Source organism: Euleptes europaea, chromosome 18 (genome assembly GCF_029931775.1).
Source record: "Euleptes europaea isolate rEulEur1 chromosome 18, rEulEur1.hap1, whole genome shotgun sequence".
In the NCBI taxonomy this organism is placed as follows: domain Eukaryota; kingdom Metazoa; phylum Chordata; class Lepidosauria; order Squamata; family Sphaerodactylidae; genus Euleptes; species Euleptes europaea.
In genome coordinates this window covers 23850319-23921947 of record NC_079329.1, presented here as the reverse complement: position 1 = coordinate 23921947, position 71629 = coordinate 23850319, and the positions used below count along the sequence as shown (strand labels likewise).

The 71629-nt window shown below is 47.0% G+C and overlaps 1 protein-coding gene across 1 annotated transcript; it reads left to right on the top strand.

Moving 5' to 3' along the window:
- Positions 1 to 36405: 36405 nt before the first annotated feature.
- Positions 36406 to 64504, top strand: DLX4 (distal-less homeobox 4). Its single transcript, XM_056863450.1, has 3 exons — positions 36406 to 36763; positions 55021 to 55214; positions 64253 to 64504. The coding sequence occupies exons 1-3, from the start codon at positions 36406 to 36408 to the stop codon at positions 64502 to 64504; spliced, it is 804 nt and encodes a 267-aa protein (XP_056719428.1).
- The last annotated feature ends 7125 nt before the right edge of the window (positions 64505 to 71629 follow it).

Here is a 71629-nt window from a genome sequence, read left to right as displayed (position 1 = left end):
CTGTTAGTCTCTTGCCTTGAAAACCCCATAAGGGGTTGCCATAAATTGGCTGCTACTTGACGGCACTTTACACACATACACACACACACACACAATCATACATGGTGCCCTGTGTCTATTATTTCTTGTAAGACCTTATAGGTAAAAGGTAAAGGTAGTCCCCTGTGCAAGCACTGGGTCATTCCTGACCCATGGGGTGACATCACATCCCGACATTTATTAGGCAGACTATGTATATGAGGTGGTTTGCCATTGCCTTCCCCAGTCGTCTACACTTTACCCCCAGCAAGCTGGGTCCTCATTTGACCGACCTTGGAAGGATGGAAGGCTGAGTCAACCTTGAGCCGGCTACTTGAAACCTACTTCCGTCGGGATCGAACTCAGGTCGTGAGCAGAGCTTTTGCCTGCCGTACTGCAGCTGACCACTCTGCGCCATGGACTCTTAAGAAGACCTTATAGGAGCCCCACCTAATAAAATACTTGCAGCCACTAATGTTTGGTAGGGTTGCCAGGTCCCTCTTTGCCATCAGTAGGAGGTTTTTGGGGTGGAGCCTGAGGAGGGCGGGGTTTGGGGAAGGGAGGGACTTCAATGCCATAGAGTCCAATTGTCAAAGCAGCCATTTTCTCCAGGGGAACTGATCTCTATCAGCTGGAGATCTGTTGTAACAGCAGGAGATCTCCAGCTAGTGCCTGGAGGTTGGCAACCCTAATGTTTGGGCTTTAGGAATGTTACATACCTATTCTCTCTAGTATCAGAGGAGCATGCCTATTATTTTGGGTGCGGTGGAACACAGGCAGGATGATGCTGCTGCAGTCGTTTTGTTTGGGGGCTTCCAAGAGGCACCCGGTTGGCCGCTGTGTGAACAGACTGCTGGACTTAATGGGCCTTGGTCTGATCCAGCAGGGCCTTTCTTAGGTTTTTATGTTCTTACATCATTGATCAAATAGTGTTAGGTTGCATGCATTTTGCAGTTCCCCCAATGGGCTTTCTTATATTGGCTCTGAATTTTGGTCTCTGGCTCTGGCTTTATATTGGTCTCTGGGTCTGAATTTTGACATAGTTTGGCTCTTCAGTTATAAAAAGGTGTCTTATCTGAGCTTCAGACTGGACAGCGCCAAAATGTTCAGGCAGAGCCTGCTGTTTTGGAGGGCAACTCAGAACAGCCGTGGGGAACTCCTCATGCCCCCTGCTGCAGAGCAGGCATCCCAAGCGAGATCTGGGCCTGTTCTGTGGGGCCTGGGCCAATAGCCATCCTGAGGCCTTCCCCTGCCCGAGGCATGGAAGTGTCCCAGATAAAGAGGGCAGGGAGGCAGCTGGCAGCAGACGCTCTTAGTCATTCCACTCGCCTGCCGGGACAGACGAGCCGCCATCACCTCCGGCAGCAGCTGGCCGCTCTCTCGCCCTCTCCCTTCAGGTGGTGGTGGCGGCTGCATCTTGCAGCAAACCCTGCTTGCTCAGGCAGGTGAGCGGACAGATGCTGCGGATTGAACCTAGGACTTTCTGCATTGTTTGACTAGGTTGACACTTGCACACATCTTAGATGGGAGACATATACAGCCCAGCATAAAAACATAAGACAATCTTACCAAATGTTGGTGTAATTGGTAATATAAACAACCTATTACATGCCCGGTCTGTTTTATATTGCCTGTATATGTGAGTGTGTGTGTATATATATATATCTGTAAATGTGTGCATGTTTTACTTGGGTTTCAAATAGATCACTGAGGAAGGCCATATAGGCCGAAACACGTTTGGCATGTGGTCACAGCAACTTTAGGAAAGGCCATTGTGCTATTTTAACATTTTAAAAATAATCTTGACATAGTGCTTCTAATAAATTATATATTTTCAGTATTTATATTTTCTTCATCCCACCCAACCTTAGGTACCCAACTTCTGTTTTCTAGGTTGGGTTATATTCCCCTCTTTTTTCTTCTAGTAGTGGTTAGAGCGCCAGACTAGAATCTGGGAGACCCGGGTTTGAATGCCCACTCTGCCATGGAAGCTTCCTGGGTGACCTTGGGCCAGTCATTCTCTCTCAGCCTAACCTGCCCTGCAGGGTTGTCGTTAGGATGACCAACCTCTAGGTACTCACTAGAGATCTCCTACTATTACAACTTACCTCCAGCCGACAGAGATCAGTTCACCTGGAGAAAATGGTCCACTTTGGCAACTGGACTCTATGGCATGGAAGTCCCTCCCCTCCCCAAACCCCGCGCTCTTCAGGCTCCAGCCCAAAAACCTCCCGCCGGCGGCAAAGAGGGACCTGGCAACCCGAGTTGTTGTTGGGAAGATAAAATGGAGGAGGGGAAAGAAGCAAAGGTTGAGTACGGAAGCTTTTCTTGCGGATGGCAAACTGGACCGTATGCATGTACACCTAAGGTCATCCAGTCCGACCCTTTGTTGTGGGTATTTATTTATTTGTGTGTGTGTGTATAAAATGCCGTCAAGTAGCAGCCGACTTATGGTGACCCCTGATGGGGTTTTCAAGGCAAGAGACAAACAGAGGTAGTTTGCTGTTGCCTTCCTCTTCACAGCAACCCTGGTATTCCTTGGTGGTCTCCCATCCAAATACTAACCACAGCTGACCCTGCTTAGCTTCTGAAATCTGATGTCAGCTCTGGGCTCACCAGATAAATCCCACAAACAGACTTCCAGACTTCTTCTACATAACATTCGTTCCCAGGATCGATCAAAGACTTAACAGAGCTAGGGCTGAATAACAGTGAGACCTTGAAACGCCACCTGGCCTGACCACTGGGCGCCTTTCCCAGGCCGGTGCCTGACATCTGACTAGATCGGGCTATACCACGCTGCCTTCCCTTCCATGTATTTGTTTACCTTGTCTAAATACTGTACTCCAGCAGGACCCAAAGCGGCTTACATCATTCTCCTCTCCTCCATTGTACCCTTACAACAACCCTGTGAGGTAGGTTAGGCTGAGAGTGTATGACAAGCCCAAGGCCACCTCCCTGAGCCTGAGCACAACCCATCCTCCACCATCCTTGGCAAGGTATGGGAAGTGCAGCCTGAAATGAAGTCATACCCTAGGCTGGGGACGGGGAAGGAACGGGCCTGTGATAGGGAGGTCACAGACAGAAAAGGATCAGACTCCTGCTTTGGCAGTCTTTGGGCGAAATGCATGGTCGCTTTAGCCTCCTTTCTTCCCTGTTTCAGCCAGGATTCAGCCAGGATCAAATGCATGCGCTTCGCCGAACGTGCGTTCGATCCTGGCTGAAACAGGGAATAAAGGAGGCTAAAGCGACCATGTGTTTTTGCCCTGTGAAAGAGTTAAAGGAAACTGTATTCCTCGCCTTCCCATGAAAGCAATGGACAGATGTGAATCTGCAGTGCTAGAGAGAACGTCCCACCTTAGATGGGACCTGTAAAGATCGGGTTACATGCAAAAGTTCCACCAACGGTCACAGGTGGATTAAAGAATTCCAGTGTGGCCAATGAACCGGAGTTAACAAGGATGTTGTTGAATAAGTGGACAGGTGGCGTCCTAAGAGAGGTGTGTCTATATCCAGAAGAATCCATCAGCAGAGACGGTCAGTTCTTAGCCATATGCTCTACTAGGCTACAGCCAGTAATGATCTGATGAAGAGAAGCTGTCATGTAGAGGATGGTGCGGTCAGTTTATTTCTGTTGTCCCAGAAGGTCAGACCGGAACCAATGGGTTGAAATTAAATCAAAAGAGTTTTCGGCTAAACATTAGGAAGAATTTCCTGACAGAGTGGTTCCTCCGTGGAACAGGCTTCCTCGGGAGGGGTTGGGCTCTTTTTCTTTGGAGGTTTTCAAGCAGAGGCTAGATGGCCATCTGTCAGCGATGCTGATTCTGTGAATGTAGGCAGTTCATGAGAAGGAGGGCAGGAAGGGTCACATCAGTGCTTGGCTCTCATGGCCCTTTCTTACATGCCCAGGGTAATGCCGATCGCCACTTTGGCATCAGGAAGTAATTTTCCTCCAGGTCAGATTGAGCAGGGATCTTGGAAGGTTTTTTCCCTTCAATCTTCTGGGGATGGAGTAGGGGTAATTGGGGAGGTGTGTGTGTGTGGGGGAGGTAGTTGTGATTTTCCTGCATTGTGCAGGGGGTTGGACTAGATGACCCTGGAGGTCCCTTCCATCTCTATGATTCTATGATATTAAATACCAGAAATGGGTCACTACAACTGCATGAATTAATATAATAAAGCTCAGCTTGTATTAGATAGGAGTGTTCAGGGAAAGCCTTGCAGGGCTGGCCTGACTGCAAAAGGTTCCTTGGGATGACAGTATTGGGTAATGCCCCAATGCAACATCTTTCAAGCCACACGCCTCACAGTAATCATCATATCTGATTCTAAACAATGGTATCAGAGTGCAGATCAAAAATCTGCACAGTGGGGCCATGTACAATTAGAGGGTATCTTTCTACAAGCTTGGGTGAAGCCAGAGAGACACAAGCTCAGGGCGAGCCAGAGCCACAATGAGGGCGGTGCCAATCTACTGCAGGGGCCCAGCCTGCTCCCAGCCATGAGCAATACTAGAGGCAACTGGCATTGCTGCCCAGACCCATGCCATTGCCAGCCGGGTCCAAGCCAAGCCCCCTGCGGCCTTTTTCTCTGACCCAGACAGCAGCAGCCTGAGAAGAAGCCACACGTGTTCAAACTACTTTAGCCTGACCCTGATTACATCGTGATATTTTTACTAAGGCGAAAGGGAAAGCGATATGGAGCGGCCATTGCTGTGCGTCTATAGCTGGATACGGTATAGTTTTAATCTTCACAATGAGCTTGACAGGTTGGCCAGTATTGTTATTCCCATCTGCAGATCTAGGGTTGCCAACCTCCAGGTACTAGCTGGAGATCCCCTGCTATAACAACTGGTCTCCAGCCGATAGAGATCAGTTCACCTGGAGAAAATGGCTGCTTTGGCAATTGGACTCTATGGCATGGAAGTCCCTCCCCTCCCCAAACCCTGCCCTCCTCAGGCTCCACCCTAAAAACCTCCTGCTGGTGGCAAAGAGGGACCTGGCAATCCTATGCAGATTTGAAGTGTAAGATTGGAAGATGGTGGCTTATTTAAGACCTTAGCTGTTGCCACACAGAAATTCCCTCAATATGCCTGTTTACTTGTTTTTCTTAGTAGGATGAAGAATTGAGTCAGAAAGACACCAATGAACACATGAAGCTGCCTTATACTGAATCAGACCCTTGGTCTATCAAAGTCAGTATTGTCTACTCTGACCGGCAGCAGCTCTCCAGGGTCTCAGGCAGAGGTCTTTCACATCACCTCCTTGCCTAGTCCCTTTAACTGGAGATGCCGGGGATTGAACCTGGGACCTTCTGCATGCCAAGCAGGCTTTAAAAAAAATCCCTCACTTTTTAGCACAACTCTTGATCTCCCTTTTTTTTTTCTTTACGAAAGAAGGAAACACCTATGTGTGAAACACAATCTGGTAGAGAACAAATTCCAGAGACTGGCTATTGAGAAAACCACTGGACAAAGGCAAGGGTTATTTAGGTTCTGTCTGGAAAAAACAAAACTAAAACAAGGTGTGATCCAGCACAGAAGTAACTGTGCTTAAATCCCAATAAAGTTGGTCGCATCTGTGAACTTAGGCAGCAGTATAAGGCTGTATTGTTCAGGTGTCCCCACCCCCATGTGGTTTTCATGGTATTTAATTGTTAATGCTTTGATACGTCAGGTTTACTTGGGCTCATTGTTCTGCAGATTGCTTTGAGTAACGATCAAAAGCGGTATAGAAATGCAGTAAATAAAGAAAGCATAGATTGTAATGATAGCTTGTTCTTTAGGTAATTAAATAATAATAATAACCACACGAACCAATGAGATGGATCCAGCTACCTTTCCCACTCAGTCCCACCAGATTGCCTTCAATATTGCTAGCGTTGCCAACAGCCCTAGAGAAAATCTCCTCTCCCTTTAATAGAAATTTAAGGTTTGGGATGGGGTGGGGTGGAGCTTTTAATGGCATGGAGGTAAATAACATCTCCTTGAGCCTCTATTAAAGGGACAGGACGTTTTTTTCCTCTCCAGGCAGTTATGTGTGTTAAGTGCCGTCAAGTCACTTCCGACTCACAGCGACCCTATGAATCAATGTCCTCTGAACATCCTTTCTTTAACAGCCTTGCTCAGGTCTTGCAGATTGAGGGTCGTGGCTTCTTTTATAGAGTCAATCCATCTCTTGTTGGGTCTTCCTCTATTCTTGCTGCCCTCAACTTTTCCTAGCATGGTTGTCTTTTCCAGTGACTTTTGTCTTCTCATAATGTGACCAAAGAACTATAGCCTCAGTTTAGTCATTTTAGCTTCTAGGGTCAGTTCAGGCTTGATTTGATCTATAACCCACTGATTTGTTGTTGTTTTTTGGCAGTCCACGGTATCCGTTAACACTCTCCTCCAATACCACATTTCAAAGCCATCTACTTTCTTCCTATCAGCTTTCTTCATTGTCCAGCTTTCACACCCATACATAGTAACAGGGAATATGATGGCATGAATTAACTTGATCTTGGTTGCCAGTGACACATCCTTACACTTCAGAATCTTTTCTAGCCCCTTCATGGCTGCCCTTCCCAGTCTCAATCTCCTTCTGATTTCTTGGCTGCATTCTCCCTTTTGGCTGATTACTCCAAGCAGTTGGCAAACTATTACATGCAGGTCCAAGCATAGCTTTTTTGGGGTGGTCAAAGAAGATGCCTCCTTACTTTTCAGGAGCAAACAAGCTGGTTGGATCCAACCCAATATGCTTTTATAATGGGTCAGGATGTGTTCTCCCTCCCCCTTTGCTCATTAATGCAAAAAACCCCCAAAACATTTAATCAAGTGTTTGCAATGTGAGCTTCAAAATAATTGTGGCCAAAAAAAATTGAGAGACTGTTTTGGGATTTGATCACGATGGGTAGCTGTGTTAAAAAAGGTAATGGTAGTCCCCTGTGCAAGCACTGGGTCATTACTGACCCATGGGGTGATGTAACAGGCAGACTGTATTTACGGGGTGGTTTGCCACTGCCTTCCCCAGTCGTCTGCACTTTACCCCCAGCAGGCTGGGTACTCATTTTACCGACCTTGGAAGGCTGGAAGGCTGAGTCAACTTTGAGCCAGCTACCTGAAACCGACTTCTGTCGGGATCGAACTCAGGTCGTGAGCGGAGCTTTTGACTGCGGTACTGCAGCTGACCACTTTGCGCCACAAGGCTCCTGTTAGTCTGTCAATATTAGTAGAAAAGAGCAAGAGACCAGTAGCACCTTAAAGACTAACAAAATTTTCTGGCAGGTTGTGAGCTTTCGTGGGCCATAGCTCACTTCATCAGATACAGCTAGAATGTTTTGGGGTTTGTGAGTGTGTTTCGACAGATCAGTCCACTTAAATGTTCTCCATGGAAAGCAATGGACTTCCTATATGTCTATACACCAAATAGAGGGCCAAGGCACAGCACAATCCTGCATTAGAATCCATGTGAAATGAGGTCTAAGGTAAGGAGGAGAGTTTGGCAAAACTGAGCAAATATGCTGGTTGGCTCCCACCCATTACATTTGCTATACGAATTGGGGCTATCATGAGTTAGTTTAGGGAAGCACCATAGCTCATTGGTTGAGCTTCTTCTTGGCATGCAGAAGGTCCCCAGTTCAGCTCCTGGCATCTTCAGGATCAGGTAGCAGGCAATGTAAATAAACCTCTGCCTGAGACAATGTCTGAAGCCACTGATGGTAAGAGTAGCCCTTACTGAACTTGATAGACCAGTACCCTTGACCGAAGAACGGTACACTCCTTCTATCTGGGATGGTTGTCCTCTTCCACAGAGCGTGCAGCTTCGGGAGGGACGCACATGGAGCGGTGAGGGAGGGAGGGGACACCCACCTAGCCAGCCAGATCAGCCAAATCAACTCTGGCGATCAATGGGGTGACAGATGTCGCAGCCAGATCGACCTCACATCCGATAGACCAGAATAAGTCACTATAAGGCAGCTTCATGTGTTCGGTCTTATAAGGATTGGTGTGTGGCACAGTGGTGGAGCATCTGCTTCGAGTGCAGAAGGTCCCAGGTTCAACCCCCAGCATCTCCAGGTAATAGGATGAGGTAGTGGGTGATGTGAAAGACCTTAACCTGAGCCTCTGGAGAGCCACTGCCGGTCAGAGCAGAGAACGCTGGGATAGATGGCCCAGTGGTCTGACTCAGTATACAGCAGCTTTCGTGTGTCCAGTGATCCTTCTCGTCAGGGGTCAGAGACATTCAGTCCATCCTGTAGCAGATGGAGAGGAGGGAGGGAGGCAGGATTTGCCACATTCAGAGACAATAAATCTATGAATACCAGCACCAGAAGGTAATATCAGGGGAAGGCCTTGGGAGCCAGTGTGGTGTAGTGGTTAAGAGCGGTGGTTTGGAGCATGGACTGTGATCTGGAGAACAGGGTTTGATTCCTGACTCCTCCACACGAGCGGCAGAGGCTAATCTGGAGAACCGGTTGGTTTCCCCACTCCTCCACATGAAGGTAGTTGGGTAACCCTGGGCTTGTCACAGCTCTCTCAGCCCCACCTACCTGACAGGGTGTTTGTTGTGGGGAGGGGAAGGGAAGTTGATTATAAGCTGGTTTGATTCTTCCTTAAGTGGTAAAGAAAGTTGGCATATAAAAACCAACTCTTCTTCTTCTTCTATGACCTGTTGGACCTCAAGAAAAACTGGTTGGCTTTAAAAGCATGTAATATTTTTACAATTTTGTTTTTTTAATAACAACAAGTTGTTGTCCGGCTGTTGTTAAGGCTGTTCTTAAGAAATATATATATATTAAGAAATGTTGTTAAGGCTATTGCTAAGAAATATACAGTTCGCTTTGGAGGGCATGATAAACTGTATGTATGGGATTGTGAGTATGTTGTTTTGTTTTTCTCTTTTCTTATAATAAAAATTTTATGGGAGGAAAAAGAAAAGAAAAACTGGTTGGCCCCTGCGGGCGATAGATACTGGTTGGCCCCTGCGGGAGACGGGATGCTGGACTAGATGGACCACCAGCCTGATCCGGCAGGGCCCTTCTTATGTCCTCATGATCTGGTCCTCCCTTGTGCATATCTACAGCCTGAGCATAAGGTGTGAAGATTAGGAGGTGTGGAGCTCCCAGAGGTGTGGAGTCCACTCCCCGCCCTACCTGAGGAACGCTCTGCACCTTCCGTGGAGGCTGGGCTGGATCTGTACCCTCATCCGACCCAGATGAGGCCTTCCCTTTAAGGACCACCTTGTGGCTGTGCAGAAGGGCGGGCGGTAAAGCAGGAGAGCTGAAATCCGCCCGCAGCGTATCTGCCTTGCTTGCTAAGAGACTGCGAGGCGCCTCTTAATAGCTCTTTAATTATACATCTACCATCACGTATTCTCTCCCCCCCCTCTTTCTTTTTTAAAGCTTAGGGTTCCCCAGATATGTAAATATGCCACACAGAACACAGACCCTGCTTAATTACAACGTTTGGAAAACGTTCTGCAGGCAGCCTGGCCGTTACAAGAGAGAGCAGGGTGAGGCCCCTGGTGGAGGATCTAGTTTAGGTGACGGTGTCCCGCAGAAAAGAAAAGTTAGTCGACGAGAGAATTCGGTTTATCTTTGCTCAAGAATTTCAGACAACTCAGGAACTCCGCTTTCTCTTCATAAGGGGAAACCCCATTGTCTGGGGATGCCAGCCTCCAGGTGGTACCTGGGGATCCCCTGGCATTACAGCTCATCCCCAGCCTACAGAGATTGGTTCCCCTGGAGAAAATGGATGCTCTGGAAGGTGGGCTCTATGGCCTTGTACCCCACTGAGGTCCCTGGCCTCCCCAGGGTCCACCCCCCAAATCTGCACGAGTTTCCCAACCTGGATCTGGCAGCCCTACCCCCCCACCACCTCTGCCAATGGCCGGGGGGACCTGGCAACCCTGCTATTGTCTGTGCGCTGCTGATCTGAGTGCTGAGAAATGGCCAGGTATAGGGTTGCCAAGTGCCAGGTGGTGGCAGGCAAACCTCGCCAATCCACCTGGCTGCCCGTCGACCAGTTGAGGGTCGGCGGGCAACGCATGCCTGCCTGCCACATCACTTCCGGTTTACACCCAGTTTGCCTCACCTCCACCCCAGAAACCTCCTGCCGGAGGAGAGGGGGGACCTGGCAACCCTAGCCAGGTGGGATATGTTTGGCACACCACGTTTTGGGCCATCTCCCTTGGCCCAGGAAATAATTGAGGGCAGTTCATTGCAGAGCTGGACTTTTATGGGTTACCGCTGATCAAAACCTGGTCTTAGCCACCACCACCTCTCACACACACACACATGCGCCCAGGCACATTCAAACACCCGCTCGTTCAGCTCACATCTCGTTCACCACTGGCGAACAGGAAGATTTTTTTAATGGACTGTTCGGATATTCATTGACCTGTTCATGGCTGTTCGACAGGTTGCTTCGCAGTATTTCTTCCTAACGGCGCAGTGCGCTGCATTTGGCTTTTCACATAGCCCGACTGAGTTCGACTCCCCCACCTTAGTGCGCCCCTGCTCCAATCATCAGGCAATTGTTTAAATTGTCCGCTAAATCAGTCACGAACCCTATAAATCAGTCATTAATCGTTGCTGTGTGTCTTTTTAAATCCCACTGTTCAGTGTTGGTCTAAGAAGACTTAGTGACGCTAATGGCTGCCGATTGGTCTGGAGAGCAGAGATTGTGGTTCCTCACTATTGAGGGACTGACAATCTTCTCATGCTTAAATTCACTCTTTCAAAGCTTTCTCCTTTTCTGCTTTTGTTTCCTTTTTGTATTTAATAATGGTTTTTTTAAATTCATTTTAATTACTTCACGAGAACTCTCTCCCACTGGAGAACAACGGGAAACTTGTGGGACTGACATAATAAAATAAAAGTCCCATGGCACCTTAAAAAGGTAAAGGTTCTTTGTGTAAAGACAGGGTCATTCCTGACCCATGGGGTGACGTCACATCCCAATGTTTACTAGGAAGACTTTGTTTATGGGGTGGTTTGCCAGTGCCTTCCCCAGTCATCCACACTTTAACCCCAGCGAGCTGGGTACTCATTTTACCGACCTCAGAAGGATGGGAGGCTGAGTCAACCTTGAACCGGCTACCTGAAACCAACTTCCATTGGGATCGAACTCAAGTCGTGAGCAGAGCTTGTACTGCAGTACTGCAGCTTACCACTCTGTGCCACGGGGCTCCTACGGCACCTTAAAGACTAACAAAATTTACGCCAACATGAGTTTGTATGGCATTTTATGCATGGCAGTTTCTTTGCGGTCACCCCACACAAACACACACACCCCTTCAGGGATTTGCTTTGGTCATGCATGCCTTTCCGACCGTCAGAGGTCACCTCGGTCTTCCATAGCGTTTCCGCACATTTTGTCTGCCAGATAATGCGGGCAAAACGTCCGGAAACGCATGGGGAGAGCGAGGCGTCCCCCAACGGTCAGAAAAGGCATGCATAAGCAAAGCCCCAAAGCAGTGTGTGTGGGGGGAGGGGTGGGATTGCAAGGGAAACAGCCTTGTATAAAAGGCCCAGGAGTCACAGCTCACTTCTTCAGATGAAAACGGCAAGGAAGCCTGGTTGGAAACTGGCATCCCAAAAATAACAGAATAGCCATAACGAAGAATGGGGAGGAATCTAGGGTTGCCAACCTCCAGGTAATAGCTGGAAATCTCCTGCTATTGCAACTGATCTCCAGCCTATAGAGATCAGTTCTCCTGGAGAAAATGGCCACTTGAGGGTGGGTCATTCTCTGCAAGGATCTCTCTATTGCAGAGATGTAGCTGAATTACTAGCCCCCTTGCAGAGGACAATGGAAGCAGGCAAGATCAAAGCTGCCTCATCATGCAGAGACACAGTGGGTGGCTTCCTTTGTGTGTGGGTACTTTGGACCCATGGGAGCACTTAATTATTTGCATTTCTTGTAGATAAATTCTCTCACTGAGCTTATAACAGATCATTGGGCAGCTCCAATACACCATCAATGCAAGTTCATACATATAATTATCCAGTTTCTTCTTAGAGAATGTCACCTTAACATCGCACTAACCAATTTTTTAAAAAGATTAGAGGCATGTGCAAGTGGCAATTGGACTCTATGGCACGGAAGTCCCTCCCCTCCCCAAATCCCGCCCTCCTCAAGCTCTGCCCCCAAAATCTCCCGCTGGTGGCGAAGAGGGACCTGGCAACCCTAGAGGAGTAGCATTTTCCGCTCCGCCAGAAATCTTATTTCTGGATTCCAAGACTTCGGCAGCTGACGCTTGCATGTCTCATAGCTCTTCTCAGCTGCCATAAGGGCTAGAAACTTGAGTCTCAGAACAGGAGAACTGCAGCTGGAAGCCTGCCTATCCAACCCTCTACACAAAAGGCAGCATCCTCCACCCACCAGTCAGCACCCTCCCCACCCACCCTCTGACCAGCCTATGCGATACGGATTACCATGTGCCTCAGACAAGGGTCAGGTTGAGAAAAAGGGTTTTCAGTGCATGCGGGTGAAGGCAAGCTGGAATTCGCAGGATGCTGCATTCTGCCCCAGGGACGAGCCTCAATACCTGCAGCCAGACAGGTGAAATATACTTACACCACCCACATTTAAGAGCACTGGCTGGCTCTCTGATGGAGTGCAGCTAACTAGGCAAGAATGGGAAACAATTTAAGTTAGGGCTGCCGGCTCCAGTTTGGGAAATACCAAGAGATTTGGAGGACCGAGAGGAGATTGGCGGGGTTTGGAGAGGGGAGGGACTTCAATGCCATAGAGTCCGATTGCCAAATTGGTCATTTTCTCCATGGCAACTGATCTCTGTTGGCTGGAGATCAGTTGTAACAGCAGGAATAATTGAATTTTTTTTAATTACACCGTTGCCATTCTAAAAATACTGAATAAAACTATCCACAATTCACGTTTATACATTAATTTAAAATACAAAATGTAAATCCATCAAATTAGGTTTTTACTTATCCCCCTAAATTAAAATTAGACCTATCTATGAGGAAACCTTTGAGAGGCAAACTTTAAGTGCTATTGCGCAAAACCTAGCTGTGGCTAAGGTAACCTGTTCTTTTTCCCCCTCCAGAAGAGTCTGCAATATTACTGATTCTTGAGGGCTCTCTAAGGCCCTTCAGCGAAGGGAGAATGTACTTGGTACGCGCCTCTTCTTACCAGGGACATCTTAATAGCACGTGAGCCACTGTTTCCATTTCTCCAGTTCCACATGGACAAAGCCCGTCACTGATCGGGGTAATAGCAGGAGATCTTCAGCCTGGCAACCCTGTCTCCAGGTGAACTGATCTCTCTCGGCTGGAGATCAGTTGTGATAGCAGGAGATCTCCAGCTAATACCTGGAGGTTGGCAACCCTAATTTAAGTACATTTTCTGCTTGCAAAAGAGAGGGATGAAGGTGATGTCTCCGCTTCGCCCCAGCCCCCTACCCAGTGACTCTACTCTGTCTATTTTGAAAGCACCCAGCTATTTCTCTTGTCAATCACTCCCCCCTCCCCCAGAACTTGAGCAACAAAGTAATTTTCTGTCATTAGCAAAGAAAAGCCATCACTCGTGGGGATGGGGAACGTTGTCAGATGTGGGCTCACCTTTTCCTGTCAACTCTTTCAAAGGACTGACATTTTCTTCTCAAAAAAAAAAAAAAAAAACTGTCTGCTTTGACATACCCAAAGGGTGCCAAGCAAGGGGTACTTTCTGAAAGAAGTGGCTTCGCCAGGAAGACATGCCCTTTGACCCAGAAGCCCTGTCTCTTCATTCCCAAATGTGCAAGAAAGTGACTGCGGTTGCTCACCTGGAGAGGAAAAGCACTCTTCACAGGCACAGAGGCAATCTAGAATTCCATCACAGATAGCAAGGCTTAACCTGGGCACTCGAGGCATTTCCTGAGGCGCTGTTCTAGCTCAGCTGAGCTCCTGGGGGCCAGCCAAGGGGAAAGGGCAGGGAGCAGTCCCTGCCGATTTCCAGAATATGCTGAGGTTTATTTTTTTTAATGGCTCTTAGCAATTTGGTGAAATTGGCCCATTTAGGGCATCCAGAAAATCTAGAAGAACATCCACAATGTTGATCTAGACCAGCGGCTTCCAAATTTTGAGTTGTGGAGCACTCTTCAGGAAAGAAATTCATCACGGAGTGCTAATTTTCACCTACCACCTATATACTAAATTGAATGACAGTAGTATTGTTCTTTCCCTTACTTGTATGTATAAAAAATAACCATAGTTTTATATTATTTTATAAAATGCAATACTAGCTACATAGCTTGGTTACTAGGAAGAGATGTTCTAGGGTGTGCCTCCAACAGGACAGTGCGTGCCATTTGGGGGTAGGATCTGAATCAGCACCACGCTTGTTGCTTTGACTTTTGGCCTTGAATCCCCGAAGCTGCTGCTGAGGTTCCTGCCCAGGAAATTGGTGCTGAACTTTGTTTGCTGTGAACTTGAAAGATGAAGTGAAACTCCCTGGGGTCTGATCTAAGCTTGGGAGTTGACTCTGTACGTGATGGAGAGAACTTGTGTGAACAGTCGGGCAGCAAAAACCTGCTAGGGTAGTGTTTTGGGGAGATACTGGAGCCCCGTGGCGCAGAGTGGTGAGGTGCAGTACTGCAGTCCAAGCTCTGCTCACGACCTGAGTTCGATCCCAACTGAAGGCGGTTTCAGGTAGCCGGCTCAAGGTTGATTCAGCCTTCCATCCTTCTGAGGTTGGTCAAATGACTAGTAGAAGATGAAGAGTTGGTTTTTATACCCTGGTTTTCTCTACTTTTTAAGGAGACTCAAACTGGCTTAAAGTCTCCTTCCCTTCCTCTCCACCCAACAGACACCTTGTGAGGTAGGTGGGGCTGAGAGAGTTCGGAGAGAACTGTGACTAGCCCAAGGTCACCCAGCAGGCTTCATGTGTAGAAATGGGGAAACAACCCAGTTCACCAGATTAAAGTCCACTGTTCATGTGGAGGAGTGGGGAATCAAACTCAGTTCTCTGGATTAGAATCCACCACTCTGGGGGTAAAGTGTAAGCAACTGGGGAAGGCAATGGCAAACGAGCCCGTAAACAATGTCTGCCTAGTAAACATTGTGATGTGACCTCACCCCATGGGACAGTAATAGCCTGGTGCTTGCACAAGGGACTACCTTTACCTTTACTGATTATATGGTGGGCATGTAATCCAGTCCTATGAGCAACACATATATAAACAGCAGGCTTAGCAGCTCTTCTCCATGCAGTAGTTCACAATCCCATAGGCCTACTTAGGTTATTCCAAATCACTGTCCCAGTTCATTCTCCCAATAATACATGCACATAAATACTAACAGCCATTTGAAGAGTCAATGTGGTGTAGTGGCTAGGGTGCCAGACTGAAATTGGAGAGGCCCAGGTTCTGGCTCCCACTCAGGAATGAAGTTTGGTGAGTGACCTTGGGCCAGTCATTCCCTCTCAAGGTAACCTTCCTCCCAGGGTTGTTGTGAAGATAAAACGAAGAACAGCATCTCCACGCACACTGCCCTGAACTCCTTGGAGGTACATTGGGATTAAAATTAGTGAATGAATCTTGCTGATTCTTTTGAGATAAGAAAAACACCCAATGGGGTGTGACCATACTCGGGGTTGGGAGGAATGTTTGGGCTGGTTATGCATTTCTCAACCCAATGACAGTGAAAGGGTTACTCCGGGGAAGGGTTTCAATTTTTTGGTGTAGGTGCCCCTACCAAATGAGCTTCTCTGACTTTAAGATGACATAGTCTTTTTACTCATGTGCAACTGGAGAGAGTTGGCTGCGCAACAAAGCCACTTCCAGACTTGCACAGAACTGCCCCCAAACATGGCAGGAGGATGGTTGTTGCCATTACAGGCATGTCCTTGTTTACCTAGTAAACTATCATCAGAAAATTGGGCTGACATTTCATACCCAGAAGTGAGGCATTGGGTCATCTCCATGGAGGCTGGTTGGTGCTGCTACTTCTTTGAGTGATAAAGTTTATTGTCTGCGGCCGAAGGCATCACAATCCACCATACAAAACATTAAAATAACATTAAAATATCATAAAATAACATTAAAATAACTTTAAAACAGCCTGACCCACAAGAAACTAGTATTTATATATGTTACGTTCCCTGATTAGAAACAGCTTTCGTTCGGATTTTCTTAGCTGCTAAAGCAAAGAGTGACACTTTGTAGGAAATATCAGGGTTGGCGTCTGATAGGAGAAAGAGCAGCTTCTCTAGATCTGGAGAAAGATTTAGGTCCTTTAGAATCGCTCCGAGGAATTTAAGCCTGGGCTCGGTATAAAGAGGATAGAATAAGGTGTAATGAGTTAGGTCCTCTGGAGCGGCCCCACAGATACATAGGTGAGAGGCCCATGGTGTTCGGGAGTAACTTCCAGCTATCTAAGCCGTTGGCATGGTTTGAAACTGGAGGGAGAGCATTCTTACATTTTCTGCTTGAAATTCTTTGTGCTGGCTGGTTAAGTATAGACCAGTGCCGGAAGAAGAAGAGGAAGAGGCTTAAAAATCCCACCGCCCACAATAACAGGCACTTGTGAGGTAGGTGAGGCTGAGGAGGAGGAGGAGGAGAAGAATCAAAGGAGAATTAAACTGGTTTACAATCTCCTTCCCCAAGGTCACCCAGCAGGCTTCACGTGGAGGAGTGGGGAACCAAACCCGGTTCTCCAGATTAGACTCTGCTGCTCATGTAGAGGAGTGAGGAATCAAACCCAGTTCTCCACTCTTAACTATTACACCACTCTGGCTCTCAGAGAGGGAGCCCAGTCATTCTGGTGGCTTCCACATGGATGTTTCTTTCCACCTTTCTGTCCAAACTAGAGTGTTGTTGTTTTTGAGCATCCATACCTCATCTGTCCGCTTTCTAGGTTTTCGCTGTCCTTGGCTTGCACTTTCCCAAACTGGCTTTACTATGATCTTTTCAGAAAGAACACAGCCCAAGCAAGCGAGCACATTATGTGGCCCATGCACATTTTGTTTCCCATGAACATGGGCACCATTTCCCTTCTATCAGCTCCTCACATCTGCCATCCCCCACCCCCGACATGCCAATGGAGGGCTTTTTGAACAATTAGTAACCACCACAGCAATTACTGATATTTTTAAAAGCCCTTTGGTGGCACAACGGGGACAGGAGAATGCAAGAACAATAGTGTAGGGTGGAAGAAATTATGCAGAAAACGCCTGTGTGGATTCTCTGTTGCCAGTGCAAAGGCCTCTGCGCTTGAAAAAGCAGTGAATGCAGAACACAGAATCCCTGCCATGTGGATGCAGCCTCCATTGGAGCAAAACACAAGCAAAGGTCCTGTGATCTGTCTGACGATGATTCCCCGCCCCCCAACTCCTGTATTTGGCGTTGTGATCTCTAGGTTGGGGCTTCCAGGTAACCCCCACTCCTGTGCTACTTACTCCTGCCATCACTCAATGGAATAACAGGAGCAAAAATGGGGCTGCGTTGAGCAACTCTGTGATGTCACTTCCCATTCTCAGAAGTGATGTTTTCACCATAGAGACCTGGGGAAATCCTAAAGTACTGCTGATGCTGTGATGCCACTTCTAGGTAGGCAACTGGAAGTGATGTTATGGTATTTCATTATGCCAGTTTTCCAGTCACCCCCTCCCCCCACCACCAAGATTCTCCAGGGGTTGTCAGCAGGGGGCTGGGAACTGTACTCCAAGTGGAGTATGGAGTCCCCCAGAATTACAAACAATCTAAAGATCCCTTCCCTTGGAGGAAAGGGCAGCTTCCAAAGGGTGGAGTCTTTAGCATCACATCTAGGGTTGACAACCTGCAGGTAACACCTGGAGCTCTCCTGCTATTACAGTTGATCTCCAGATGGCCAAGAAACTGGCTGCTTTGGAAAGTGGACTCTATAGCATTATACAGAAGAAGAAGAAGGAGGAGGAGGAGGAGGAGTTGGTTTTTATATGCTGACTTTCTCTACCACTTAAGGGAGACTCAAACTGGTTTACAATCACCTTCCCTTCCCTCCCCACAACAGACACCCTGCGAGGTAGGTGAGGCTGAGAGAGCTCTAAAAGAGTTGTAACCTGCCCAAGGTCACCCAGTTCTCCAGATCAGCCTTGCAGCTCCAAACCACCGCTCCTAACCACTACACCATGCTGGCTTAAAGTCCCTCTGCTCCCCCAACCCTCCTTTCCCCAGCCCCCCCCCAATCTTCAGGTATTTCCCAGCTCAGAGGCGGCAACCTAACCACATCCCCCCCAAGGGCATTGCCCCCCCCCCAAATCTCCTGGAATTTGCCAAGCTAGAGTTGGCACCACCAGTGTGAACCATGGCGAAGGGTGCCGTGGCTGAGGCTGCCTGTTCCTCCGAACGCAACACCAGCCATGTTCCCTTGGATTCTTTCTCTCCTGACCTTCCCAATTAATGGGGACCGAGGCTCAAGGATAGCTCAAAGCCCCCTTGTGAGCCACTGTTGTGTCCCAAGGAGCACCGAGGCTGGAGTTAATTACTGGAATAATTGATGAAATCTGTCACGTTGCTTGTTGACACATTCACACCTCCTCAAAAGGGTTCCAGATGCAGGCCATAATTACCCCCCCCCCCAAATCAGCTTAATATGTCAGGCCAAGAGGAGAATAACTGGGGGGGGGGAGGTGCTGAAACCTGCATCTGGCAGAAAATTGCTTTTCCCAATTACTGCCAGGCACTGTGAAAGGGACTTTGGGAAGAAGAGCAAGGGGAAAGGGCTGGAAGGGACCTTTGGACGCGGGGACCTCGTTCTGTATCAGAGAGACAACCTGAAGTAGACTTACGGTCATGTGGCTGCAGCTCCTCCAGAGTCACTTAAAAAACACCATCATGTGATGGAGTATGTAGACTGTCGGACTGAGACAAGAAAGTCCTAGGCTAGACTTCCCGCTTGCCACAAAGGTGACATTTGGCCTGTCGTTCTCGCTGCGGCCCAGCCTACCTCATAGGGTTGTTGTGAGGACAACATGGAGGTGGGTGGGAAGAAGAAGAAGAGTTGGTTTTTATATGCCAACTTTCTCTACCACTTAAGGAAGACTCAAACCGGCTTACAATCACCTTCCCTCCCCCTCCCCCACAGCAGGCACCCTGTGAGGTAGGTGGGGCTGAGAGAGTGTATCTAGCCCAAGGTCACCCAGCTGGCTTCATGTGTAGGAGTGGGGAAACTAACCCAGTTCACCAGATTAGAGTCAGCCGCTCATGTGGAGGAGTGGAAATCAAACCTGGTTCTCCAGATCAGAGTCCACCGGTGGGGGAAGTGGGTAGGGTTGCCAGATCCAAGTTGGGAAACTCCTGGAGATTTGGGGATGGAGCCTAGGGAGGACAGGGACCTCCAGCGGGGTACAATGCCATAGAGTCTACCCTCCAAAGCATCCGTTTTCTCCAGGGAACTGATCTCTGTGGTCTGGAGATGAGCTGTAATTCCGGGGGTTCCCCAGGTCCCACCTGGAGGCTGGCTTCCCTAAGTCCTTGGAGGAAGGCGAGAAAAAAATGTCCTAAGTAAACAGACAGCCTGGGTTAAGGGAAGCTGGCAAGTTCTCCCTGCTTAGCCCTGGCAGGCCGAATCGTTCACAAAAAACCATGGCGGGAATGTGGGTCAACTCAATCTGGGCAGATCCACGTCGCCAACAGCTGCTTCTTTTGTCTTTGACAGAAGGTTAAATCAACAGGCACACGCATGAGTCCCCTGTTTGCAAACATACACACACACACACACAGAGAAAGGTTTTCCTCCTTGCCGTATTTATTATTTATGGGCTGCTGCTGCTGCTAGCTGGCGAATGGGGGCTGCAGCCGTGTGTGGGAGGCCAGACGCCGGGCTGTCTGTAAAGCATTCTCTTGTCTTGTTATTAACTTCTCCTTGGGCTTCCATTAAAGCGGAGCTTCTGTACTTGGCTCCGGGCCTTTGCAGTTGTTATTGTGGCTTTTTGTTCTTTTTGTTCTTTCTCCTTCTCTCTTTTTTTTTTTCGGTTCCACCGCTAATGCATAATTACAGCTGTCTGGACCTTCATTATCGTCGCAAGGTCTGTGCAGGTTTATTACCTGGAACCTGCTTTCTATCGTTCCCGCGGAGCACGGGGGATTTTTCTGCAAGAGATTAAAGCTTGAGAAGCGTAGGGGGGGGGGAAGGGATCTGGCTTAATTCTTGCGCATTGTGTGGAGTTCTTAAAAGAAAGGTGGTGAATAATTTTTTAAAAACCATCTGTCTCCTGTTTCTAACTCCTATTTTTTTGTTTCATCCATCCTTATGTTCTTTCTGCCAATTCCTCTTTTCTGTACTTTTGTCTTCCAGGTGTAACATTAACCAGGAGTCTAAAAAAGGTAAAGGTAAAGGTCCCCTGTGCAAGCACTGGGTCATTCCTGACCCATGGGGTGATGTCACATCCTGACGTTTACTAGGCAGACTTTGTTTACGGGGTGGTTGCCGGTGCCTTCCCCAGTCATCTTCCCTTCACCCCCATCAAGCTGGGTACTCATTTTACCAACCTCAGAAGGATGGAAGGCTGAGTAAACCTTGAGCTGGCTACCTGAAACCGACTTTTGTTGGGATCTAACGCAGGTCGTGAGCAGAGCTTGGACTGCAGTACTGCAGCTTTACCACTCTGCACCACGGGGCTCTTATTAAACCAGGAATCTACTGCCCCTTTAAAGACTAATGGAATTTATTGTAGTGTAAACTTCCATGAGTCAGAGCTAGGGATGCAGTCTCCAGGTGGGATCTGGGGATCCCCCTGAATTACAGATAATCTCCAGACTACAGAGATCAGTTCCCCAGGAGAAAATGGATGCTTTGGAGGTGGACTCGCTGGCATTACACCCCACTGAGGTCCCTGCCCTCCCAGGCTCCATCCCCAAATCCCCATGAGTTTCCAACCTGGATCTGGCAACACTGGCGCCCACACACCCCAACCAGTGGCCAGGGGGGGGGGGGGACCTGGCAAATTTAGTCAAAGCTCAATTCATCAAGTGTAAGAAATCATACAACCATTAGGTTGATCTATAGATACAGAGAAAGGAAGAGGGAGTAATACAAAGACAGGCCAGTTTAGAACAAGATCCAATCAAAAGAGTTATCAATTCACATCCAGAATAAGATTCTGGATATGTTTTCTTCTCTCTTTCATCTATCATTTTCTCCTCTCCCCCCCCCCACTTTCTTCGATGTGTGTTTCCTCCCTGTTTGTCCTTTTCTGCCTTTGTGAGCAGATAAGGAAAATCAGGGACCCTGCAAAGTACAATAGATTTAGTAAGTAGGGGCCTGATTGGGGACACCCCTTTCAAATGGGATTGGCAAGGCTGATGTGGGGTGGGGAGGGTGAAGTGGAGGTTGTGCATTTGGCAAGGAGCAGGTGAAGCCCAGCCCTATCAAAATGCCCTGGAGCCGGTTTGGTGTGAGAGTCAATGTGATGTCGCCTTGGGAAGTGTGAACGAGGACCAGGGAGATCCAGGCTCAAACCCCCACTCTACCCCAAAGCTCTCTGGGGTGACCTTGAACCAATCACTTCCTTTCCTCTCTCTCAACCTGACCTACTCTACAGGGTTGTTGCAAGGATAAGCTGGAGAAGGTGGGCGGTGCCCTGAGCTCCTGGGATACAAATATGACAAACAGGTTCTCTTGCCATGGGGATGCAGTTTTATTTCTGGGTGGTTCCTGACAAAAAAAGAAAATGTCCCTTGAATGCTGATGTCCTTTCCTTATTCTAGATGTGCTTGCCATGGTTATGGCTGCTCACGTGGGATTAGGGATGCCAGCCTCCAGGTGGGACCTGGAGATCCCCCGGAATTAAAGCTCATCTCCAGACTAAAGAGATCAGTTCCCCTGGAGAAAATGGATGATTGGAGGGTGGACTCTATGGCCTTGTACCCCACTGAGGTCCTGGCCTCCCCAAGCTCCACCCCCAAATGTCCAGGAGTTTCCAACCTGGAGCTCAGCTGGCAACCTTACCCCCATCCCCTCTGGTGGCTGGGGGGGACCAAGCAACCCTACGTGGGACAATTCCACATGCATATGCTCAGGAGCACTCTTGATTACGATTTACCTGCAGTAGGGTTGCCAGCTCCAGGTTGGAAATACCTGGAGATTTTGGAGGTGGAGTCTGAAGAGGGCGGGGTTGGAGGGGAGGGAGGGACTTCAACGCCACAGAGTCCAATTGCCAAAGCGGCCATTTTCTCCTGGGGAACTGATCTCTGTCGCCTGGGAGATCAGTTGTAATGGCAGGAGATCTCCAGCCACCACCTGGAGGTTGACAACCCTATCTGGCAGTCTGCAGCCAGGTTTTACCGCACAAATTCTGAAGCTCCGGTTAGGTCCTGAACGCTTGGCTAAAACTTCTTCGCAAATATTTCTTCTCGGATGACCTCAGTCTCATGTCCCCCAGCCCATAAAACCAGAGTGTGTGTTCTCTGCCTCCCAGGCTAGCGTGATCAAAAGGGGGTGAGGAAACAGCATGACAAATGCCAGCCTCGCTGAGTGAAATATCATGTTTGTGCCGAGTTGTAATGTTTCTTTTGGGAAGCCCCCATGAATGTGGGAAAGGAAAAAGACCACGGCCAAGGATGTTAATCTGCAACCCCTGGGGCATGTTGGGGGGGGGGAAAATCTTTATTGGGTTCCTTATCCAAGGCTGGTGCAAAAACAATGAAGCATCACATTCTCGGAAGAGTTTTGTAATAATAATAATAATAATAATAATAATAATAATAAGTATTATTATTATTATTATTATTATTATTATTATTATTATTATTTTGCAAAACCGGGGTCAGGATCCAGAGAGGTGGTTGGGGTTGACCAGGACAGGGCACAACATCTCCAGAATTCCTTGCCTCTGCTGGGCTGTGTTTTCATTGCGATGTACATCAAGGGAGGGCGCTGGTGGTGGTTCATGGATGACACTGTTATTTCCAAATAACGTGGAATGGAAACACAGTTGGAAGATGGTCTCATCTGGAGGCGTTGCATCCTCCTGGGCTGCTTCTGCAAAATATCCTTCCCAGGATGTCAGGGTCTCCTCCCCATATGCAAACAGAACCGCAGGGACGTGTGTGTTGGAGGAGAGGGGAAGGGTTGCAAAGACAAATGACAGCCAGAATTCAGCTACTTAGGGCCTCAGCCTTGGAGTCTATGAAATTATAGAAACAAGAAAGAAAGAAAGAAAGAAAGAAAGAAAGAAAGAAAGAAAGAAAGAAAGAAAGAAAGAAAGAAAGAAAGAAAGAAAGAAAGAAAGAAAGAGTTGGTTTTTATATGCTGACTTTCTCTACCACTTAAGGAAGAATCAAACCAACTTACAATCACCTTCCCCTCCCCTCCCCACAACAGACACCCCTGTGAGGTAGGTGGGGCTGAGAGAACTGTGACTAGCCCAAGGTCACCCAACTAGCTTAATGTGTAGGAGTAGGGAAACCAACCCAGTTCACCAGATTAGCCTCCGTCGCTCATGTGGAGGAGTGGGGAATCAAACTCGGTTTTCCAGAACAGAGTCCACTGCTCCAAACCACCGCTCTTAACCACTACACCATGCTGATAGATTTCAGAACGTACACAAAATGCTTTTTCCTCATCGCAGCCAGCCTGCATGAAATTTGGCCTAGTTTCCTGAGCTGGTAAACTTGTCTAAAGTTGCCATGCCCCCCCCTCCCGGCGGAGATGGGGGGTAGGGTTGCCATATCCAGCTTGGGAAACTCCTGGAGATTTGGGGATGGAGCCTGGGGAGGCCAGGGACTTCAGATCGAGACTCCCATGACTTGAAAGCTCCTCCAAACAAAAAAACCCCACCTCCTTTGTGTATAGAAACTTAATATGTCAGGAAAAAGGATTCTATCTTAGCTCTCTCCCTACGGTTGCCAACCTGCAAGTACTAGTATGAAAGAATCACCAGTACTGTAATTCAAGAGGCTATAAATACACAGTACACACTCAGTTATAGAAATTTCTTATACATTTATAAAGGTAGTGGAGTGCAGTGCAAGAATTATATTACAAACGTGAAAAAATGAATTCCTATAAGCCTAAACATACATACACAAACAACTATATGTGTATGTGTGTGTTAAGTGCCGTCAAGTCGCTTCCGACTCATGGCGACCCTATGAATGTAAGTCCTCCAAAATGTCCTATCTTTGACAGCCTTGCTCAGATCTTGCAAACTGAAGGCTATGGCTTCCTTTATTGAGTCAATCCATCTCTTGTGGGTCTTCCTCTTTTCCTGCTGCCCTCAACTTTTCCTAGCATGACTGTCTTTTCCATGACTCTTGTCGTCTCATGACGTGACCAAAATACGACAGCCTCAGTTTAGTCATTTTAGCTTCTAGGGTCAGTTCAGGCTTGATTTGATCTATAACCCACTGATTTGGTTTTTTTGGCAGTCCACGGAATCCGTAACACTCTCCTCCAACAACTATATACAAGTATGTTTTTCCCAAACAGGGAAATTTTTTTTACAACGAAGACGATGCTTCAAAAATAGCTGAGAGGGATGTTTCAATAAGTCTTAGAATGTCTCAAATAGCTGTAGAGCTTCCATGCTCGGAATTGCTGGCAATAGGTGTGGTGAGTTGCACGAGAGATGCGCGGAAACGCCTTCCTGTTCTATAGCGTTTTCACCAATAAAATTGGCTTCATCTGCCTTCTCGTAGAAATAATAAATTACAGGAAATTCTAACGGCGTCGGAAAAGACTGCCCTGGCCTCCTAAGCATAGCTTTGGCAATTGGACTCTTTGGCATTGAAATCCCTCCCCTCCTCCAACCCCACCCTCTTCAGGCTTCTCCCCCAAAATCGCCAGGTATTTCCCAACCCGGAGCTGGCAACCCTATCTCTCCCTGATGCATTAGCTTTCTATGTGCAGGGATCGTTTGGGAACATTCCATTAATGAACCCCCTGCAGTCTAAAGGGGTACATCCAAGGCAAAAGTATCTCATCTCTCACTGAGAACTAGGGCATAAAGGAGAAAGGGAAGGCAGGGTCTCCAAGTGATGTATGCTTATCTGCTTTGACTAAACTTAGCAAAGTGGTGTATATGTTTTAAGACAAATAAGATGACACACACACACACACTTCCAGCCAGGCCTAAATTGAGGCATCAGATTGGGTCGCATGCGCCTCTCCAGGAAATGCTAGCAATTGGTACTGTGTGTTGAAATGAAGAGAAAGTTGGTTTTAATGTGTCTACATAATTGAAATTACAGAATTCAGGTCAAGCTGGTTTGGCCCTGGTACTTTCCCCTTTCAACCACGGCCCTTTCGTGCATTGTTTAACAACTACCCCATGCTTTACTCTGAGTCAATCAGGTGCTGTGTGCTGTTCAGGAGACGCGATCCTCGCCAGAGCAGGGTGAATTGGGTTGCCAATCTCCAGGTGGGGCCTGGAGACCTCCCAGAATTACAGCTAATCTCCAGATGACCGAGATCAGTTCCCGAGAAGAAACTGGCAGCTTTGGAAGATGGATACTATGATGTTATACCCTGCTGAGGTATACCACCCCCTTCCCAAGCCCTGTCCGCCTCATGCTTCACCACTAAATATCCAGGAATTTCCCAGCTGGTGGTTGACCACCCTAAGGACAAAGGGTTTTGTTAGCTAATGTCAAGATGAGAGGGCTGAGGTTAAGAAAGCAGGCTGAAAACAGAGCACAGGGGAGACATGTACCTAAACAGTTTTGTTTCTTACACTGCACCGTGAGTGTTGCAGTCTTTTTTAAAAACTATGTTCGGAGGAGACTGTGGCTTCATGTGTAGGGTTGCCAACCTCCAGGTACTCACCTCAAAAAGAACCTAGGTTGTTAGAATGATAGTGTTCTAGCAAAAACAACCTATTATAATGTAAATCAAGTTGCAAAATCTAAGTTGCAAGTTTTGTTGTTACTACCCTCCTGGACAAACCTAAGGAGGAAAAAAACCTCAGTTCCCAACCTCCAGGACTATTTCCTCCTTAGGTTCGTCCAGGAGGGTAGTATCAACAAAACTTGCAAAACAGGTACTAGCTGGAGATCTCCTGCTATCACAACTGATCTCCAGCCAATAGAGATAAGTTCTCCTGGAGAAAATGGCCACTTTGGCAATTGGACTCTATGGCATTGAAGTCCCTCCCCTCCCCAAACCCCACCCTCCTCGGGCTCCGTCCCCAAAACCTCCCACCAGTGGTGAAGAGGGACTTGACAACCCTATTCATATGGGCCAGAGAAGACTTTGTAGCAGAAATGGGTGTTGCAGACGGGCTCAGATGAGATGAACATGACTCAATAGGGATAATTCTTCCAGCCGGCAGGAACAGTAAGTCAGGAAGTTGCAAAGCTGAGCTGCATCTTTGGCCTGGGTTTTTATATGCTGACTTTTTATATGCTGACTTTCTCTACCCTTTTAAAGAGAATCATACTGGCTTACAATCTCCTTCTCTTCCTCTCCCCACAACAGACACCTTGTGAGGTAGGTGGAGCTGAGAGAGTTCTGAGAGAACTGTGACTAGCCCAAGGTCACCTAGCGGGCTTCACGTGTAGGAGTGGGGAAAGAGGAGGAGCAGGAAATCGAACCTTGATCTCCAGATTAGAGTCCACCGCCAGCGTGGTGTAGTGGTTAAGAGCGGTGGTTTGGAGCGGTGGACTCCAATCTGGAAAACCAGGTTTGATTCCCCACTCCTTCACAAGAGTGATGGATGGAGAGCCAGCGTGGTGTAGTGGTTAAGAGCAGTGGTTTGGAGCAGTGGAGTCTGATCTGGAGAACCGGGCTTGATTCCCCACTCCTACACAGGAGCGGCGGAGGCTAATCTGGTGAACTGGATTTGTTTCCCCACTCCTACACATAAGGCCAGCTGGGTGACCTTGGGCAAGTCATTCTCTCTCAGCCCCACCTACCTTACAGGGTGTCTGTTGTGGGGAGGGGAGGGGAAGGTGATTGTAAGCAGGTTTGATTCTGCCTTAAGTGGTAGAGAAAGTCGGCATATAAAAACCTCCTCCTCCTTCTCCTTCATCTGGTGAACCGGGTTGGTTTCCCCACTCCTACACAGAAGGCCAGCTGGGTGACCTTGGGCTAGTCACAGCTCTCTCAGCCCCACCTACCTCACAGGGTGTCTGTTGTGGGAAGGGGAAGGTGATTGTAAGCCGGTTTGATTCTTCCTTCAGTGGTCGAGAAAGTCGGCATATAAAAACCAACTCTTTTTCTTCTTCTTCCTCCCCAAAGGGATAACAGTTCCTCCTTGTTGTGCTCCTTTTCTTTTAGTTCTCCATGAACATTGACTCTGAGGCTGAGCTCTAACTGTGGCTGGCATTGGTTTCCGTTGCAGCTGGCCTTCTGCTTTTGGGGATCATTGCCGTAGTGCTGTGGAAGGTGAGAAGGGAAGGCTTTGAAATTGGGTAAGCCAGAAGGGGAGAAGGAAAAAGGAAAACAGCTTCTTCTTCTTCTGAACCACTACACCACACAGGATCAGGTATCGGGTGATTATGGGAAAGAGTTCTACCTGAGACCCTGGAGAGCCACTGCCAGTCAGACTAGGCAATATTGACCTTGATGGACCAATGGTCAGATGTAGTATAAGGTCCCTTTATGTGTGTCTGGAAGGCAACATCAGAAGGAGGCCTTGGCCTCTTTGCCCTCTTCATTGTCCCTGAAGGGCACTTGGTTAGCCACCAGAATGCTAGACCACTGGTCTGATCCAGAAGGGATCTTCTTATGTTCCTGTGACACTCATAAACATATGAAGCTGCCTTCTACTGAATCAGGCCCTCGGTCCATCAAAGTCAGTGTTGTCTACTCAGACCGGCAGTGGCTCTCCAGGGTCTCAGGCAAAGGTCTTTCGCATCACCTATTTGCCTAGTCCCTTTAACTGGAGTTGCCGGGGATTGAACCTGGGACCTTCTGCATGCCAAGCAGATGCTCTACCACTGAGTCACGGCCACTCACGCAGAGAATGCCACATGCAATCACATCTCAGTTTTGTTTTCATCAGTTGCATATGTGCTGAACATGCACTGGAAAGCCAGATAATAAAAGGCGCACATGACACCACTCACGCTTTTCATGTGTCCAAAGTATGAAATGCGCCTCAGTCAGGCTGCAGAGAAGAGAAAAAGTTTGGCCGCCCAAGCCTCCACGTCAACAGGTTCTTAGAAGACAGGTGTTGCCTGGTTCTTCTCCCAGACAAGGAGGCCAGAGTTTGGATTTCCATTTCCAGGCTGCTTTTCTGGGCAATTATCACATCAGATCTTGGAGCCACCGCCCTGCCTACCCTTGTTGAAAGCGGTGCCTGTAGTCCCCAAAGAAACTCAACACCCGTACAAGATTTAATTGCTCTGGCAACGGCAAACTCTGCCAAACCTTGGCTGTTCTTCCCTTTTCATGGAAAGCAGACCTGATATGCATAACTGAGCACTCTGAACTCAAGAGTGGCTTCTCAAGGGCAGGCAGGATAACCCCGCTTACAAGTGGATGTCTATGTGCTGTTTCTCCATTGCTGGTGCACTCTGACCCAGGTGCCTGTATACATTGAACTGGGCAGCCTGCTGTAGCCAAAGGACCTGGAGTGGATCAAATCAATGAGAAATAGATCAATGCCTTTGACCTTTCAATTTACCCAACAGCTCAGGCTGGTTGTCAACATTCTCAAAAAGGCACAAGACACAGATCATCGGGGTTGCCAACCTCCCGGTACTTTAACCAGATATGAGAATAAACATGGGAACGCACGCAGACGTCAGTGAGATAAACACGGAATAGAATAATTGGCAAGATGGCGGTACGTACACCACGAGTACAGCAAGCAATGAAGCCAATACTCTATGCAATTCTGACCCAACGGGGCTCAAAAATAGAATGATCTAAGTATGGGAAGATATGGTCAATCTACACACTGTTTGAAACACGAAAAGGAAAGTCCGGATTCTTTTCAGGTGTCTTCTTCGGTCACTTGTAACCGAGTGTCAATTTCATCTTGGTCAATTTCATCTTGACATCTGCTGTGTGTTCCCATGTTTATTCTCAGATCTGGTTAAATTCTTGTGGCATCTATTTGTTTGGCTACTGTGCTCTTTCTTTCTTTCTTTCTTTCTTTCTTTCTTTCTTTCTTTCTTTCTTTCTTTCTTTCCTTTTTCTTCCTTCCTTCCTTCCTTCCTTCCTTCCTTCCTTCCTTCCTTTCTTTCTTTCTTTCTTTCTTTCTTTCTTTCTTTCTTTCTTTCTTCCTTTCTTCCTTTCTTCCTTCCTTCCTTCCTTCCTTCCTTCCTTCCTTCCTTCCGCACAATATTTACTGTTTTCTTAACCTCCAGGTACTAGCTGGAGATCTCCTGCTATTACAACTGATCTCCAGCCGATTGAGATCAGTTCCCCTGGAGAAAATGGCCGCTTTGGCAATTGGACTATGGTGTTGAAGTCCCTCCCCTCCTCAAGCCCTGCCCTCCTCAGGCTCCGCCCTAAAAACCTCCCTCTGGTGGCAAAGAGGGACCTGGCAACCCTAGAGATCATACAAACCAACCTCCCACCGGTGGCGAAGAGGGAAGCTGGCAACCCTGGCTTTAATATGTCATGATTCTTTAACGGTAGGCAAATTGTTTGGTAACACTCTATGGCCTCTTATTGAAGCTGCCCCCAGACCACACTGGTTGTGGGGTGGGGCAAAATGGTTTTAATTTTTTTAAAAGGGTAGGACAGGGCCAGGAACTGCTGGGAAGAGGGGAATAAGAATATGACCAGGAAAGGAGATTTCTATAGAAGTTGTGTCCTAGGGTTGCCAGGAGCCCTTTGGGCCTGGTGGGGGATTGGGGGTAGGGTTGCCAGATCTAGGGTGGGAAACTCCTGGAGATGGAACCTGGGGAGGACAGGGACATCAGTTGGCATCCAATGCCACAGAGTCCATCCTCCAAAGCATCCATTTTCTCCAGAGGAACTGATCGCTGTAGTCAAGAGATGAGCTGTCATTCTGGAGGATCCCCAGGTCCCACCTAGAGGATGGCATGCCTTGTGTGTCCTGAGGAACAGCTTGGAAAGTGAACAGGGATAGGGGAGGTTATGCTGTGTGGGCGGTATTACAATCTTGCATGGTCTTAGAAGGGTGTTACTGTATTTAGGATTACACTGCCTGGAAGATGAGATGTTGTGCACCCAGGGTGATGGAGACAGAGAAGGAAGCAACTGCTGAACCTGTTAAAAATATAAAATCCAGTAGTAATTCACATCTGCCTCTCTAGTACTAATTGGAACACAGGGGTCTCTTGTAAGGAAGAGGTCTGTCAAAAAAAAAAGACCGTAAAAGAAGATGCAGAAGAGTTGATTTTTATATGCCGACTTTCTCTACTACTTACATATGTCTCTTATCAAAGCGGATGCACTAGTGTTAGATAGGGTTGGCCAACTGCCTGGAGAGAAAAAATGCTCTGTCCCTTGACAGTTTTCTCCAAGCCTGTTGGCACCAGCGTGGTGTAGTGGTTAAGAGTGGTGGTTTGGAGTGGTGGAGTCTGATCTGGTGAACCGGGTTGGTTTCCCCACTCCTCCACATGAAGCCAGCTGGGTGACCTTGGGCTAGTCACAGCTCTCTTAGAGCTCTCTCAGCCCCACCTACCTCACAGGATGTCTGTTGTGGGGAGGGGAAGGGAAGGAGATTGTAAGCCGGTTTGATTCTTCCTTAAGTGGTAGAGAAAGTCGGCATATAAAAACCAACTCTTCTTCTCCTCTTAATTAGCAAAGGGGCAGAAATTGAAAGCCAAAGGCAGAAATTTGATGTCCATACAAAGTGTATCCTACAAGAAGGAATGAAATGGGAGGAAGAGGTTTGAGAACAGATGATGCACCGTGGAGGAGAGCAGGGCAGGAAGAGGGAAGCATGAGAGGTGGAATGGAGGCTTCGTCTGACCCAGGAATCTGGTTTAGAAGTGAGCACACAGTGTATTAATAATCAAAGGGAAATTGCCCTTTAGCATGGGCAGAGTGCATTTTCCTCCTCCCAGCTGAGAACTGCAACCAGCTCATATGCATCTGAGTTTCAGAGAAACAGCTTCTAATCCACCCTGAATCCTCTTATTATACAATGTAAGCACTTGGGGAATAGAAGGACAGCATCATAAGGACTAGGAACTTAGCTAATGCAAAGAAAGGGTTGAAGAGTGTAAAGGCTAAATAAACAGTGTTAGGCGATCTTCCCAAATTCACTTAAAAAACTGCGGGGGTTAATATGTCTTCCTAGCTCCAACTGAGGCTATCGTATTTTGGTCACATTATGAGAAGACAAGAGTCACTGGAGAAGACAATCATGATAGGAAAAGTTGAGGGCAGCAGGAAAAGAGGAAGACCCAGCAAGAGATGGATTGACTCAATAAAGGAAGCCACAACACTCAGTTTGCAAGACCTGAGCAAGGCTGTCAAAGCTAGGACATTTTGGAGGACTTTCATTCATAGGGTCGCCATGAGTCGGAAGCAACTTGACGGCCCTTAACACACACACAGCTCCATTAGGACTAGAAACTTGGCTAATGCAAAGACTTAAGCACAATGAAGAAGGGGTTGAAGTGCATTAAGGCTAAATAAACAGTGTTTAAGTGATCTTCTAGCGTTCGCTTAAAGAGCCAAAGCAGGTTCTTCTCTCTTCCTATCCCTTTGTTGATTTTGGCCTTCTGTCAGCGGTGTGAGTGATAACAGGCGTGCTTTCCGAGCCTGTCTTCTCATGATCTCCTGACTTTGTCTGTCACCCACAGCACTGGATTCATTTAGCATTCTGTGTCCCAGACAGGCAGTTTCTAACAATATAGATCAGTTGTTGTTTTTTTCCAGGGGAGACAATTAAAGCCTCATTTGGGGTTGGTGATTGACAGCACAGCCTGCAGAGTGCTGGGGAATTGAATCTGCAATTCTGCCTGCTTCCTATGGCCCGGAAAGGATGGTGGCTATTTCTGAAATGAATTGGGGGGGGGGGGGTTAATTCAGACCTACAAATACTGACATGGCAAAATACACTGATTTTCCAATACGTTTGATGTAGTGGTTAGCGTCAGACTAGAATCTGTGAGACCCAGGTTCAAACGCCCCCTCTGCCATGGAAACTCGCTGAGTGACCTTGCACTAATCACCCTCTCTCTCAGCCTACCTCACAGGGTGGTTGTTGTAGGGATAAAATTGAGATGGGAAGATCAGTGTTGTAAGCCCGTGTGGGTCCCTGATGGGGAAGAAAAACAGAGAATACATAATTTGCACACATGCTCCCCCCCCTTGCCTATGCAGATCATATATCAGGGGTTTCAACTTGGAACTGATTCTGTGCTGTTAATAAAAAAAAAAAAAACTCGATGAGCAGAAATGTGGCAGGTAAAGCTTTTCCAGTTAGGGGCATGCATTTGTTTCCAGATGAAATGAGAAAGCCCCACTCATTTGGATAGCAAAAATGGGGCAAAATATATATATATGGAAAAATGACATTCTTTTTTATATATAGTTTGGCACAATTGGTTGTGGTGGCACCGATGTGGCAGGGCTAGAGACTTACAAGTCTGTTAATGGACAGGTGCAAACAGCATCTCTCTCTCCCCCCCCCCCACTTCCCCTGATGCCTTGTGGGTGGCACCCAGGGAAATGTAGTCCCCGGTGAGTGCTTAACATTAGGCCAGCATGGTGTAGTGGTTAAGAATGGTGGTTAGGAGCGGCGGACTCTAATCTGGAGAACTGGGTGTGATTCCCCACTCCTCCACATGAGCGGCGGACTCTAATTGGGAGAACCGGGTTGGTTTCCCCCACTCCTCCACATGAAGCCAGCTGTGTGACCTTGGGCTAGTCACAGCTCTTTTAGAGTTCTCTCAGCCCCACCTACCTCACAGGGTGTCTGTTGTGGGGAGGGGAAGGCGATTGCAAGCCGGTTTGAGTCTTCCTAAAGTGGTAGAGAAAGTCGGCGTATAAAAACCAACTCCTCCTCCTCAAGGACTATATTTCCCATGGTGCTTCCCAATATGGAAACTTGAACATTGTGCCAAAGAAGAGAGGGGAGAGATTTTCTTCCCCTTCTCATGTCAGCTGGGTGGCCAACCACGGTAGACGATTGCTGCAAGCATGGCACCAGATGCCGCCACCCAGAAAGTAAGATACAAGGGAAGAGAACAAAATTGAATAATAACCCCCCCCCCAAAAAAAGATTGTGTGTAACAACAACATGCGAACTTTCTGAAACAAATGTGAATCCCTGTTTTCAATCATTGTTAGCTCCATGTTGGGGGAAGCCTTCCTCTCTACATTTCAGCCTGTCAGACTGCTTTTAGAGAAATGGCAGGAACAATTTAATAAAGCCTCTTTTTCATAAGGGCATACATGCTATAGAATTAAAACAGTTCTCCTTCCCAAGGGAAACCTGGGAATTGTAGCTCTGGGGGGAATCTCTAATGGAGGATGCTTCACATGCATTGCTCACCAAACCACAATTCCCAGGATTCTTTGAAGAAAACCACAAGAGTTAAACAGGTATAAAATATGTTCACTATGAAGATGAAGGAGCCAATGGGAGTACATCAGTTTGGTTATTAAAAGTTTTCTGTGTTATAAAAAGGCAACAATCAGGTGTGTGTCGTCTCCCCAGAATTCTTTGAATTTTTGAAGTCATTATTTTGCTTATTAGTGATAATTCCAGACATGCTTAAAAGTACTTTTTAAAAAAATCCTTCATATATTCCAGAGCTGAACCCTTGAACTAAAAAGTGCTTTATTTATTAGCCACCTCGTCATAAAAACGTGCAAGGGGATTTGCAACGTCACTAACAGGGCATGCAGAAACAATAACAATAAAAGCAACAGACTTTATTTTATTAAAAAGCATCAATAAATCAGTAGAAGCAACAGGTAAAATTGAAGGTGCACGGTTATAAAAACACCAAAGTCATCACCTGGCACCTGAACTTTAAGAAGTTTGGGGCCAGGTAAAGTGCAACAGGGAGGCGATTCCGCAGCTGAGAAGCCACCACTGAAAAGGCACTGTCTCTAGTGGCAGCCACCTTGCCTTGCACACACAGTGGGTCTGTTGATGCCAGTCTTAAAGGGTGGGTGGGGTTAGGTGGTGGTAGGTGGTCCTTACTCTGGTTTCAGGCTCTTTCAGGCAAGAACCAGCTCTCTGAATTGTGCCTGGAAACTTATTGCCAGCTGCTGTAATTCCCTTAAAATGGGCTGACTGTGCTCCCTCTGTTTAACTTGTGGTAGTGGATCAGGTAGTGGGTTATTACGGGAAAGAGTTCTACCTGAGACCCTGGAGAGCCTCTGCCAGACATACTAGACAATACTGACCTCGATGGACCAATGGTCTGATTTAGTATAAGACACATTTATGTATGTCTGGAAGGCATCATCAGAGGGAGGCCTGGGCCTCTGGGCCCCCTTCATCGGCCCTGAAGGGCACTTGGTTGGCCACAGAATGCCGGACCACTGGTCTGATTCAGCAGGGGCTCTTCTTATGTTCCTGTGACACCTTGCGAGGTAGGTGGGGCTGAGAGAGTTCGAACTGTGACTGGCCCAAGGTCATCCAGCAGGCTTCATGTGGAGGTGTAGGGAATCTAACCCGGTTTTGCAGATTAGAGTCCGCAGCTCTTAACCACTACACCACGCTGGCCCTTTGTTGAAAGTTTTGTTTTTTTTAATCACAAAGTAAAACGGCTTTTCGCTCTGCCGCCCTTACTTCTTTTTATGCAATCACTTCCTTCCCCTCTAAGTCTTAGAGGAAGGCTTTTCGAACCCCTGGCTTCTGATCTGTGTTGACAAACATCTATCCGGACTCCTTTTTCATCCCTCCAGAGAACCTGGCAGAGGGGAGGGGGGGGAGAGAGACTTGTTCCAACCTGTTGACAGGTAAGCCACATCTAGGGGGGGCCCTCCTTCCCGCCCCCCTCGGAATTAATTAGCCACTGTATCCTTTTCCTCTGGATTTTTAGGGACTCCCCAGGCAGCAAGGACCCGCCCCCTTTCCCAAAGCCCCGCCACCCTTTCAACCGGGAACTTCCTTCCTCTCCCCAACCCAGGTGAGAAAGATAATTCACAGTGGGTAGCCCTGTTAGTCTGTCTGCAGTAGTAGAAAAGGGCAAGAGTCCAGTAGCACCTTAAATACTGAAGAAGTGAGCTGTGGCTCACGAAAGCTCATACCCTACCAGAAAATATTTTTGTTAGTCTTTAAGGTGCAACTGGACTCTTGCCCTTTTCTACTACTCCAGGTGAGAAAAATATTTTTTTAAATAAATTTTTTATTATTTTCCAAAATTATTAATCAAAACGTTTAACAATAACATATGTAGAATAAAAAATTGGACTTCCCCTGCTTCTCCCTCCATCCTACAATGAACTTGTAATCTCTTTTGCATACATTTCTGATCCTAATATCATTGTTAATATTCATTAATCATTAATCACTTAAATATCATATTTTCTATAACAGAACCAAAGAGAAAGAAAGAAAAGGAATTTAATTAATTAATCCATCCTACAATGAACTTGTAATCTCTTTTGCATACATTTCTAATCCTAATATCATTGCTAATATTCATTAATCACTTAAATATTATATTTTCTATAACAGAACCAAAGAGAAAGGGGGGGAGGAGAGAAAGGAATTTAATTAATTAATTAATCCACCCTACAACGAACTTGTAATCTCTTTTGCATAAACTTCTAATCCTAATATCATTGCTAATATTCATTAATCATTAATCACTTAAATATTATATTTTCTATAACAGAACCAAAGAGAAAGGGGGGGAAAGGAATTTAATTAATTAATTAATCCACCCTACAAAGAATTTGTAATCTCTTTTGCATAAATTTCTAATCCTAATATCATTGCTAATATTCATTAATCATTAATCACTTAAATATTTTTCTATAACCGAACCAAAGAGAGAGAAAGGAGAAAAGAAAAAAAGGGGAATTTAATTAATAATATCCAGGTGAGAAAAATAGACGTGCCCGGACCTGCCGCTCTTTGGTCTCGAACTCCTCCCCCTTCCCCGAGGGAGGGGGACAGAACGTCCCTTACTTTCCGAGCCTTGCCCGGGGCGGCCGCTCTTAATGAGGGATGTCCCCGGGGGGAGGGGGGAGGCCCAGAGACGTCACTGGAGGCCGGGGCCAATGGGGGAGCGGGTGGGCGCGGCCCGGGAGGCGAGGGGAGGGGGCGGCAGGTGGAGCCGGCCACGCCCCCTGGGGCCGTCGGGTCCTCCTGCGGGAGCCTGGGCTTGGGGGGGGGGGCGCGGCCGGGGGCAGAAAACGAGGCCGGCTTGGGGCGGGGGTCCAGCCGGGCGTGGGTGGGTGGAGGGAGGGAGGTCGCGGGCCGGGCAGCCTGGAGGCGGGGACGGAGGCGGGGAGGGCTGGGCGCTGCAGCGGCCGGGAGGGAAGGGAAGGGAAGGGAAGGGCAGGCGCTGCCCGGCGGCCGCCTCCTCCTCTCCGGATGCCGCTGCGCCCGGGCGCAAGCCGCGCTCCCCTCCGCCGCCGGTGATGACCATGAACGCCCTGGCCGAGAGCCTGCTGGGGCCGCCCGACCCGTCCAAGGCGCCTTTCCTGGACTTCGGGCTCGGGGCCCCCCCGTCGCCCCCCCAGCAGCAGCAGCAGCCGCAGCTCCACCAGCCGCAGCTCCACTCCTACCCCCTGCCGGCGCTGCACCCCCAGCCCGAAGGCGGCGGCGCCTTCCCGCCCTACGGCCGAGCCCTGGCGTACCCGTCCTACCCCGCGGGGCCGGCGGCCGGCGGCAGCCCCCACGCCTTCTACCACCACCACCACCACCACGGCGCCTCCTACTCGCCTTACCAGCAGCCCTCCGGCGCCCTGGGACGCGGCGCGAGGCTGGAGGAGACGGGTAAGGCGAGGCGGGGGGGGGCATGGGCGGGGGGGGGCAGAGGCGGCCGAAGGACCCCCCCCTCCCCGAGGGGACGGAGCCAGCATCCCTTTCGGACAGTGCTCCTCGGCCTTTTTTGCTCCGTTGCTCGGAACATAATTCCCCCCCCTTCCCAAGAGAGTCGCAAACTTTGTGAAATGTTGCAGATTAAATTAAAAACAAGCTCCGGTTTTACCGATTGTGCAGAATCCACAGGACGTCGCGTTTTGCTGAACAGGGGTCCCAATTCATCCCCCCCCCAGGGGAATCCCTTTAGAACAGCGGTTCTTCTCAACCTTTTTTGCTCCATTGCTCAGAACATAATCCCCCCCTTCCCAAGAGAGTCACAAACTTTATGAAATGTTGCAGATTAAATTAAAAACAAGCTCCGGTTTTACCGATTGTGCAAAATCTACAGGACATCACATTTTGCTGAATAGTGGTCCAATTCACCCCCCCCCCAATCCCTTTAGAACAGTGGTTCTTCTCAACCTTTTTTGCTCCGTTCCCCCCCTTTCGCCATTGCTTAGAATATAATTCCCCCCTTCCCAAAATAGTCATAAACTTTATGGAATGTCACAGATTAAATTAAAAGCAAGCTACATTTTTACAGATTGTACATGATCTACAGGGCATCACATTTTGATGAATATTGGTCCCAGTCCCCCCTAAAATTCGGGGGGGGGATTCCCCCCTTGTTGAGAACCCATGCTTTAGATGCCTCAAGGAGGCTTAAGGGGGCTCTCCCCTCGTTCCCACGACCATGTCAACCAGGGCTGGAAGGAAGGAAGGAAAGTCCCATGCCGTGTTTGGGAGCCAGGTGGCTGATACATGCCCCGAAGGTGATAGTCCGGATGAATTTTTAAGGTGGTGCAGAAAGAGATCTAAGAACGGGCTTGGCATTTCCTTGGGCGAGCTGGAGGCGCGTTCAGTCTGTAGGAAAACTTGGGAGTCCCTGCCTGGCTCCGTGTGTCAGTCTGGCTCAAACACATGCAAATGGGGGTTTTTGTTTCAGTTTGGGCATTTTCATTGTGGAGATGCCGAAAGAAAGGTGTAGTCCTTTTGCACAAGCACCAAATTGCTTTCCTCTGTCACTGGAAAACCTAGACGTTCAGAAAGTCTTGTGACATCTTAAAGACGAACTCTGAAGCCCGCACTAGGGGAACCCACCAGAGCTTTGGCTGCAAATAAACGGGTTAGGGTGGTTATTGTCTTTTCAGTGTCACCCTGCAACTGCAGCAAAACATCGTCCTGTTAAACTAGAGGACCGATCTCTCTCTCCCCCTCTTTCTGTTCAGCATCCAGCAGTCAGCATTGGCAAGCGCCCACGGCCCAGACCTGCGGAGATGCTTGAGGGAGAGAGTCCGGCCACAAGGCTTGGTTCTCTGAAACATGCTGCAAAAATCAGTATGTGGGGAAGATCTGGAGTAGACTCCAGTGTCAGATCCCCCCCCCCACAATTAAGTGTAGATGGGGATCTTTCTGGGCCCACTTTAAAAACCTGCGGTTTTCAGCACCAAACAAACTATTCTTTTTGCAATGCATAATTCCCCATCCCCTGCAAAAAATGTAACATACAGATAACCCCCCTTCTAACAAAGTGACCTCTTCCATCTCTTTTCTGACCTCCCTTTAACTAGAAAATAGTCTTATTGGTGGGACTGTCCCCCCACCCCACCCCACAACATTCGCCACTGGGGCAACCAACCTGAGTCAGGCCGCACATGGCTGATGGGGGGGGGGAGAGAACTAAACAGCAAAATAATAAATCTTAATTTTACTGACATCCTGCCCTTCATCATGACCGCCACTCTTTTATCATTACAAGAACCCTGTGAGGTAGGTGAGGCTGGGAATGCTACCAAGGTGAAGCCCAATGCCGCCAAGCCAGCTTCCACAGCGGAGCAGGGATTTGAACCTGGGTCTCCCACGTCTGTAGTCTGACAGTCCAGCCCCTACACCCACAGAGTACCCAATGCCCTCAGTGGTCACCCGACCATTCCTTAGACTCTTTCCCTTTCTGGCACCCATGTGATTTGGATAATATTTAGTGTTAGGACAGGATGTTGTTGCTTATGTGTATAGGAGACACTGGGTTGCTTGACCCCCCCCCCACCCACCCTTTCCAGTTCAGAGGCACTGCTGTAGGTTGAGACTCGGGTTTGAATGTTGGGGGAGGAAATCCTCATCTATCTGCCTCCGTCTCCTTGTCTGTACAAATGGGGCACCACCGTGAAAGTGGGAGAGCGGCCATTGCTGTCTGCAAGACTCGTAGTCTCTTCGTCTTCCCACCAAAATGAAACTTGAGTTTGCATCTGCTCACAGTCTTGTCAGCCTGCCCCCCTCTGTCATGTCCCCCGGGGCAAGGCCTTATCTCCCCCCCTTGTATGACTCTGTAATTGGTGGTAGTAGCTAAATAGCAACTTGCCACAAGAGGATGAGTGTGGTTTTGCCACCTAGCGCGTCGAATGGTTCTTGGTGCCGAGTTCAGGTGTGACCTTTGCCCATAAGAATATATAGCATGAATACACTGTGATTTAAAAAAAAAAACACAACTTCATTCACTTTATCTTGTTATCTGAACAACAGTCCTGGAAGGTAGGCCTGTGCGATTGAATTCCATGTTGCAGATGTGTGGCTGAGAAAGAGGGGCTGGCCCCAGACTGCTGCATGAGTTGATGTCAGCTGTGGAATTTGAACCCGTGTCATGCAGCTAATATTCATAGCCGTGTGCAGAGCTCTGGCTCCTTGTTGCTGAGGAACCGAAAGGAGCTGTGACTTCTCTAAGAAGAGGGGATGCCCCCAAGCCAGACCCAACTCTTGGACCCTGTTTTAGAGATTGTCCGGCTCAATGACTCAATGGGGAGGGGCTGTGGCTCAGTAGTAGAGCATCTGCTTGGCATGCAGAAGGTCCCAGGTTCAATCCCCAGCATCTCCAGTTAAAGGGACTAGGCAAGTAGGGGGTGTGAAAGACCCCTGCCTGAGACCCTGGAGAGCCACTGCCGGTCTGAGTAGACAATACTGATTTTGATGGACCAAGTAGAAGGCAGGTTCAGGTGTGTCTATTTCAATCTGGGCCTCCCCTACTCCTAGCCAGCTCTTTATACCTTTTTAATCTCTTCCACTGATAGGCCCTTTCCCATTCAATTTCGATGCCCATTCTAGGGCTTCACACTGGAAGAAAATTTCCCCCTGCTCCAGTACTGTCAGAATCATTTTTGTTGATGAAACAATTTTTAGATTTTGGTTTGGAGAGAGAGTTTCCCCCTGCCCCCGCCTCCTTCTAGACATATGCAAAGGGTCGTTTTTTCTTCTCGTTCTCTCCCCGCACCCTATAATCAGGGGTTACCATTGCAAATGAATCCATTGCAAACCTCTTCTACAGATTTTGGATTCCATGTTGCCAAATGCTCAAGCCCCACACCCCTCAAAAGAGTAGCATTTTAAATATTTTTGACAAAATCCAGATGTTTGCTCATACATTGGGGCAAAGCCTCTGGAATCCTTTAATCGAAAACTGCTTTGTTTATTTTTTCAAAAATGCATGCAGAAATATTAATATTTTTCCTTCGTCTATTTGCAATGCAAAATGAGTAGTTTGAGGTCTCTGCTGAATGCAGTTCCCAACCAAATTGGCTTCGGAATCGTAGTGAAAGAGAATCCCTCCCCTCAAGACAATAACAGGGCAATCCTGAGCAGAGTTATATCCTTCTAAGCCCATTAACTTCAGTGCATTTAGAATGGCGAAACTCTCTTTAGGATTACACTGTAAATGGCAAAGGATGATTTGTGTATGTTTGTTTAAGAGCCTGCTCAGTCTGAAAAAAAAATATTATTGGATTTAAAAGAAGCAATTGAACTTTTTAAAAAAAGTTAAAATCTACTCAGTGGTTCATAAATGGGAAACATCTGAACGTTGCAACTTGAAAGATTGCCTTTTGTTTTGCTATTTGGTTCTAAATCTGTCATGGATACTTTTTTGAACATAAAAAAAATACCAACTTTGATTAGGAAGGGGAGTAGAGAATCTTGTAATGTGCAGCTCCAGATTTCTAACATTACAAACAACCTTCCATGATCTTTATTAAAACTGCCATCCCCTTCTGAAATATTTGTTGAACGAATTTTCAAAGATCCTTTAGCAACCTAGGTGTAAGATTAGCCCACCAACCCCTTTCACAACGAGAAAATTTGGAATGCCCCTATGCGAGACTCCCCAAAACCTGAACTGAAACATCTTCCAGAATGCCGTAACACCAGTTTGCCAAAATTTCAGGGGAAATCCAAGTTAGTTTGGCTTAACTGGTTTCTTGATGAGCCGGCTGTTAACTTGGAAGTATGCATGCATGTCCAAAAGTTTTCCCCGTTTTATGATGCTTTGGTTTCCCAGACAAACAGCTTTGTAAAATATAGCGATGTTCACAGTCTGTCGAGGTTTGGATAGGATTGGGCTGTATGCAGAATATAGTTGGAATCTGAATTTAAGATGGCGGTCATCAGAGATTAGCCATGCACAGTTTTTCTGCGCTCAAGCCTTCTAAGGGTGCATCTGAGCATGTGAAGAGCGACTCTATTGAAAAACAAAGCCGGCCCCCATCATATGTCTCTCTTGAATTGGGAGGAAGGGAACAGCTTCCAGATAGTCTTAAAGCTTTTTATTGCTGAACCCCCAGCCCATGTTTGTTTTAAATTGGCACCTGTCAAGATTGCAGAGGGTGGCAGAAGATGGCTCAATGCTATTTGAGGACAACAGTTGTATCAGGAATCCATCAGAGGGAGGAATTGTTCTATCACTGGCTGCAAAAAATAAAATCTATTTGTTACAAGAGTGTGGTTCACCCCAGTGCCTCATGATCCCTAGAAGGTGCTATAACTCAAACAGGGGATAATTATTAGGTGCAACAATAGTGACTCCTTGCCAAAAACTCTGAATCCTGCCACTCAGATCTTACAACTGGGAAGGCATCCCAGCGTTGATCAAGACATGTCGGTTGGTAGCAGCCAAATAAAGCAAGAGTTCGGGGGCGCCTTCCAAGAATTACAACGTTTATTCCAGCCAAACCTTTGGCCAGTCAGAGCTTGCTTCATCAGATGTGCAAGACTTCACCAATGCCAATCAACAACATAATAGTCTTTCTTCCTTTTCTCTTCAGAATCTGCTGGGGTGTTCAGTCACCCTTCCAGTTACGCAAAACTCTTGTTAAGACAGAATAGATGGAAGCTAGTAGCCCCAAGGGGAAATCCATGTTCCTTCCTCGCTGTCAGTATTTTACAGACTGATTCAGTGTTGTCTTTACTGAGATGTAAGCGTGGCTGATCTCAGCGGGGCTTTGCCTCATGTCAATGTGCATGGGACTGCAGTGGAATAGTCTGATTTTATGCACCTAGGTGAAAAAAAACCAGTGGGTTTAGGTATATCTAACATACTGGCTGAAATGAATTGCAAGCAGACCTAATTGGAGCACGTTGTGAGCACCTGGAAATAAATGGGATTTACTTTTGTGTAAATGTTCATAGGATTGGGCCGCATGCATGTTGCTAAGATGGTTGGAAGAAAAGAAGGTAGTTTTAATTGTGTTGGTGAAGGGAAGTGGCAGTTTTTGAATCAACAGAACTCTCCTTCAGCTAAGCTGGGAAAAAAAACCTGGTTTGCTTTCAGCTATAAGCAGTTCCCTTGTTGCAGCAGATATATTAGCCACCCAAACCTTATAAAATAAATAAAACAGTTACTTTTTAAAATTATTGACCAAACTTGGCTGGTGTAAACTGAAGTTGATGGGATTACTCCGAAGAAATTGTTATGGGGTTTTCCAAAGAGGCCTTTTGCCCTTCGATTTCTTTTCCAGGAAGGGAGAGGAAAGTGCGAACACCCAACACTCATAAGGCTGCAATCCTGTACACGTTTTTTTTTTTCCTGGGAGCAAGCCCCGCAGAACACAGTGGGGCTTCTAAGTAACCGGTGGGAAGGCGAGGCTGTGTAAATGGATCTAGCCAGTTTGAATGGAAAGAGGCGGGGGTTTGTGCAGGCTTCTTAAAAGCCCTTGTTCAGAAGAAAAAGTTCTTTCAGGGGGATGCAAACGACAGAGCTGAGAAACTCGGGTCAAAACGATCGGTTGTCTCCGGAATCGTCAGGTAGCAGGCGAGGCTCGAAGGCTTTCATGTGCGTTTCCAAGGGCTCCAAGTGAAAGCAGGCGCGTTAAAACTCTAATCCGGCAATCGTAATGAGGCTTTTTGGAATGCAAAACATTTCCAATTCAACCCGCTCGTATTAAAATAATAAAGCAAACAAAAGGCACCGCGGAGGCGGTACACCTTGACTACCGACACCCCTTGGGCTTGCAAACTGGTTTGGAAGTCTCCCCTGGAGCGGAAGCCGGTGGAAATCCTTGGTGGGAGCTCCGAACTCACCACACCGGAACCCCAGTAAAAGAAAGAAGAGACCTGAACTTCACTACGTCCCCCCCCCTCCTCCGCATTTGGGTGGTTTCTTTGATTCTATGATTTCACCAAATTAGGAAAGAAGGTGGGACCTTCTTTCTCCCCCCTCCACTTTTTCTGACCCCCGTTTGTTTACCCCCCCCCCAAGCCGTACAAGATAAAGATCAGTAATTCCCTGGGCAAGTAGCCATTAAAACAAAAGAACTCGTTTATTAATCGTTCATCTGAAATTTCGAACTAGCGATTTAGTTGTGTTTGTCTCTCCCCACCCCCGTACAGCACAAAACACAGTGGCTTGCCCCCCCCCCTCCAAGGGCCTGTGTTTTATTTACGTGGAGTGAATCTCACCTCGCTAATTTGTATTTCTCCAGCCTCCCCCCCCCCACCCGTGATTTCTTCAACTCGCAACAGCTTAGTCGGCAAACAGGGTTGGCGTCTGGTTAATTTCACTGGTCAATTTCCACTCTTGATTCAAAGGCTCGCTAAACGCCGTCCTTAAAGCCCTTCGGTTTCAATCGCGTCTAGCCCCACGCGGACCGTCCTGATGGGTTAGAAGTTTTCAATTCCCGGGAAGTTTTAGGCAGACTTTAAAAAGCGACGACATTTGGGGGGATTTCTTTTTTGATTTTCGTTTCTTGAGGGGCAGCCGCATCGCGAGACGCTTTCCTTTGCAAACGAGCGAATCGACCAGTCCGCTTTGAAAACTCTTGCTCGGAAGCTTCTTGGGTTCCGGCGGGTTTTTATTGGTGTGTTTATTGATTTACACTTAGGCCATTTATTCATGGAAGGTTTTACATTGGATTTGCCACTCTTTAGATGCACTTTTTCCCCATCCATATTCTCAAAACTCTACAATAAGCCGCCATGCAGAGTTTTGAGAATTCAGATGGGGAAAAATTGGAAAAAAAACCTTTCGAAGTATTCGAGCGTAGGGCATTAGGAGCGTTGGTTTGTAATAACTATCGTACCCCGGTTTCTAATAACCAATTCATGTATGCGTGCTTTTTTTAAACAATCGTTTTAACAATTGGGAAGTTGGGAAATGTATTAAGGGGGGGGTGATACGTTTGTTAGTCACTGTTAACGGGAAACGGGAGTGGGTGCCTGGGTGGCACATTCGCCGTGTTGATCTGCAGCATAACAGATCCGAGTCCAGTAGAAGCTTAGGCCATTTATGCATAGGGGTTTTTGCCTTGGATTTGTCCCTCTGTAGATGCACATTTTCCCCATCCAAATCCTCAGGTCGTTTATGCCTGGGAGGTTTTGCCTTGGATTTGCCCCTCTCTAGATGTACACCCCCCCCCTCTGAATGCTCAAAATGGGGGCTTATTTTTGAGTTTTGAGAATTTGGATGGGGAAAATGTGCATTTAGAGAGAGGCAAATCCACAGCAAAAACTCCCATGCAGAAATGGCCTCAGAATTGTGAGAATTCGGATGGGGAAAACGTACCTCTAGAGAGGGGCAAATGCCAGACAAAACCTCCCAGCATTTAGAAACCCAACATGAGTTTCGGGGTATAAGCTTTCGAGAGTCAAACTCCTTTCAGACCCCAGTAGAGAGACGGAGGTCGCTTGTCTAACTGCCCTTCGCCCTCCCGCATGACCCACCGGAAAGAGCTCCTGCGCAATGTCGCGGACTAGTTTTGGCGAACTTCCCCAGAGCTCGCCGGCCTGCCCAGAAGGACGGCGAGATCCACCGGAGGCGACGCCTCTTGCAGCCCAATCCGGCTAAACCGGGACAAAGTGTCGCTACTGCTCGGTGGGTACACCCAGTGCAAATGTGTAGTAGCAATGAGTGACTAGGTAGATAGACATAAGGTAGATTGAGTGATGGAGGAGCGGGGGAGTTTGGAGAATTTGGTATTCTAAGCAGATCGATCCCCCCTCCCCCACTCGCGCACCTTTTTGATCCTTTTCTCCAAACCGCCCTCCTGGTTTCGAACCTGGGCTGTTCAGAGGCGGTGTCCCTCTCCCCCCCCCCCCCCGCCTCTCGTTACGATTTTCCTTCGGCCATTTAGGTACGGGAGGTTTTGCCTTGGATTTGCCGCTCTCTAGATGCACATTTTCCCCATCCTCATTCTCCAAACTCTGCATGGGGGCTTATTGTTGAGTTTTGAGAATTGGGATGGGGGAGATGTGCATCTAGAAAGCGGCAAATCCAAGGCAAAACCTCCCATGCATAAGAAGGAAAAATTGTTTTCTGGGTTATGCCGAACTCTCTGTCTAAGGCTGCCCCCCCATTTTTTTCTAGACTGGATTGAGGTTTTGTTTTGTTTTGAAAATATCAAACCGACTTTGTTTGATGATCGCCGACGGTGGCGCAGGCGGTCTTTGTGCAATCCTAAACAGAGTCCCACCCTTCTAAGCCCAAGAGCTTCAATGGATTTAGAAGGGTGTAACTCTCCTTAGGATTCCTCTGTTCAGCGATGTAAATTCTTCCTTAAGGGCTTTTCCATTTACCAAAAAAGAAAAAGAAAGAAAGAAAAAGACTTTAATCTTTTTGACTGGCTGACGCCTCGTACGGCGCTATTATTTAAGGCGCAACGCGCACCTCCGGGCCCTTTAAGCCAAAATAATTGAGATGGGGTGGGGGGAGATTCTTCCATGGGGTTTGCGCAGGAGAACTCCCAGTTGGTTCCTGCCCCCCCCCCCATTTTAAGCAGACTCGCAGCCTGATCCTGCGGAGGGTTACCACTACCAGGGCAATCCTAAACGGGACGACTCCCAGGGAAGTGCCTTTAGGATCGCACCGTCTCGCTCCTCGAATAAATACGCAGAAAATTGCCTTTTAAATCTCGCCGTTGCGTTCAGTGGGAGAAAGGAACGGAGCAGAGAGGAGCCAATGAAATTGATGAGGAATAATAATAATAATAATAATAATAATAATAATAATAATAATAAGTATTCTGTGCAGACGGCTCCGGGAAATCGAGAAGCCAATGAAATATAATAATAATAATAATAATAATAATAATAATAATAAATATGTATTCTGTGCAGACGGCTCGGGGAAATCGTAGAATAGCCCGTGGAAGAAAAGGAAAAAAACAACAACCCCAAATGAACCAGGTTTTAACACTGCCTCGTGAAGTTTAATTGCAACCTCTTCGATATTAATCTTAAATCGCTTTCCCCTCCCCCCAAACACGTGCGCTTTGAGACGGGAGTTGTAAACCAGTTTAAATGCCAAGATCGCTTTTGCACGGAGCGGTGGACCGATTGCCTCTTTATTGGACTGGGGTCCGGATAAGTTTTAACACCCAAAACGAAAACAGCCTTTGTTTGGGTTGAAACCGCTGCATGATGTTCGTCTGGTTTAGCGAAAACGTTTGTTATGAATGTTCATAAGAATGGGATTTGAACATAGGACTTTTGAGCATATGAATTTTCATTTGGGGGGGGAATAAACCGCAGAGGCAGCGAGCCTTGGGTCTACTCAGAAGTAAGTCCCACGCGGGCATTACTCACAGGGCAGTCTTTGGGATTGCAGCCAGGGAAACCAACGGACTGCGTTCTCCAGGTGGAATTCAATACAATGGGCGAAAAGGCATGGGAGGTTTTGCCTAGGATTTGCCGCTCTCTAAATGCACATTTTCCCCATCTGAATTCTCAAAATGCAAAAATAAGCCCCCATGCAGAGTTTTGAGAATTCAGATGGGGAAAAGGCAAAACCTCCCATGCGTTTGCACCCAATAAATGAATGGAGCAAATGTTTTCTAGGCTAGAGCAACATAATCGGTTGTAACAGCCAGGTTTTACAGTCGGATCTTCTGCGTGTTCATTCAGAAGTAAGGCCCACTGTGTACAAAGGGGCTTGTTCCCCCAAGTAAGCCTGGGTCTTGCTGCTTTTGTGAAAAGGGGGGAAGAGGACCCTCCCTTTGGTGCGTTTGGGGAACAGCAGCTGTTACTTTCAAGTCAGTGCTTCGAAGGGGAGGCGGGAGGCGATCCGGCAGGCTTAAATCCGGATCCCTTTGGTTTAAATGGGTGGGTTGTGGAATTGCAAAGGGGGGCTAAGCGATTGGCAGGGTGTTTATTTTATTTTATTAAATTTTTATCCCGCCCATTCCCAACCAGAGTGCGGACCGGGGCGGATAGGGCTCCCCTCCCCCTTTTAGAAGAAATCCAGCTTGAGATCCCAAAGTGGAAGAATGTAGAGTCCTCCCATTCCGTTTGTCAAACTGAGACTATAATATTGTACTGAGCTGTTTGTGACTGGGGCCATCTTTTCCCCTGTAAAGCTCCTGTGTCTTAAAGAGCTGCCTGGTGGTCAGATTCAAGGTGGTATAGGGGTCATTGTCAGATTAGAATGGGGGAGCCCCAGGATGGATTCCTCACTGTGCCATGGAAACTTGCTAGGTGACCTGGGCCCGATCACACATCCTCAGCCTCTCCTACCTCGCAGGGTTGTTGTGAGGTTAAAATGGAGGGGGGGGGTCAGCCTGGGCCCCTAATACTGAAATAAATAAAACCCTAAATAGATAGCCAAAGATTTTCTGGGATGCAGTAGTCTTTGCCCTTTGAATTTCTGCCTGGGTTGCGACAAAAGATTAAGCAGGCGTTGCGTTCTTGGCCAACCTCAAAGTTTCTGGTGTCTTAAATACAAAGGCAGACAAAGTGTATATGCACAGAGAGAATGTAACACTTCCTGCATCTGATGAAATGGGCTCCTTAAAGTTTAGGCCACAGTGGTTAGCCTTTAAGGTTTAGTGAGACTTCTTGTTTTGACAAAAGCAAGGCAACCTTGTCCAAAATGGCATCTAGGTTACCGAGAAGCAGTGTGGTCTAGCGGTTAGAGCACCGACCAGCCATTTGTGAGGATCACCCCATGGGGGAGAAGGGTTGTGTAGTGTCTTGAAAGGCGATAGAAGAAAAAGAATATAAACACAAACAATAATCCAGATTTGCAAAGAACCCATCTCAAATGGTTTAAATACTCTCCTTTTGTAAGGATGTAGAAAAACCCTGATTAAGATGAGGCCTCCTCATTTATTCTTCTACTGGGGGAAGTGTACTATTTACTGGAAAGTTTCCACAATCCTATACTGAGAAAAGATAACCCAGTAGAGGACAGGTGTCTTAGATATTATTAAAGATCAATGATAAAATGCTAATAATGATGAAGACTATGGGGGTTAACACATGGGCAGAATGTTCTTGGTTTGCTCCTCCCTTATCTCACAATATTTTAATTCGAGACTGGATAGTCAAACGCATGACGCTAGTCCATCCCACTATAAGTCCGAAGCAAGTAGCTGCTGGAGGCTCCCCGTGTGTTTGAGCCATATAATGTGGGATTATCCCATATAATGTGGGATAATAGGGGAGAGACCACCTGTGTCATCGCCCAAGGATTGGCTGAGGGATTATCCAATCAAAGGTCGATTATCCCCTTTTTTTCCCTTGGGACACCAGTGTTCCGGTATACCATCGTCTCAACCTTTCAAGTGAAAAAAAGGTGGGAGAATTGGTCAGTCCTCCCCACACAAGCCCTCCTGTTGTTACAAAGCACCGTTATGCGTGACCGATAGAAAACGCTGGGGTTGCGGGGAATGGTGGAAAAAGAGGCAATTGCTCGCAGAGAAAAGGGGGCAGGACGAGGGAGACCAGCAAGGGGTGTGTCCTTGAACGAAAGGTTAGTAGTGGGCCCGATGCGCAGCCCACGGACGGTCATGCATTTATATATTTATGATTTCTTCATATGATGCACAGATCTCAGGCATATGTTCAGTGAGACCCTTCTGCCTAGGGTTGCCAACCGCCAGGTAATAGCTGGAGATCTCCCAGCGTGGTGTAGTAGTTAAGAGCAGTGGACTCTAATCTGGAGAACCGGGTTTGATTCCCCACTCCATATGGAGCCAGCTGGGTGAACTTGTGCTATAGTCAATACAGCTTGCTCCCTGGAAAGAGTTCTTAGGATTGCACTTAGTCGCACTGAACTCAGTGGGACTTACTGTTCTGTAAGTCTGCGCAGGATTGCAGGTGTGAATGAAGAATTTGCAAATGTTGTGATGAAAAGTTAAACATCCTCCTGCAGTTTTCACTTTTGTGTTTCCTTAAAGGATCGTTGAGAGAAAAATTCTTATGGCTAAAGTGTCAAGAATGCAATTTTTAAAAAAATGACAGGAAGGTGGAGAGAGAGATACATTGTATTTTAAGACCTACGTAATTCTTAGGGGAGGAGTTAATACTAAAGATAACTTAATGTTTGCTTTACATGTCTTGCAACAGCAAATGCTGTGTCTGTGTGGAAACATTTTCTTTTAATCTGTTGGATGTAAAAAACAAGCATCCCAAATGAAGTTACCTATGTATGGTCAGTGCCGGATTTATGTATAAGCTAAACAAGCTATAGCTTAGGGCCCCACTCTCTTGGGGCCCCCAAAAAAATTTTAAAGGAAAAAAAACTGGATGTACATTAAGTTTGTTATGAATAAAAATCATTTTAAGTTAGAGCTTAATAATGATTGCACTATTAATATACTTCTTAATTGTATTTCAGTTCAACAATTACTTTGATAAAATACATATTTTGTTCTGTACAAATGGCTTTAGATACCTATTAGGTCCATAAATTACCATATAGCATATATTCAACACAAAAAACAGTGACAATTTGTTGTTGACAAAGGACAGCTGGACATATAAAGGGCCCCATTACCTTCAATAGTTTAGGGCCTCATCAAACCTAAATCCAGCCCTGTGTACGGTCTTGTACATTTCAAATGATAAATACATGCAAGTCTGCCTGATTATGCAAGTAGTCAGATAGGGGCAGGAAGAGTTGCTAGTATCTTTAGAGCATAAGATCCTGCGTCCGAAGATCCGACGCAGTGTTGCAGAAGATGCTGGGGTTCTACTCTGTAGCCTGAGGAGCAGGAAGAAAAATGTCTTGCATTTCCCTGTGTATCCCAAGTTTTAATGCTGGTGTCAGTTATTCTGCAATGCAATGCAATGTCAGCGTGGTGTAGTGGTTAAGAGCGGTGGTTTGGAGCAGTGGACTCTGATCTGGGGAACCGGGTTTGATTCCCCACTCCTCCACATGAGTGGTGGACTCTAATCTGGTGAACTGGATTTGTTTCCCCACTCCTACACATGAAGCCAGCTGGGTGACCTTGGGCAAGTTAGAGCTCTCTCAGCTCCTCCTCCCTCACAGGGTGTCTGCTGTGGGGAGGGGAAGGGAAGGTGATTGTAAGCCGGTTTGATTCTTCCTTCAGTGGTAGAGAAAGTCACCATATAAAAACCAACTCTTCTTCTTCTTTTGGGGTATCTATGTTGGGGCACCTACTTCCCTGCAAGTCTTATAATGGGGAGGGGGGAACAGAGCTGGCCAAAGGGTTTTCATCCCCCTGGGTGAATTATGACTTTGTCACCCCGTTCAAAATATGTAAAAAAAAAAATAGGAATCTAGGATGTATATTCACCTGCTTTACTTGCCATGTGAAGTGAACAATGCAAAAAATAAAATAGAGTTTAAAATGTGTTTTTGAACTTTTTAGTACCGGTATATTCCCTTCTGTCTGATTTGGTGCCCCTTAAACCTTGGCATCCCAGGTGACTTCCTAGTTTTCCTACAAGGTTGCCATCCTCCAGGTACTAGCTGGAGATCTGCTATTACAACTGATCTCCAGCCGATAGAGATCAGTTCCCCTGGAGAAAATGGCCGCTTTGGCAATTGGACTGTATGGCATTGAAGTCCCTCCCCAAACCCCACCCTCCTAGGGCTCCACCCCAAAAACCTCCCTCCAATGGCAAAGAGGGACCTGGCAACCCTATCAGCCTATATCAGGGGTGGGGAACCTTTTTTCTACCAAGGGCCATTTGGATATTTATAACATCGTTCGCGGGCCATACAAAATTATCAACTTAAAAATTAGCCTGCTATATTTGGTCAAACATTTAGCCAAGAGGTACCACCGGAGATGGCTCCGAGTGTATGCCACGTAGAGCGACTCGCTTTTGAGCGGATCGCCAATCTTAGATCCTTCTGAGCTAGAGATCTGCCAGGACCCACGAAGGGCCAGACCAAATGATTTCGTGGGCCTTATACGGCCCCCGGGCCTGACGTTCCCCACCCCTGGCCTATATGGTCAGATGGGCCATGGTGTGGGGAAAGAGATCTTCCTTGCAGTCTTTCTTCTGATGCACCTACAACCTTCAAGGCCTTTTTTTTAAACCCCTCTTAAGTCTATTTATCTTTTTAAAAACTTTTTTTAAAGCAGCAGTATCATGAACTTTCTCAATTAAAAAAAACTTACCAAAACATTTTGCTCTCGTGGCTTCTTGCGGCCTCGTCGGTGGCGCATGGATGCGGTTTATTGAGGCGTCTAGGGAGTATTCTTTGTTAAGCCGAACAGCTTGTCTCTGCTCTGCACATCAATTGAACCTCTTAATTAAAAATTTGCCCCAGTGAGAATTAAAACCAGCGCTGCAGAGAGACCTTTCCTTCCTTCCCCTGACAGTTCCAAGCCAAGAGGAGGGAAAGCAAGGCCTCCGATTGGATGACAACTCTGTTCTGCAACTGTTTGCATTTTGCGGCCTGGCTTTCTTCTCCTCAATTATTCTCTCCTTGGGGAAAGAACAGGTTTTTCTTTTAAATGGGGGGTGGGGGGGAACAGGATATAATGAGAAATTCTTAACGTAATGCTCTAACTGTGGAATTTTCATAGAATCTATAGGGTTGGAGCTGGCATGGAGCCTCGATTTTCTGTTCCCCTTTTCTTAAAAAAGGAAAAGGACCCCCGGTTGTGAAAGAAGAATAGAGTTTGCAGTGCTGAAAGATAAAGTTGAAACAAAAAAGGTGGTAGAGAGGAACCACTGAAAATCTGCACATTGTGGTTTTGTCTGAGGGTGATGGTGAAAACGCACGGTCGCTTTAGCCTCCTTTATTCCCTGTTTCAGCCAGGATTCGGCCAGGATCCAACGCAGTTTGGCGAAAACGCATGTGTTCAGTCCTGGTGGAATCCTGGCTGAAACAGGGAATAAAGGGGGCTATAAAGCGACCATGCGTTTTCTCCCGATATCTCTCATTCTGCTTCCATTCTCAACCAGCCAGTATTTTTTTTAAAAAAAATAAGGATTGAGAAATATCAGAAGCATAAAGTTCTGGGTGACTATTCTGTTAGACCTGATTGAAAATGGGTGCGTGTGCACGCATATACATTAGGGTTGCCAACCTCCAGGTACCCTGCGAGGCTGCTGTTTTAAGCCCTGCGAGGCGAATTGTGTGATGTTAACACTTTTACCTTTTACTTTGGTTTGTTGGTTGATTTTTGAATGATTTAATTTGAATAAACTAACCCTTGGTTTTGTTTTGAATTGAATATTGAGCCACGTGCTGCCTTCTTACTTAGCTTTCACTATTTGCAGCATAGGTTCTTTCACTTCCTAACCTCCAGGTACTAGCTGGAGATCTCCTGCTATTACAACTGATCTCCAGGTGACAGAGATCAGTTCACCTGGAGAAAATGGCCGCTTTGGCGATTGGACTCTATGGCATTGGAGTCCCTTCCCTCCCCAAACCCCGCCTTCCTCAGGCTCCGCCCCAAAAACCTCCCACTGGTGGCGATGAGGGACTTGGCAACCCTAGTATACATTCATGCTTCGCTTTTAGAGGGAAGATATACAACTTCATAGGACTGTTCTTGGTATTCACAACTAACACAGAAGAAGAGTTGGTTTTTATACCCCGCTTTTCTCTACCTTTAAGGACGAGCCATCGTAGTTGATGATTTTGATGCTGAAATGACCAATGGGTGTTTGTACAACTGCCTGTGTCCCCTATAAGAACATAAGAAAGGCCCTGCTGGATCAGACCAAGGCCCATCAAGTCCAGCAGTCTGTTCACACAGTGGCCAACCAGGTGCTTCTAGGAAGCCCACAAACAAGATGACTGCAAGATGTTCTTTCTTATTCAAACTTGGGCATCCAAACTTGGGCATCCATCTATGAACTCAGCTGAAATCTTGGCTGTGTTCCCATGTATGTGTTCATGACCTGAGAATGGCACTGTCAAAACGATGACTTGGCTTCCCGTTGCCCCAAATGGGACACTCTGCAAGGGAAAGGCGTTCACACATTCAGCTGTGAGTTATGTGTAGGAATGTCTGAATGGGCCTTGAGGATTAGTCTTTGCAGTCGAACGGTGGATTCACAGGGTTGCTTCTGGGATTTTAAAATGCCAGGGCCCGTTTTCCTTCTTAGCCCAATTAAATGAGGCTGTGCTAAAGCATCACTTCAATGTTCTGTCTATGGAGACTGCAACAGTCTCCATAGCAGAGTTATGTCCTTCTAAATCCAATGACTTCAACATACTTAGAAGGGTGTAACTGTTTAGGGTTGCACAGATATTCTCTAATTTATGCATCACTAAAGTCATTATGAAAGGTGGTACACAGAGACACAAAAACTCTGGAAATTATGCTTATTCTTGTAGCCATTTCTGAACGAGGGCACTAAAACACATGAATTAGGAAGAGAGTGCCTCTGAGCACATGTAGAGTAGTTTACCATTGTCGAAGAGTATGACTTGAATGTGCACAGAATGCCTTTCTGTCTATCACCTTGAGCATGCCCATTTATTAATTTATGTTATTTATTTATTAAAATAATTGTGCCCTGCCTTTCCTCTTGGCTCAAGGCAAGAAGAGCATGCTCAGAAGACTTTCTGTCACTACTGCCCACCATAAAAAAAGGTAAAGGTCCCCTGTGCAAGCAGTGGGTCATTCCTGACCTATGGGGTGACATCACATCCCAACGTTTACTAGGCAGACTTCGTTTACAGGGTGGTTTGCCAGTGCCTTCCCCAGTCATCTTCCCTTTACCCCCAGCAAGCTGGGTACTCATTTTACTGACCTCGAAAGGACGGAAGGCTGAGTCAACCTTGAGCCGGCTACCTGAAACCGACTTCCATCGGGATCGAACTCAGGTCGTGAGCAGAGCTTGGACTGCAGTACTGCAGCTGACCACTCTGCGCCACGGGGCTCTTACTGCCAACCATAGCTGAGTTTATATCAAAAGGCATGATTCCCTCATAGCCTCTCGATTTAGGAATTAATCATTGACTGAGCAGAACTTTTTAAAAATGCCTCCCACAGTCCGACAGGCGAGAGGACTGTTTTTGAGTATGCGCAGAATACTTTCTCTGTCCCAGCAAGATGTCACACATTTGTTACAAGGGCTCAGGGCTCCATGACAGGCTTGTGGCTCTCCAGGGTCTCAGGCAGAGGTCTTTCACATCACCTACATGCCTAGTCCCTTTAACTGGAGATGCCGGGGATTGGGATTGAACCTGGGACCTTCTTCATGCCAAGCAGAGGCTCTACCACTGAGTCACAGCCCTTCCCCTTCTGTAGGTGCTAAGATGTTCCAATACATATAACCATTTAGAGGGTTCTTGTTTTAAATCAGTATTGGCTCTATTTCCCCTGAACTTGATTGAAATTTAAAATACCCACCCCCAGGCTTTTGAGGTGAGGCACTAGGTAATATTTAGAGTGGCAGAATGAACGGTACCATTTCTTGGTGGCAGGGAGGGCTGCTTTCAATTGCTCCTACATATCAGAAAACCTCCCTGCAAGCAGAAAGCTAGTATATCAGGGAAGAGACTCCAGCTCAAGTTTACTGGTAGCAAGGAGTTAAATTCCTGTGAAGGAACCTGGTGGAACCCAGACAATTCTGACTTTGATGGACCAAGGGTCTGATTCAGTAAAAGGCAGCTTCATATGTTCATGTGTTCAAATTGGGTCCATTCACAGATGATCTTCCTTTTTTTTTCCCCTTTCAAAATCTGTTTCTTTTGGAAGAGCTGGAAAAAACCACCATAATTGAGAACGGGGAAATCCGCATCAACGGGAAAGGGAAGAAGATCCGCAAACCGCGTACCATCTACTCCAGCCTCCAGCTGCAGGCCCTCAACCAACGCTTCCAGCAGACCCAATACCTGGCACTACCCGAGCGGGCAGAACTAGCGGCACAGTTGGGCTTAACCCAGACGCAGGTGAGATGGAGTGAGAAAATGACACATATTGCTATTTCTCCATGACATTTGTTAACCCGTTTTTCCTCCAAGGGTGGCAAACAGGAGGGTCTTCCCACTTCTTCCAAAAGCAGTCCTGTGAAGTGGCTTAGGATGAATTACAGCCTCTTGCTGGGAGCCAGCGTTTTGTAGTGGTTAAGAGTGGTGGTTTGGAGCACTGGACTCTGATCTGGAGAACCGGGTTTGATTCCCCACTCCTCCACATGAGCGATGGAGGCTGATCTGGTGAACTGGATTTGTTTCCCCACTCCTGCACATGAAATCATCTGGGTGACCTTGGGCTAGTCACAGTTTTCTTAGCCCTCTCTCAGCCCCACCTACCTCACAGGGTGTCTGTTGTGGGGAGGGGAAGAGAAGGTGATTGTAAGCCGGTTTGATTCTTCCTTAAGTGGTAGAGAAAGTCAGCATATAAAAGCCAACTCTTCTTCTTCATCATCTCCTTCTTCTTCTACTACTACTTCTCCATCTCTTCCTCCTCCTCCTCCTCCTTCTTCTTCTCTGTCTCCTCCTCCTTCTCCTCTCCTCTCCTCCTCCTCCTCGGACCCTGGGGCTTGCATACTCCTACCACCTGTGTACCCTTGGATAATTAAACCATTCCTACTTTTGCATTTTCTTTTTTTATTTGCAGTCAAGGTTGAAAAGTAAGCCGCTTTGGGTCCCCATGGGAAAGGAAAGCAGGGTATGAATATAGATGTCTAAATAACGAATTCAAAAGCAGCATGCCCCACATTGAGAAATGGTGTAGTCCATTCTACCACCACAGACGGCTACTTGTGGCCTCATCTCAAAATCCTGGAGGGGGTATTTTGCATTTATATTGCGCTTCAGACCAATCATTTCCATAAGTAGCTCAACGTGGATTCTGTGTTTTTTTAACCTGAGGATACCTATACAATGTCCTATACTTTTGTGTGGAGTGGTTCTCGCCTGCATTAGTAGCTATCTTGAACCATTTTTTATGTGGGGGGCGGGGAAGGCAGGTATAAATGCTTTAATAAATAAAAGGGGGGACTTGGCAAAATTATCCTCCCCTTCTTCTCCCGTCAATGAAGATTCCATTGGTGCAAAAGCAGTGCGGTCCTGGTTCTTCCTCCTCACTGCAGCCCGGCATGCCACATAGCTTTTTGTCTGTGCAAGACATTATCTGTTTCTTGGAGGTCTCAAGGGGAGCTGGGGGAAGGGGGAGGAAAAGAAAGAGTCATGTCCATGAGCATCTTTGCGTGCGTGCTCTGCAGGATCAAAACAGCTATTATTCCTATATCAGCTGAGAGACAGGGGTTTGTTTAAGGCCATCTAGTGAGTGAATTGCCCTGATCTGGGTAGCCCCAGGCTAGCCTGATCTCATCAGATCTCAGAAGCTAAGCAGGGTTGGCCCTGGTTAGTATTTGGATGGGCAACCTCCAAGGAACACCAGGGTTGTGACGTGAAGGGAGGCAGTGGCAAACCACCTCTGAACGTCTCTTGCCTTGAAAATCTTATGGGGTCACCGTAAGTCAGATGTGACTTGACGGCACACCCAAAAAAGTGAATGAGTGAATGGCTGAGGATACATTTGTACAGGCACCTTCTGGGCTCATAGCTCAGTGTCTTTAACCCTTGTATATATGAGCTTTCTCATAGCTGTATCAGAAAAAATGATAAACAACTTAAAATTACATAAACACATTTGAATGTATCACTCATGGTGCTAGGTGCTGTACCAAATGTAGCAGTGACAGGATCTCTACGCAGAAAGCATTGCAGTCTACCTTAGACAAGAAAAGAGAGAAAGATCAGAGAGGTTGTCAGAAGAGTAGCGGGCATAAGTTAGGGTGGCAATAAATATGCAGGCAATGTGAGGTGACATGCAAAGTTTTTATATGTAGGGGAGTCACCCTACCTGCCTGTTCTGCCTGCCACCAGAAAGAACAAAAGTGGCAGCTGCTTATATTCAGATGGTGATATTTATTAAGTAGGATTCGAACTCGCTCCATGTTCCAAGTCGCAGGGTGTGATCCTGTGCTACTGTCATGCTCTAGAGCAGCTCCCAGTTGTTCCAACAGGACTTGCGTTGGAGATCTGTCCACTGGGTTTTGTTCAGGGTGAGTTTTGAACACATGAAGCTGCCTTGTACTGAATCAGGCCCTCGGTCCATCCAAGTCAGTATTGTCAACTCAGACCAGCAGCGGCTCTCCAGGGTCTCAGGCAGGAATCTTTCACATCACCTCCTTGCCTAGTCCCTTTAACTGGAGATGCCGGGGATTGAACCTGGGACCTTCTGCATGCCAAGCAGATGCTCTACCACTGACCCACAGCCCCTCTTGTTTTGGAGGGGAGGCATGTTGCGAGTGCCTTCTCACCTAGCAGCCTCCCTTACAGGTGGCTGAGCAGCTTACAGAGCTCGGGAGAGACAGACAGATGTCAGGGGTGAGCCCACAGCCAGAGGCATAAATAAGATTTATTTTGGGGAGGGAGAAGAAAGTCAAGTGAAAACCTGCTGAAATCTGTGTGCTGGGGATTCGGGGGGGGGGGCACTGAGGTAGAAAATGCTGTGAAGGATTATAAAATGGGGCTCTTTCTCCAGAGAGCGTAATAAGAAGACGTAGACTTGGCTTATTTGATCTCTTTTGCGTGAGTTGGAACATCACAAACATCCATACATAGTATTGCAAGATGAGCTGCCTGAGGGAATCCCTTAACAGAAACATCAATGGAATTTTTGGCTTCTGGTGTGTGTATTCGTATTATAGCACATTGACTCCAGTTAACATATGGAACTCACTGCTACAAGATATAGTGACGGCTGCCAGCCTGGGTCTGGTTTATGCATGATGCGAAATAAAGCAGCAAAGTGCAGAGGTGGCATAATGGAGTGTACTACTTCAGGCTACAGGGGAGGGGGTCTAGTTCCAAAGTTCCCTTACATTCAAAATTTCCTCTAAGCAGGGAACCTCCATGTTCAGAGGTAGTATATCTCTGAATGAGTTGCTGGGGGAGCAACAATGGGGGGAAGCTTTGGCCCTGGTTGTAAGGCTTCTGGGAGAATCTGGGTGGTACCTGTGTGACGCAGGATGCTGGACTCGATGGACTATTCATCTGATTCAGCAGAGCTCTTCCTATGTTTCTACATATGTCCCCGGTGTGGGACATGTATGCAGCTGTTACATACAATGCAGAGAAGGTTGCTAAATTTGGAAGTGGAAAACAAAAGCATATCTAGGAATAATCCCATAACTTACTTAGGGTTGCCAGGTCCCTCTTCGCCACCGGCAGGAGGTTTTTGGGGCAGAGCCTGAGGAGGGCGGGGTTTGGGAAGGGGAGGGACTTCAATGCCATAGAGTCCAACTACCAAAGCGGCCATTTTTTCTAGGTGAACTGATCTCTATTGGCTGGAGATCAGTTGTAATAGCAGGAGATCTCCAGCTAGTACCAGGAGGTTGGCAACCCTAAACTCACTGTTTGACATCACTGCAATTTCCAGGTGCGCTCAGTTTCTGCTCGAAATGCTGTTTATTTCCAGGTGTAGCAGCATGAGCATAGCTTTTTGTTGCTCCTCTGCAGTGGGCCTCCATCTCTATCATAATAAAGAATGTTTATTTTGGACCTTCCAGGGGAAATATACTTGTGGGGTAGGCCAAGTGACCCCTCCCCCCACTACTTTAAGGCATCCACTTAGGGTTGCCAATCTCCAGGTGGGGCCTTGAGTTCTTGCAGAAGGATAACTGATCTCAGAGTACAGAAATTAGTTTCCCTGGACAAAAGGGCTGTTTTGGAGGTGGACTCTATGGCATTATACCCTGTCGATGCCTCTCCCCTCCCAAACCCTGCCCAACCCCCAGATCTCCAGGAATTTCCCAAGCCAGAGTTGGCAACCCAATGATGATCCATTGCTTTTACCACCAAGGCAATTTATTTTGAAACCTGCTTCTCGTTTCCTAAATACTTTTCATTCCTAGCAAGTTCTGTGAGGTCAAGCAAGAGCTAGGATGGTGTAGTGGTTAAGAGCGGCGGACTCTAATCTGGAGAACTGGGTTCGATTCCCCGCTCCTCCACATGCAGCCTGCTGGGTGCCCTTGGGCTAGTCACAGCTCTCTCAGAACTCTCTCAGCCTCACCGACCTCACAAGGTGCCTGTTGTTGGGGGGTGGGGAAGGTGATTGTAAGCCGCTTTGAGACTCCTTTCAGTAGAGAAAATCAGGGTATAAAAACCAACTCTTCTTCTTCATGGATCAAGCTAGAGACAATCTTTTTTTTAAAGTCTTCAGGGTGGTTGGAGAGAAGCTACACTTCCCATAGTGCACACAAATGTCCCTTTGTCCCAACATCCTACTCCAGTCAAACAGGTTTCACAGGCTTTTGAAACCATACAGATACCTGCAAAACCTGTTTACTGAAGGGAAGCAACAGTGGCATGAACAATTCTCCCCATGAGTTTGAATCACCCTCAGCTCTCTGGGGGAAAAAGTCATCAGCCCCAGTGTCAGCAGGTCTGCAAAAGGCCACAGAACTGATGGTGCAGATGGGCGAGACAGGTTTTAATTTAGGCCTGGGCGGACTCAGATGCGAATTGCTACTTGTTAAACTCCTTGGGCCATTTTGGGCCAGCCATTCTCTTTCTGCATAGTTTACCTCACAGGATTGTTTGGAAAGGTAAAATAAAGGTGGGAAGAACCACCTTGAGGTCCTTAGAGAGAGGGCGGGGAAAAGGGGTAACCAATAGATCACAATCCCTATTTTGTCGCTGTGGAAAGCTTGTTGGCCTTAAGGTTACCAACCTCCTGATAGGGCCTGAAGTTCTTCCAGAATTACAGCTAATCTCCAGGCGACAAGATTAATTCTTCTACAGGAAATGGCACTTTTGGAGAATAGGATCTAGGGTTGCCAGGTCCCTCTTTGCTACTGGCAGGAGGTTTTTGGGGTGGAGCCTGAGGAGGGCGAGGTTTGGGGAGGGGAGGGATTTCAGTGTCATAGAGTCCAATTGCCAAAGTGGCCATTTTCTCCAAGTGAACTGATCTCTATCGGTGGGAGATCAGTTGTAATAGCGGGAGATCTCCAGCGACTACCTTTGTAGTCGCTGGAGATCCCTCGCACAACTTTGGGGTTGTGCGATGTATTTTTGTGTTCTAATTGATGATTCTTTGTGATCTATCTTACCTGATGATTTCTTATGTTTCTTACATATGTTTCTTACATATTTCTTATGTAATATATATATAGAGAGCAAACGTATAATTACCTTTGGTCATAGTGGTTGTCATTTTTTGATATTACCTGGAGGTTGGCAACCCTACAGATTAGGTACTTTGTACCTTTTTCTACATGGGTGGGAAAACAGAACAGCGGGAGGGAGTGGTTTTGAATGGACTATTGGGAGAATCTCCCCAACCTGGATAGCTCAGCCTAGCTCTGTCTTGTCAGATCTTGGAAACTAGGCAGAGTCGGCCTTGGTTAGTATTGGGCTGGGAGACCTATAAGGAACATGTCAGGTCTCAGCAACACGTTGCGTTCCTGGTAATAAAGACTTCTCTCCAGACGGTGCAGCGAGTTAAAAGTTTTATTTCAGAAAGTCAGCAAGTTCAGTAGATCATAGAAACTTAAGGCTAGAATACAGGCATGGGGAAATATCGGTACATATATAGGGTAAATACAATGGGGTTGATTAGGTTTTAGAAACAAAGAGACAATACAGAAGTTAACTACCGGTAAAGACTTAAGACAATGCATACAGGAAATAAACACGTGCGTTAACTAGCTGATCTTCCCGGGCTCCCGGCATTGTCTTGCGGGACCCGGTATCAGATCAGCGGTTACTCGGGCGGGTCTCCATTGAGGTGCAGATCTAGGGCAGGAGACCCGGGTGCAAACGGGGAGGGATGGAGTGCACAAAAAACTCCATTTTGTCCATGGGGGGAACCATCTTGTTTCTTAGCCGGGGCCGGCAGAGAGCCTATCTGACGGAACGCCAGGGTTGCTGTGGGGAGGCAGCCAATGGTAAACCACCCGTGGACGTCTCTTGCCCTGAAAGCCATAGGTCGGCTGCAACTTGATGACACTTTCCGCCACCACTGGGATTAGGGTTGCCAACCTCCAGGAAGTAGCTGGAGATCTCCTGCTATTACAACGGATCTCCAGCCGATAGAGGTCAGTTCACCTGGAAAAAATGGCTGCTTTGGCCATTGGACTGTATGGCATTGAAGTCCCTCCCCTCCCCAAACCCTGCCCTCCTCAGGCTCCACCCCAAAAAAACTCCCGCCAGTGGTGGAGAGGGACCTGGCAACCCTAACTGGGATGATTTAGCACCCCCAACCCTTCTGCTCTTGATTACAGCCTGAGCCAAAAATATGGTACCTCTGTGTAACATAAATAGTCACACCCAAATTCAACCCAGAAGGGCTTACAAGAAACCACAATAACAAAAATAATAATTCACAGCAATATGTACTTCTCAATTCGCTTGACACTCTATACATTACAATTCACTTCGCATACAAGAATCACTCTAACACTCTGTATACTCCCTATGCAATAAGGGGCTATACTTTATTTCATTATTAGAAATATCAGAAATTATCATTGTGATTCTTGGATGTGAAGTGAATTGTAATGTATACAGAGTGTCAAGCGAACTGAGAAGTACATATTGTTGTGAATTATTATTTTTGTAATTGTGGTTTCTTGTAAGCCCTTCTGTCTTGATTACAGCCTTGCAGACTGATTTTCAATTGAAAAAGGCAACAGTCAATCTGCAAGGACACGCAGCACCCCATGGCATGTTCGTAGGGCTGCCAGGTCCCTCTTCGCAACCGGTGGGAGGTTTTTTGGGGGCAGAGCCTGAAGAGGGTGGGGTTTGGGGGAGGGGAGGGACTTCAGTGCCACAGAGTCCAATTGCCAAAGCCGCCATTTTCTCCAGGGAAACTGATCTCTATGGCTGGAGATCAGTTGTAATAGCAGGAGATCTCCAGCTACTACCTGGAGGTTGGCAACCCTACGTGTTTGTGTCGTACGGCCTGAATGCAAGTGGGAGTTCTTTTCCTCCCACACTTTTTTTAGGTGGAGATTTAGGCCAACCCACGCACTGCTGCTGCTATGTGGGAGCTCCTTCCTGGTGGCAGCTTCCTGTTTCCCTACATCTAAGTCCATGGCTAGGGTTGCCAACTCCAGGTACTAGCTGGAGATCTCCTGCTATTACAACTGATCTCCAGCTGACAGAGATCAGTTCCCCTGGAGAAAATAGCCGCCTTGGCCATTGGACTTGATGGCATTGAAGACCCTCCCCAAACCCCACCCTTCTCAGGCTCTATGGCTGAGTTCCACTCTTGGAGCAGTCTGTGCCAGCCTCTTACTGCTTCACACTGGCTTTGGCCAAGGGCTGCAACTTCACACACAGACTTGGGCCAAAATTAACATCCTGCATATTCAGTGCCTGGCCAAAATCCAGAATTCACATTCTGCACCTTAATCCCAACTTGCAAATCCAGTATCTTTTCCAATCTCTCTCTGTAAAGTGCCATCAAGTTGCCACTGCCTTATGTCAATGCCAATGGGGTTTTCAAGGCAAGAGACGAACAGAGGTGGTTTGCCATTGCTTGCTTCTGCATAGCGACCCTAGTATTCCTTGGTGGTCCCCCATCCAAGTACCAGCCAGAGCCGACCCTGCTTAGCTTCTGGGATCTGACGAGATCAGGCTAGCCTGGGCCATCCAGGTGAGAACCTTTTTCAGTCTAGCAGTCCTAAATTCCATGTAGCTGACAAATATATATCCAAGTTAGCAGCTATGGTTTAGATCTAGGGTTGCCAACCTCCAGGCTGTGGCAGGAGATCTTCTGGCACTACAACTGATCTCCAGGCGACAGAGATCACCTGGAGAAAATAGCCGCTTTGGAAGGTGGACTCTATGGCATTATAACCCATTGAATTCCCTCCCTTTCCCCAAACCCCACCCTCCAGAAGTTCCACCCCCGCAAATCTCCAGGTATTTCCCAACCCAGAGCTAGCAACCCTATTTCAATCCCAACTTCTGCAGCTGCAAGTTCTTCTGCCCCCGGAACACATGGCAACCCAAAATGCCCCTCCCATGTCCTCTTCTGGGGGTCCCCTGTCCCACAGGAAAAGGTTTCCGGGTCATGTCATGCTCCCTCTGGAGGTGAAAGGCAGGAGGATCTTGCTGTGTGAATAGAAGAGCTTGTGCCTGTAGAAACAGCAGTCAGGACCCAGCCCTTTCTCTTGATCCCTCCCCCCGGCACACACACTATAAAGGTAAAAGTAGTCCCCTGTGCAAGCACTGGGTAATTACTGACCCATGGGGTGACATCACTTCATGAAGTTTAGTAGGCATACTTTGTTTACGGGGTGGTTTGCCATGACCTTCCCCAGTCGTTTACACTTTACCCCCAGCAAGCTGGGTACTCGTTTTACCGACCTTGAGCCAGCTACCTGAAACTGACTTCCGTCGATTGAAGTCAGGTATTGACCCTGACCTGGATGGCCCAGGATAGCCTGATCTCGTCAGATCTCAGAAGCTAAGCAGGGCAGCCCTGGTTAGTATTTGGATGGGAGACCACCGAGGAATACCAGGGTTGCTGGGCAGAGGAAGGCACTGGCAAACCACCTCTGTTAGTCTCTTGCCATGAAAACCCCAAAAGGAGTGGCCATAAGGCAGCTGCGACTTGACGGCATTTTACACACACAATGAGCAGATCTTTTGATTGCAGTACTGCAGTTTACCACTCTGCACCATGGGGCTCTTACACACATTCTATAAAAACATATTATACAAATTTAAACTCTGGCCAAAATTTGACTGTAGAGTATTTCCAAATAATTTCCCTTTTACTGCTGCTTGTGCAATAACATTTAAGTGCCAGCTTGCAAATTCAGTACTTTATCTAGAACTTCTAAATTCGATATAATCCAGGTTAGGAGCATTATCTTGGTTTCCTCTCCTCCCAAACTAACCGTGCTTCAATTCTATGCAACAGGGGTCTCTCTTCTGACCTGCCTCCCCCTTCTTGGTTTTTGCAGGTAAAGATCTGGTTCCAGAACAAGCGCTCCAAGTTTAAAAAGATCATGAAGCAGGGCTCCAGCATCCAAGAAGACCATCTCCACAGTTCCTCCTCTTTGTCCCCATGTTCTCCCAACATCCCCCCACTCTGGGACATCCCCATGGCGTGCAAAGGGACCCCTCTCCCTCCCAGCAGCTACATCAACAGCTTCGGACCTTGGTACCACCAGTCCCAACACCAAGACGCCATGGGGAGGCCGCCGGTCATGTGACTTCGAAAGCACTTGCAGCACCAGTCTGCCTCCAAAGCAAGGATCAGAGACCCTGGAGCATGGAAGCAGGAGCGTGTGTGGACGGGAAGGTTTCCCTGAAGGACTCACCAGCAGATCTCTCCCCGAAGGCAGTTGTCTGGCTGAAGATGCAAAGGATTATTTTCCTTGTACTGTTCACAGATGGAATTCTCAACTGTGGCAGGAAATGTGAGGTGGGGTCCAGGAGAGACCTCCCCCCACCCCCATTGAAACATGACCAAAGGTTGGCTCTCATTTCAAGCAGCGTCTCTTCATCAGGGATCTCCAAGACTGGTGCTAGCATGGTGTAGCGGTTAAGAGCGTTGGTTTGGAGCGGAGGACTCTAATCTAGAGAACCGGGTTTGATTCCCCAATCCTACACATGGGTGGATGCTAATCTGGAGAACCGGGTTTGATTCCCCACTCCTCCACGTGAGTAGTGGATGCTAATCTGGTGAACCGGGTTGGTTTCCCCACTCCTACACATGAAGCCAGCTGACCTTGAGCTAGTCTCTCTTAGAGCTCTGTTAGAGCTCTCTCAGCCCCACCTACCTCACAGGGTGTCTGTTGTGGGGAGGGGAAGGGGAGGCGATTGTAAGCCGGTTTGAGTCTTCCTTAAGTGGTAGAGAAAGTTGGCACATAGAAACCAACTCTTCTTCTTCTTGTTCCAAAGATAGGTTCCTATGTGACAAAGCCCAGTAATTTCATCTGGCGGTGTCAGCAAAATTAGAATTGCCGCCTTCCCCCCCCCTCTCCGGAAGCACTCCTCTGCCTTTATAAAGAGGTGGAAATTAAATTGATGAAGTTTTCCCCGACAGGGAGGTGACAAGAAAACTTTGTTTGTTGAATTTCTGCTGTTAATGGCACAAGACAACTGCTGGGGGATGGGGGAATGTGGCAATCTTAATTAGCACAGCAGGATTTTGAGCTTCACAGAGCTCTTCTTCGGACAGTTATTAGAAAAGGAATGACAAACTGTTAGAAATACATGGCGTCAGGATTTTGGGGGACAGAAAGCAGGTTAGCTGGGACCACAATCAAATGGGTTAGATCCAGCCATCTTTTTATCACTGAATCTTACCCATTGTCCTCTTTATTACAGCCCCCACCCCACATGGCTTTTGCCCATGCAGTAGGGTTGCCAACCTCCAGGTACTAGCCGGAGATTTCCTGCTATTCCAACTGATCTGTTCACCTGGAGAAAATGGCCGCTATGGCAACTGGACTCTATGGCATGGAAGTACCCTCCCCTCTCCAAACCCCACCCTCCTCAGGCTCCGCCCCAAAAACCTCCTGCCGGTGGTGAAGAGGGACCTGGCAACCCTACTATGCAGGTCAAATAATGGAAAAGATGGCTGGATCCAATCAGTCTCTTCTCACTAGATGAAAACTGACTTTTACCTCCTTCCCCCAGACAAATAAGTGACGGTTGCAGATAGCTGATTTCTGTACAGACACCCAACTTTCTAACGCTGAAAAAAAAAAGTTTTTATATTCAGATCCTTTCCGCAAAGCCAAATTTGCCTCCAAGTTTACCTGTCACTAAAATATTTTTTAAATTGTATTCAAGCCAGGATTATGTTTACAGTTTTATGGAAAGTTTGTGGAATGTAAGCCCCATATCCCCTCCGCAGCCCCAATTTCTTTTTTTGTAAAGAAGATTCATGCTTCTTTCAGCCCCTACATGATGAATGCAAGTTGCAATTAAACTCTGATGGGGCGCATGCACAGTCTGTTTTTGTGTTCATGTGTGCACCTCCCTCTTCCGCTAATGCCCAGAAGTTAACTGAATACTTGATCCAGTTGCATTTCATTATGATAGCTGAATGCAGGCACCTTAGTGGAGATTTTTAATTCCCCACAAGCTGGGCTTCTAAGTGAGCAAGCCTAGCAGGCCTACTCAGAAGTAAGTCCCATGTTACTCAATGGGGCTTACTCTCAGTTTCCTTAGTTTTCAGTCTTTAGAATTGCAGCCTCTGCTTCACCCTCATTTAGAATCCTGGTTTGTGGATTTAACAAACTGCAGTTCACTGAAGCACCTGAATTTGAGCATCACGGTGAATTTGAGCTTGATCCATTAAAAGAGCCCTGACCTGGATAGCCCAGGCTAGCTGCATCTCATCAGATCTCAGAAGCTAAGTGGGGTTGGCCCTGGTTAGTATTTGGATGGGAGACCACCAAGGAATTCCTGGGTCACTAGGCAGAGAAAGTCAATGGCAAACCGCCTCTGAACTTCTCTTCCCTTGAAAACCCTATGGGTTGCCATAAATCTGCTGCGACTTGACGGCACTTTACACACACACACCAGTGAGGAAGTTGTCCATTCCCAAAGAAAAGTGGGAGAAGCAAGGGATGCATGAGAATATAACAATTTTGTCTGTGCCCAATCGGGGAGGGGGTGTGGCTCAGGGGTAGAGCATCTGCTTGGCATGCAGAATGTCCCAGGTTCAGTCCCCGGCATCTCCAGTTAAAGGGACTAGGCAAGTAGGTGATGTGAAACACCTCCACCTGAGACCCTGGAGAGCCGCTGCCGGTCTGAGTAGACAATACTGACTTTGATAGACCAAGGGTCTGATTCAGTATAAGGCAGCTTCATGTGTTCATGTGAGTTTAATTGCAGTTTCTTGCAATGTTCAAACAGAGCTCAAATTCTCCCCATTCCCACTCCAGAATACCTTGAGACTATTTAATGAAGCAATGTCTTAATTAATTTAACTTTTCTCCTCCACACTTTTGCCAAGTATAACGACAAAAATGTTATTTATTGAAACAAAACTTTTGGTATATTGTATTTTTTTTCTTTATAAACAGAATGTAAAACTATAAATACTTTTTTTTTGTACAAAAGAATGTTGTGAAGTCCTTTATTTTATTTAACCACCCATTGATAAGAGACCATCACAAAATATGGCCTGACTCTTCTCCAAGACGAAATTCAGTTCAGTAGGAATTTTTAAAAAACACATGTACTTCATTTGTATTCTGCCCTTCAGGCTGAAGCTCAAGGAGGATTACAAAAATTTAAAAACAAAGCAATGAAAGCAGTATAACGTAATGCAACAAAAGCTATCTAAACTTTTCTCAGATTGCTTCAAGAGAAAGCCGAGGTCTCTGACACACAAATAAATTATTCCAGTTTGGCTGTGTCCATTCAAGTGGCCTATTGGGTGCCACCCTAGAGTGAAATCTCCTATTGTTCTTTGGGCAAAAATGCATGGTCGCTTTAGCCTCCTTTATTCCCTGTTTCAGCCAGGGTCGAACGCATGCGTTTCTCCAAACGTGTGTTCGATCCTGGCTGTATCCTGGCTGAAACAGGGAATAAAGGAGACTAAAGCGACCATGCGTTTTTGCCCTTTACCAATACATCTTTTTGGGGAGGGGCTGTGGCTCAGTGGTAGAGCATCTGCTTGGCACGCAGAAGGTCCCAGGTTCAATCCCCAGCATCTCCAGTTAAAGGGACTGGGTGAGTAGGTGATGTGAAAGACCTCCATCTGAGACCCTGGAGAGCCGCTGCCGGTCTGAGCAGACAATACTGACTTTGATGGACCAAGGGCCTGATTCAGTATAAGGCAGCTTCATGTGTTCAATCCATAAATTTGCTTTTCATTCCAGCCAATGAAAGCAATTTTGGCATTTCTCATGCCAGTTGTCATTTCTCATGACAACTTTTGAAATAATAAATTTTAGTTTCTGGAAGTGAATCCTGGTACGCTAGGGGAAGTTCTAAAAAAAAACACTCTATGAATTTAAGGTGCTTACCAACTGCGTGTGTTCAGACATGCCACCTGGCAGTACCGTAATCGGGTCTCCAGAGATCACAACATTATCTACACTGTAGCTGCCATATTCAGGTAACAGGAGATATATCCTGTGTACTGAATAGATAACTCAGGAAGTTGAGCCAAGCCACCGATATCTACAGTCACACATTATAAGGTCAAGGAATTAAGCCTCGTATAGTAAATACAAACTCTTATTCTCAGTTACCCATGTTGGACATACATAAAAGTAAAGCCAGCGTGGTGTAGTGGTTAAGGGCAGTGGTTTGGAGTGGTGGACTCTAATCTGGAGAATTGGGTTTCATTCCCCACTCCTCCACATGAGCAGCGAACACTAATCTGGTGAACTGGGTTGGTTTCTCCACCCCTACACATGAAGCCAGCTGGGTGACCTTGGGCTAGTCACAGCTTTCTTAGAGCTCTCTCAGCCCCACTTACCTCACAGGGTGTCTGTTGTGGGGAGAGGAAGGGAAGGAGATGGTAAGCCGGTTTGATTCTTCTTTAAGTAGTAGAGAAAGTCGGCATATAAAAACCAACTCTTCTTCTTAAGTATAAGTGGGGAAACAGCGTGGTGGTGGTATTCTGAAAAACTGAGATGAACAAACGTGGCGAGCATGAAAAGTAGTGCTCTTCCAATATCTGTCTCCATTTAACGAGGCAGCATGTGAGAAGATGCACATGGATGTTATATGTGAAAAATGCCTGGAGTCGATAGGCATCTCAAAAGTGCCATTTGGAAGGGTTCCTACCCTCGTCTGCTGACAGGACTCGGTCTTCACTCACACTTTCCTCGGTTAATTTTAATAGTGAATATTCCCTGACGGATCCCTGTGACTATTTAGCGGATATCTTACATTGGACATTCCTAGGTTCTGCCATCCTGGTCAGCATCTGACAGTTGCCGGGCATTTAACGCATTGTGTCCTAATTTTATCCCTACATCAGACCTTGTGGCCTGCTCTTCCCCTCCCTTATTAACCAGAGAACCAACTGCCAGGCATTTTTGGGTACAGTCTCTGAATGTCCTTGCCTTGAAAAGCCTAAGGGATCACCATAAGTCAGCTGTGACTTGACAGCACTTTACACACACACACAACCTGGAATTTGGCTTCTTCTGGACAGGCTTACAGACCTCTGTGTGTCTACACCACAGCTGCTGATGCAATAACAAAATGCCTCAGAACATGGGCAAAGTATCGTCGCTGCATTATTAAGAGTGGCGTGATACCTGTGAGGCCGAAGTGTGGAAAAAATGAGTCACCAGGCCTCTAGCCACTGTTCTGGCGTGGCAGGAATGAACACCTGATTCTGCTGTAGAGCAAGTCATTGGTCCATTGAGTTGCCTTCTCTGACCCATAGCAGGGCTCCGAGGTCTCAGGCAGAGAATGGTCTTTGCTGAGACTTGCTGAGATTTATTTTTTTAAACCGACGTAGCCAGGAATTGGAGCTACGGTTGCCAACCTCCAGGTAGTAGCTGGAGACCTCCTGCTGTTACAACTGATCTCCAGCGGACAGAGATCAGCTCACCTGGAGAAAATGGCTGCTTTGGTGATTGGATTCTACGGCACTGAAGTCCCTCCCTTCCCCAAACCCTGCCCTCCTCAGGCTCTGCCCCCAAAACCTCCCGCTGATGGCGACGAGGGACCTGGCAACCCTAACTGGAGCAGAGACCTTTCATATTTAAATAATACCACTTATTTAAAACATCATTTGGAAGGGTTCCTGACTGTCCTTGTCTGCTGACAGGACTCAGAGTTCCTTTGTTTAAGCTTTTCTGCTCAGTGGCGACCCAAAGAGTCTCACAGTTAGGGTTGCCAGCTCTGGGTGGAGAAATACCTGGAGATTTTTGGGGTGGAGCCTGAGGAGGGCGGGTTTGGGGAGGGACTTCAATGTCATAGAGTCCAATTGCCAAAACGGCCATTTTCTCCAGGGGAACTGATTTATATTGGCTGGAGATCAGTTGTAATAGCAGGAGATCTCCAGCTAGTACCTGGAGGTTTGGAAATCAGCACAGGAGCGAATGAATATTACGAAGTGCAAATATTTACTAGCTAGCAAACTAGGAGAGTATACTGCTACACATTTGCGCTATGCAACATGGTAACTGGTTGAAATTTATCCTGCTTGAACTTTTAGCAAACATGCAATATGTAAGCTGGAGATACTACATGATGACTGATTTTTGAGGGACTTATGAAGAAATTTAAAGTCAAAGAATTAGAAATGGCCGTATCCCCTCTTCAATTTTTGGCATCATCTTATGGTAACGTCAGAAACACTATTTAAAATCTTGAAGAGGAACCAAAGACTTCCCTGTGATGATTGAATATAACCTAAGGATTATACCTATACTTTGAATCTTCAGTCTGGTTTGTTCTAGCCTGATTGTTGTAACAGACATTGTATATAGTAGGATAGATTATTTAGCTTGTTTGTGTCAATAAGTATAGTTGTGACTCTATGTTATATGTTGTAGCAATTTATATAAGTATTTGCACTTTGTAATATTCATTCGCTCCTGTGCTGATTTCCAAACCTAGGTATATGCACAGTGGTGTCTTTTTCCTTTCCAGTACCTGGAGGTTGGCAACCCTACTCACAGCTCCTGTGCTGATTTCCAAACCTTCTAGGTATATGCACAGTGGTGTCTTTTTCCTTTCCAGTACCTGGAGGTTGGCAACCCTACTCACAGTATCAAACCCTCCTCCTCCTCCATTTTATCCTCACAACAACTGTAAGATACATTAGGCAGACAGAGAGGCAGAAAAAGAGACAGAGAGAGAAGCTTAAGATCACTGAGTGGGTTTACATGGCAGAGTGGAGGATTCGAACATGGGTCCCTCTCAGATAATAGTCCAAAACTGTAACCAGTACACCATGCTGGCTCTCCTCTGCACATATAGAGCATGTATCTTACCAATAAGCCACAACCCCTAGGGCATACTGGACTTATTTTGCAGTGTAGTCCTGAGCTAGGGTTACCAGCTCTGGGTTGGGAAATATCTGGATATTTTGGGGGTGGAGTCTGAGGACGGCGGGGTTTGGAGAGGGGAGGGATTTCAATTGCCAAAGCGGCCATTTTCTCCTGGAGATCAGTTGTAATAGTGGGAGATCTCCAGCCACCACCTGGAGGTTTAACTAAGAAGGAAAAGAACCTATGCTGAAATAGTGGCAACTGTATAGAGAAACAGCTCGTGGCTCAATATATTCACAACTGAAATAAGAGCATGTTACATCACACACAAGAATATTTCAAAATCAATATATATTGTGAATATATTGATTTTGAAATATTCTTGTGTGTGATGTAACATGCTCTTATTTCAGT

Excerpts from the sequence above, each read along its gene's own strand:
- DLX4 (XM_056863450.1), top strand. The coding sequence starts at position 36,406 with ATGACCATGAACGCCCTGGCCGAGAGCCTGCTGGGGCCGCCCGACCCG. Across the intron at positions 36,764-55,020 it reads CGCGAGGCTGGAGGAGACGG|AGCTGGAAAAAACCACCATA; the intron begins GTAAGGCGAGGC and ends TTCTTTTGGAAG. Across the intron at positions 55,215-64,252 it reads TGGGCTTAACCCAGACGCAG|GTAAAGATCTGGTTCCAGAA; the intron begins GTGAGATGGAGT and ends TGGTTTTTGCAG.